Below are 72,089 nucleotides of genomic sequence, written 5' to 3'. Positions count from 1 at the left end.
ATCCTCTGGCCACCACTCCCTTAAGTTATGCTCGTTTCAGGAGGGTTGCAGCCCCAGTGGATCCACTAGAGTTCAGACTCCATTCACTATGCAGGACCTGAGCCAAATTAAAATGGGACAAGGGAGATTTATAGAGGACTCTGAGAAACACATCAAAGGGTTCCATAAACTGGAATTAACATTTGAAGTCACCTGCAGGGACCTATTAGTCATACTGGGGCAACCTCTGTCTAGAGGCAGAATGTGACTCCATTATGGAGGCAGCCCAGCAATTTGCAAACACGATGCAAATGACTGACCCTGGTGGCTACCCTGTGGGAATCACTGCAGTTCCCCAGGTCGATGCCAGCTAGGATTACAATACCCATGGGAGTATGTGGACAAAGAACCACTGTTCCTCTGTCTCATAGAGGGAATGAAGGCTAGCAGAAGAAAGCCTGTGAATTAAAGCAAATTGTCCTTAATAGATCAAGACCCTCTTGAAAACCTCACTGCTTTCCAAGAGAGGCTACAAAGAGCCCTAATAAAACATACAAACCTAGATCCAGAGCCACCAGAAGGACAACTAGTACAAAAGAACAATTTTCTAACTCAGGAAGCTCCAGATATTCAGAGGAAACTCCCAAGACAAGTACTGGGCTCCAACACCCATATGCCTGACATCCTCAAAATAGCTTTCTCTGTCTTTTACAACTGGGACCAGGAGGAAAAGGAACTTTCTCAGGAAAGGGAGAGGCAAAAGTAAAAGTGGCAGCTCCAACTGATGGCTGCCCTGCAAGTCTGCCAGCCTCCTCCATGTTGCCTTCAGAATATCCTTCCAGGTAACTGCCATCAATGCCGGAAGCCAGCCCACTGGAGGGCCAACTTCCTCAGTGGGATAAACTGCATGGCTTGTCCCCTCTATCACAAGCTCAGCCACTGGAAATGAGACTTTCCTGAGGACTGAAGGGTGCCCAGGACAGAATTGCAACCCCTCATGGCTTTGAGCTGAAGGGGTCCTTCCTACACTCCAGTTGGCTCCTGGATTGAACATCACTATTGAAGGAATGGAGCCAAGGGCTCTTTGAATGTGGCAGGAAGGACAATAAGCTTACCTATTTTCCCAGGCAATTATCCTCCAAATCCTGCCAGGTGATGGGGGTAAATGGGGTTTCCATAACCCAGAGGTTTATTCGTTCTCTGTGCTGCCGTGGCGGAAAACTGTCTTTTCTCATTTGTTTTTAGTGATGCCAGAATGTCTTATGCTCCTTTTAAACAGAGATATTTTGTTCAGACTAGGGGCTCCATTAACCTTTCCTCCAGAGCCAACACCCCCTTTTTCAAACGCAATCTTATGTCTCAAGGAAACCACACACAAAGATGAACTACCCACGGAGCTTCCCATTAATCCAGCGGTTGGGGCCTCAGGAATACCAGAAAAGATCATAATGTAGTAATTCAGCTCAAGAATCCTTCTAGTTACCCTTGTAGAAGTCAGCTTCCTCTTCAGACAGAGGCCAAAGAGGGACTTCAGCCCCTTATTGAAAAAGTTTTAAAACATGGATTATTAATACCCTGTAACTCACACTGTAATACTTCCATCTTACCTGTTAAAATGAGCAAGAGAGAAAACAAGCTAGTCCAGGATCTGCAAATTATAAATGAAGCAGTAGTCTCAACAAACCCAGTGGTCCCCAACCCTTAAGTAATTGTAGAAGTACCTCCAGATGCTTAGTGGTTTTCAGTCTTAGACCTCAAAGACACTTTCTTTTGTATCCCCTAGACTCATTCTTCCAAACTCTATTTGCATTTTAGTGGACAAATAAAAAAGGAAGGAGTCAATAGCTCACCTGGACAGTGCTTTCACAAGGTTTTAGAGATAGTTCCCATTTGTTTGGGCAAGCCTTGACTAGAGCTTTGCAGGATCTAATGCTTGAGTGGGGAGGGCATCTCCTACAGTATGTAGAAGACCTGTTAATCTGCTCCCCCACAAGAGAGTTGGGAATCCAACATCTAGTCCAGACACTAAATTTCCTCACAGACAGAGGGTACAAGGTGTCCAAGGCCAAGGCACAGCTTCTAAGACAAGATGTCCAAAACCTGGGGATAATCTTGACCCCCAAAGTATGTAAGCTCTCCCAGAATAAATACAGGTCATCCTTAGAATACCTATCCCAATCACCTGAAAGCAACTTTGTGCCTTTCTGGGGATCACAGGATTTGCAGGCTTTGAATACTGGGGTATGGTGGTATTGTTAAATCCTTTAATCAGGATCTAAAAAAGGGTCTAATAGGGACCCACTTATCTGGGAAAAGGATCAGGAGCAAGCCTTTAGGTAGCTAAAAACTGCCCTGTCACATGTCCCAGCCCATGGGCCACCCATACTAGCCAAACTAGGCTTTTGTCACTGAAAAACAAGGTTTAACTCAAGGGGTTCTAATTTAAACCATCAGGTCAATACAATGTCCTGTTGGTTACTTTTCAAAGAACCTAGACGTAGTAGCATAAGGTTGGCCACATTGCTTCAAAGTAGTGGCTGTAGCAGCCCTCTGCTTGAGGAAGTCCTCAAACTCACCATAGGACAGTCAGTTTGGCTCCTGAGTTCCTACCAAATAGGCACCTTATTAGACATAAAAGGGTCATGATGGCTCACTGACAACAGATTGCTGAAGTGCCAAGTCTTGTTGTTAAAAAACTCACAGGTAACAGTTGAGTAGTATTCCACCCTTCACCCAGCCTCCTTACTCCTTACTACCAGGAGACAATAAGTCAACACATTTGTGTTGTGAGACACTTAACCAAGTTTATGCCAGCCATGAAGACTTAAAATATCAGCCAATAGATAATCTGTATGAAATATGGTTTTCAGATGGGAATAGCTTGTCAGAAATGGAACCAGACATACAGGTTACACTATACTGTGCCTTCACCAAGTCACAGAGGCTAAAGCTCTTTCCCCAGGGACCTCAGCACATCTAGCCAAACTTATCATGTTGATCAGAGCCCTAAAACTAGGGGAAAGAAAGAGAATCTACACAGGTTCCAAATACACCTATCTGGTGCTTCACACCCATGAGGCTATCTAGGAGGAAAGGGATACCTAACAGCTCTGAATACTTCTATTAAGTACAGGCCCAAATCTTAGAGCCACTAGAGGCTCTTCATCTGCCACAGGAGGTGGCAGTAGTACACCACAAAGGACACCAGAAAAGCTCTAATGAAACTGCACAGGGAAATAGTTCAGTAGACCAAAAAGCTAAAGAGGTAGCTATCTCAAAAGATACCCTCATGGGGGCCTTACTCCCTTCACTCCCCAATGAACTTCCCACTCTCTAATACACTAAGGAGAAAAATAGATTTGGCCACACAACATGGGTATCTAAAAGAAAATTAATGGATGGTACAGGTTGGGAGAACTTCTCCATCTACCTAAACCCTCCGAATGGAAAGTCATCAAGACTTGGCCACTTTGGAAAACACAGTCTAGGGAAAATTTGTAAAGGGGTGTTCAGTGGGAAGGGACTAAAGAAAACTATTCAACGGTTTGTCAAGCACCTTGTGCACCATAAATAATCCCCAGAGAGGGAAGCCCACTCCATTAATAAGCCCAGTCCAAAGGAGCAGTGCCTACCCTGGGCAGACCGGTAGATGAAATTCACTCAGCTCCCTGCACACTGCAGGTATAAGTACCTCTTGGTCTGTGTAGACACCTGCATTAGGATGGGCAGAAGCCTGCCCCACAAGGACTACCAAGGCACAAAAGATTACTAAATTTTTCCTAAAGGAACTTATTTTCCAGTTCAGGCTCCCCAGGTTATTGCAGAGCAACGGTGGTCCTTCCTTCATTTCCCAAGTGGCTCAACAGGTTAGTAGTGCCCTAGGAATAAAGTGGTACCTTCACTCTGCCTGGAGGCCACAATCTACAGGAAAAGTGGAAAGAACTAACCAAACCTTCAAATGCATCCTCTATATACTCTATCAGGAAACTGCACAGCCATGGCAGTACCTCTTATCCTTAGCCCTCCTCAGATCTGTGTTGCCCCTAAGGCTCCCTTGCAATTAAGCCCCTTTGAGGCCTCATATGAAAGGACATTCCTATATTTTGACTTCTTACTAGGTGAAGAAATTGCCACAATCACCCAGGTATGCCTCTTCTTTAGCAAGCTTCCAAAAGGCTCTCTGGGAATATGGGTTACAAACAAACCCAAAATTTGAAGGGAAAAAATACCCACTTCTGTATCCTCCAAGCTCACCAGATATCATTAAAGCTTAGAAGGATGGAACCTAAAATTCCCAACTAACTCCAGTCTGGAAGGGCTCGCTCACTATTCTATTATCTACCCCCACAGCCATTAAACTACCAGAGATTGCCAGCTATATACATCACACTCAAGTGAAGTCATGAAAAATCCCCAAAACACCAGAGCCAGAACCAGAAACTTCAGCTCCAGAATAGACTTGTGCTTTTCGGTATTTCCAATATTTAGACATTTCTCTTTGAAAATATAAAGGAAACTGGCCGGGCGTGGTGGCTCATGCCTATAATCCCAGCACCTTGGGAGGCTGAAGCAGGTGGATCACCTGAGGTCAGGAGTTCGAAACCAGCCTGGCTAACATGGCGAAACCCCATCTCTACTAAAAATACAAAAATTAGCTGGATGTGGTGGTGCATATCTGTAATCTCAGTTACTTGGGAGGCTGAGGCAGGAGATAATTGCTTGAACCCAGGAGGCAGAGGTTGCAGTGAGCCAAGATTGTGCCATTGAACTCCAACCTGGGTGACAGAGTGAGATTCTGTCTCCAAAAAAAAAAAAGAAAATATAAAGAAAACCATTTGATTGCAGCGCTAAAACACCTTAGAGACCACTACCTCATGAGTTTTCACATTCATTCAAAGAAAATCTACGCAATGATTATGTTGTTATTACAGAAACTCCACATCCTAAACATGTCTATTCTAATCTTTTATCACTTACCTGTACTTGATGAATTAACCTTAAAATATATGTCAATTAGCCTCAAAAGTTATTTTCCTGTTTACTCTAGACATACTGGATTACCAGTTTTCCATCAATAACCCACATAATGTGGTATCTATCAAATTACAGAAATATAAAGAATAATTATAAAAATTATCACAATGAAATTGGATCCAGTTCTGAAGAACTGTCCTGGACAAATTTTACATTACAAGCCACCAAGGATGACTTTAGTGTTTCAATTAAATAGACCCTTGAATGAATCTTCCCTGCTTTAGAGACCTAAAAGGGGCATAATATGGTCACCATTAAATATTCAGGATTTTTTAAATGATAAGTGAACTTCATAGCAAAAAAATTTTTTCTTTTACTTCAGATAAAGACGGTAAGTAAATGTGCTAATTAGCACCTTTTCAAGAACACAAGTATCCTTTCAATTTAGGGGTAAATTGATCACATTCCCTCTTAGGGGCCATTTGAAAGATATTTTTTCCTTCTTTTGCTCTTAATCTCTTCACAGAGATCCTACATAGTAGAGCTAATCACTATAAATTATAAGTCTATTCCTCCTCATTTTAAGTAATAGTATGCTCAAGCAATCATGACTTAGGTGCATATCAAAATGTCCATTCACATTACAATATACATCAGGTCCAACCATTTGACTGTTTCACAAACGTGTGCATGTGTATATCTTTCTATGTGTCTTTGTCTGCATAATATTATGTGACATATTTCAGGTTTTGGATAAATAATAACTATAAAATTTTTCTAAGTGTTAATGCTAGAGCACCTCCCTAAATTTACTTCTGCATACCAAGAGAGTTAAAGGTTTCCCAAATAATCCTCCATCATTTTATCACATTTCCTTGTAATTGAATCAATTATCTTTATAGTAAAAAAGCCCCATATAACTGCCTTCTCCTCGTTAAATATGAATCAATTATTTATAAAACTTCAGCTATAGCAGTAAAAAAGATAGGTCTGCAACATATTAGACAATTGATGATTATTTCACTTTGTAGTCATTTCTCTCTAATGTGACATTTCTGTAGACAGTTTGAACACACTTAAACATTTTCTTCACTTACAAGATCCTTAAGAGAGGCTTTTATGCCTTACAGTCACACAAAAATTGAAAAGGAATTGTCTGTATCACATAAATTCTGCAGGCTTTTCAAGGTCATCATGGAAAATTTTTCCCAAAGCCTCATAAAACTGTGCCTGTTACCTCTATTTACATAAACTCTATAATAGTGTGTATTATACTTTTGAGTAATAGAAAAGTTTGAACTCTCCATATTAAGTTGAAAAGTTTCTTCTTGTAATTTTGTAACACATTATTGACCAATTATGTACAAGGAATCTGGCACATTAACTAACGGCCCATTGTCTCACACTGTATCTGAACACTATCACTTCAACAATATTGGCTTCATTTAACTTCACAATGATATGCCTGCTATCCATGCAGGTAAGCAAACATTTTCAGTGTCTTCATTACAAAAAGCAATATCTCTTTATCGAAGGGCCACTTTTTTGGACTTGTAGAAATTAAGGCCCTTGTATCATGTAATACAACCATTTCTTTAATTTTCTCTAATAACCTGCAGCAATTGAATAATTTAAGAGAAATCCTTCCTCACCATTTAGATATGCAAATTTTACGTGAGATATTGTTTTACAAAATTTTAACTTTAATGACATGTTTAAAAATTTAAGTTTGAATATGGTATTGTGTTTATGTTTTCTGGAGGAGTACTTATCTTTTTGAGGAGCATATAGAATATTGACAGATTAAGTAATATAATGTAATATAATTTCTGAAATTGGTTTAATAACAATGTAAAAAGGGAAGTGACAACATCAGTGTGGGTATATATGAGACAAGAGTGCTCATGAGTTAATTGTTGGGGATGAGTTGGGGATGAGTTATGAGTACATCCAGGGCTTCATTATATTATTCTCCTTACTTTTATATATGTTTGAAATTTCCTGTAAAGTGTTTTATTCTGTTTGTTTTGTTTTTACTTCCATTTGGCAGGGTCAGTATTCTCATACTCCTGGTTCGGAAACAACAGTATCGACACGACCACCACATTAGAGGCTGTCTGAAGTTGACTGGATGCCCCACAAGCACCAAAAACAAGTGACAACTGGATTTAGTGAAAGAAGATCTGTTACATAAAGGAGGTTCATATTATTAAATAGATAACATCGGGAATACAAAGGCAAATGTAACAAACCTGAATGGCACAATAATGAAAACATTTCTTGTCTGTATCTTGACATGCACTTTGTAAGTATTTTTCCAAATTTTCTGACTATGTCATAACCCTTTTTTCTCGAAACCATAAAACTTGAACCACCTCTTCGATGTATGCACCATGTTGTGCTAGTCTGGTACCTTGCTGTATTCATCTTTGCTATAATGCAGTTCTCTTTCATTTAGTGTCTCTCTCTGTTTCCACTGCCAACTCCCTAATGTTGAATTAGCTGGTCTCATAATTAACTGACACAGTTCCATGTAAACAAGCAGTAAACCATTTTTATAACAGACATTTATTTTATTTCAATTCTTTTTCATTTTCATATTTCTATAAATTTAAGGGGTACAAATGCTGTTTTTTACATGAATGTATTGCATAGTGGTGAAGTCTGGGCTTTTAGTGTAACCATCACCTGAATAGTGTACATCGTAGCCATTGAGTAATTTCTTATTTGTCATCCTCCTCCCACCCTTCCAAGTCTTCAATATTTATTATTTCCACATTCTATATCCATGTGTACACATAATTTGTCTCCCATTTATAAACAAGAACATGTAATATTTGACTTTCTGTTTCTGAGTTACTTCTCTTAAGATGATAGCCTCCAGCTCCATCCACACTTCTACAAAAGACATGATTTCATTCTTTTAATGGCTGAATAGTATTCCAGTGTTTGTGTGTGTGTGTATGTGTGTGCATGTGTAGTTTGTGTGTATATATACCACGTTTTCTTTATCCAATCATCTGTAGATTGACATTTAAGTATTCTATGTCTTTGCTATTGTGAATAGTGCAGTGATACGTAAGCATAATATCTTTTTCATGAAATGATTTATTTTCCTTTGTGTAGACATCCAGTATTGGAATTGCTGGATTGAATGGTAGCTCTACTTTTAGTTATTTGAGAAATAGCCATATTGTTTTCCATAGAAGTTGTAATAATTTACACTCCCACCAACAGTGCACAAGTGTTCCCTTTTCTCTGCATCTTTGCCAACATCTGTTGTTTTTTGCATTTTTAATAACAGCCAATCTGACTGGTTTGTGATGATATCTCATTAAGGTTTTAATTTGCATTTATCTGATGACTAGTGATATTGAGTATTTTTTTCATATGCTTGTTGGCCATTTTTATCTCTTCTTTTGAAAAATGTCTATTTATGCCCTGTGCCCACTTTTAATGCTGTTGTTTGTGTTTTTGTTTATTTATTTCAGTTCCTTGTAAATTCTGGATATTAGTCCCTTGTTGGGTTCATAGTTTGTAAATATTTACTCCCATTTTGCAAGTTGTCTGTTCTCTGTTGATTATTTCTTTTGTTTTGTAGAAGATTTGAAGATGAAGTCCCATTTGTCTATTTTTGTTTTTGTTGTTTGTGCATTTGAGGTCTTGTATTTTTTGCCAAGACCAATGTCAGGAAGAGTTTTCCCTGGATTTCTTCTAGTGTTTTAATAGTTTCGGGGTTTTTTTTAATCCCTCTTGAGTTGACTTTTGTATAGGTTTTTTATTTGTTTCTAATATCCCAATAAAGATTTAGGTAAAAAAAAAAAAAAACTCAGGAAATTAATAGGACCTCTAGCTCTAAGAGCACATTTGGGGGAGGAAGAAAACAGAATTATTTCTCAGTCAAAGGCCCAGCATTCTCCTGCCTGCCAAACATGTAAGTTGGCATGCGTGACTAGTGCTTCCTGGAATGTGGTGCTCCTGTGGCCCACAGTGGCGCAGCTACCCTTGTCATCACATCGTAAACAAGGAAGCAGAAATCATTATATATATGCTATTAGCTCAGGAAAAGTATAAACCGTTAACTTGACAAGGTTTTTGTATTTATATTATGCATTAATACAGAAGAAGTTAACAACATAATCTTAACGAACATTTCTTTGGTTCAACATAATATAAATGAAAAATCTATAGATGAATTCAAAGGAATGCTCTTTAAGACTAGTTGTCTCTTATACACATCTAAACATTATTTAACACATTAACTCAGGAAATATTTATTGAGTGTCTCCCATGTGATGGGCAAGTTTCTAGGCACTGGAAATACAGTGGTAAACTAGGGAAACTAAGAAGTACCCTAATGGAACTTCTATTTTGTTAAAGAACTCAGACAATTCACTAATATAATCAACTTAATGCTTGAAGAATCACGTCATGAAAAGAGAGAAAGTTTTCTAAGGACATTAATTTTCAGCAAAGACATTTTAGAAATGCAAATCTAGGGAGCTTGAGATCTTAAGACTTAAATTTAAAGTTCTCTTTCTTACTTGTCTTTCTTCCTTGCTGCCATTTCTACATATCCTCTGAAAGATCCCTACCACTCCAAACTAGCATGTAGTTTCTACACCCAGGGCCTTTCAGCCATGGTTTCATTCCCAGTTTAATGTCCCCAGGGCAAATATGTCTCCTCTTTCTCCCTCACAGGTTTATATTCCAGGTTCCAGAATTTTGAAAGAGTCTGTGAACTACTTGACAATATATCCTCAAGAGACTTAATAACTTATTTTTTTAAGAAATACAAACTTGTTGGTTAAATTGAATTTTGGTTAACTGTGTGTATCCTTCTAAATTCCTATAATTTGTTATTGCAATCCCTGTTAAAGAAAAAAAATATTCTCACACTTGTTAAAATAGTAAGGAAGACATCATTCAAGACTATTGCAATAGGTGCCAAGATAATTGCAATAGAGGTCAAGATAATTGCAATAGGGAAGAGAGATGAGACTCAATGCCAAATACAGTAAAGATAGCTGGGGATGTACATCCAAAGAGCAGAGTGGGAAAATCAGTGGATGAAAAATTGCTAGGAGGAGACATTGAGGTTAGAGGGATTTTTGCTAACCCAACAAGAGGACCTTTGTAGAAGTCAGCAAACCAGGGTGATCAGATATTAATGGTGGAGAGATCCTTGCTAATTAAGCAAGATTTTTTGCTAAAACTGGGAGAGGCAGGTCAAAGACAGGGCCAAAGGAAGGGGCCTAGTTTGAAAGAAGGCTCGGAGGAGCCTGTCTACAGTTTAGCCAAGGACAGAGTTGTTGTCATACAGAATATGTCAAAGTATGCATAGAATTTTGAGTCACATCTGCTCTGAAGTTGAAACAAACAGGGACAATATAAAATATTGTTTCCCTCAAAATGCTACTACTTACAGGTAAACTAAAAAAAACATGTACTTAATGAGATCAGTAGAAATTCTAAGTTAAACAAATTCCTCTCACTTACTCAATAATATGGAATACCCTGGCAACTGTGCTATATTCTTCAGCATTTTCAGAAAATCACACCAGCCCTCAACAAGATCAAGCTGCATTTTTTTTTTTCAGATGCAAGGTCTCACATTGTTACTCAGGCTGAAGTGCAGTGGTGGATCAAATCTCACTGTAGCCTCAAACTCCTGGCCTCAAGTGATTCTCCTGCCTCAGCCACCCAAGCAGCTGGGACTACAGGCATGTGCCACTATGCCTGGTTAACAAGCATGTAACTGAAATACATATATATATATATATATATATATATATGACAGAGTCTCACTCTGTCACCCAGGCTGGAGTGCAGTGGCATGATCTCGGCTCACTGCAACCTCTGCCTCCCAGGCTCAAGCGATTCTAGTGCATCAGCCTCCCAAGTAGCTGGGATTACAGGCATGCACCAGCATGCCTGTAATTTTTGTATTTTTAGTAGGGTCACCATGATGGCCAGACTGATCTGGAACTCCTGGCCTCAAGTGATCTGTCTGCCTTGGCCTTCCAAAGTGCCGGGATTACAGATGTGAGCCACCATGTTCAGCCCGAACAATAATTTTTAAAGACTTATTTTAAATGTCACTATAATTCTTCTGTGACTTTTGCTCTATTATAGTAGACGAACTGGCTGGCTCTCTTGCTCATTTTTCCAAAGCAAAATATATGTGTGTGTGTGTGTATATATATATACACACACATACATGCATACATACATACACACACATATATACACACACATATATATACATACACACACATATGTATGTGTTTTTTTATTGTTTTATATATATAAAACAATATTTAATTATTTTATATATATAAAACAATATTTAATTATTTTATATATATAAAACAATATTTAATTATTTTATATATATATATATATAAAACAATTAAAAAAACTGATGGACTCGTATTTTGTCCACAACAAACCTATAATAACTTTTGTAAAACTGATGAAAAAAGGCCATCATTTTTTGTTTGCATTTGACAGGTGTAATGTATGCAGTTTACTAAAGTTTTTTGTTTGAGGAATATATTTTGACATACTGCATTTTATGAAGTGAGTATGTAAAACCCTTGTGCCCATTTCATGGTTCTATTAGATTGTAGTTATGAAAAATGAAAAAAAATAATATTTTAGCAATCCCGCATTTTATAAGAAAGAAAAACAAGTCTTATAAAACTTGGACGCATATTAAGAGGAGTAGATATAAAGTTTGGATAAGTAAAAGTAGAAGTGATTCCTTAACATATTTGCATTGTGAGTTTGGGTGCACTTGACATTGGCCTGTCTCTCTAAAGGGGGAGAGCAATTTTATCAAAGGCCCAAAGTGGAACCAAGGCAGTACATGTATAACTGGGTTCTGCTCCCACTTTTGCCAATCTGACTCAGCATCAAAACCACCTACAATGCTTTGTTACAAATGCACTTTCTGGACCCCATTATCAGTACATATTGAGCCAATAGTTTATTCTACACAGTCCACCAATGCAAATTTAGGAATAGCATCTTAGAACATAGGAAACCATTACATTTTAGAGTGAATAAGTGATAAATTGAAAAGATAGGTGCTTTTGATTTTATAGCAGAACCCCATATTTGGCACGTCAGGTAGAAATTTCTACTCAGAAACTCTGTGGAGAAGAGGGGCAGGAGGTTAATGATTTTTCTTCTTTTTGTTTATGCTGTTGTGTTTTTAAATATATTATTTGATACAAAACTGATGTGTAATATACGTGTTAAGTTTAACACAATAATACAACAATCACCTATAAGTCCACTAGAGATAACCACTCTACTAAATCTTGTGTTTTTACTCTTTTGCTGTTTTTATTACAGTTTTCTCACAAACGTATGTAGGCTTAAATAATGAAGTATTTAGGTAAGTTCTATAAAAACTTTGCCACACTGTAAATGATCCATGTTATTTTTTTTTGCCCTCAATATTATGCTTTTAAGACTTTTCTGTGTTATGTGCAGTAATATTTTATGGTCTGATTTGCAATATTCCACTCTGTGAGGAAACATTAATTCAATTGTGTTTTTTCTGGTTGTTGGACATTTGGGCTATTTACATCATTTTGCCATTGTGAACATTACTGCAATAGACATTATGGACGTGTATCCCTTTGGATCCCCATACTCTCCAGGACTTGATATTATCAGATTGCTTAGTAGTTTGCCAATTACAGGTAAATTACATTTTACTGCGGTCTTAATATAAATTTCTTTGATTACTGAGATTGCTTAAATATGAGCTACTTTTTTATATACTGGATTGTTCTTTCTTGTTGATTTATGGCAGTTCTTTAAATAGTCTACATACTAATCTTTCTGTGCATACTAATCTTGTTTTAGTGATTCTTATTGCAAAAACATTCATCTACCTTGTGGCTTGTCTTTTCACTTCATGGTGTTTTTCATTTGTTTGTTTTGTTTCTGTTTTTTTTTTCAACTTTCATTATGGAAAATTTCAAATGTAGAAAAAGTTGACAGAATTGCATAATGAACCTCCACATACCATCATCCAGATTCAATGATTATCAATATACCAACATTCTTATATCATCTATAATTCACTCACACCCCACGAATGGCAAAAATAAAAGAAATGTCTAACTACCCCATAAATTAATGCTATAAAAATACCACACCCATATGTGCTTGGCTGGTTTTATTTTTATGTTTGTATATTTGATTGTTTTGTTTTATTTTAGTCTGGGGCACTCTGGTATTGTGGCATCACAGTATCACAAATGATTTCAAGATGTTATAGAAAACTTAGAGAATTTTAAAAATTAAATTTATTCTATATTTTTGAAACAGACACTGAAAAGGTGATGTTTTAAAAGAAAGTATTTTATCCTCCAATTATTCTCAATATTATAATACAACCAAACATATTAAATAGTGTCCTGTGATTTTTATTACTAGTGCTTATTTTATAGAAAAACCATGGACTTGTGGATTGTGAAAAATAGCCAAAGATTGACTCATTGGAAGTTACAAGTTCCAACTTTTTGCATGGTGAAAATTAAAGTATGCAATCTAGATTTTTTTTTAAATGTTGTAAACTAACTCTGCCTTCTGTTTATAATTAAATGTACATATATATTTATTTTCCTGCTCTTTCTAAGAAATGCAAGCATCAGCCCTGTAGTATTAGTATTGAACTGAAATCTATTAGAAAGTTTAATGTTTAGTTATTTTTACTCTCATTACATTGCTAACTAAAACACCAATTCAGATAATCACAAAATTCAATTTATATGTTTCTTAAAATACTCAATGCTTTTCTTTTAAAAAGTCATTTAGAACGGTAGCACTAAGCTTAAAAAAATCCTTTGAACTAACTTTGTGAAGAATGTTATTTCTCTGGGTTCCCAAGAACCCAAAGTACAACTATTTAAAAGTATTAATCATAATAATCATAAAAATAATGTGGCCTGGAGCAGTGACTTCTGCCTGTAATCCCAGCACTTTGCGAGTCTGAGGCGGGAGGAACACTTGAGGCCAGGAGTTCAAGACCAGCTTGGGCAAAACAGTGAGACTCCCATCTCTACCAAAAACAAAAGAAAAAAAGAATGTGATCATATTAGTTTAAGATAATGGCATATTAGTTGTTATACAAAGAATTTTGATTATAAAGGGTAATTTTGAATAATAATTGATTTGCAAGACCAAGGAGGATGGAAAATGGATATACGTCACAGCATTTGGTTTGCTTTGCTTTCAATTTCACACTCAATAAACAAAGAACCAACAATATTTGGAAGCTTGTTTTAAGAGTTCTGCATCAGTAAAGCAGAGGCAATGAAAGTACACAGCTAGTCTATCCATCTGCTTATATCATATTTGGAAAAGACTATATTAAATATTTTGAAACTAATATGATTACAGAGCTGTCCATCATATTACTAAACTCCATATATTATTGCTGCATTTCTCTCTAATATTCAACATTTTATTTTTTAATTTTGATAGGAACAGTCTTGATTTACTTCCATAAGAAATCATTGTTCTTAGTTACCTTAGAGGTGATATCATCTGCTGGAAAGGGTCAGCTCCGAGACAAGGAGAACAACAGATTTGGATTTTTTCTATCTCAGAAGATATAAGCAAACAAAACAAAATAACATATATGTTGTTTAGCATTGTTTTTCTCGGACTATGTGAGCTAGCTTGCAATGGAGTTGGGGGTGTTTTTCTGTTGAATTTATTTTAGTACTTCACACTTATTTTTAATTTTCACTTCCGTATCACTGAAAGAGCCCCAAGTTGGAAGTCAGAAAATCCATAATGAAGTATCTTTCTTGGTAATCTGGTATATTTGTTTTCTTATATGTAGCAAAGCAGTATTTTCTAGATCAAATCTAAGAATAATTTTAATGTAAGTTTTTGCTATTGTGTCACTGTATTTGGGCTGCTATAACAATATACTCTATATTGGGTAATTTGTAAATAATAGAAATATACTTCTCACAGTTCTGGAGGCTGGGAAGTTCAAGATCAATATACTAGCAGATTTTTTGGTGAAGGCTTGCTCTCTTCTTCATAGATGGTGCCTTTTGCTGCATCCTTACGTGGCAAAAGGGCCCCCAAGCTCCCAAGAGCACAAGTGCCATTCATGATTGCAGAGTCTTCATGATCTAATCAACTCCCAAAGTCCATACCTCTTAATATTATTGCATTGAGGATTAAGTTTTAATATATGAATTTTTCAGGGACACACACATTCAGAACACAGCACTATTGTGTGTGTGTGTGTGTGTGTGTGTGTGTGTGTATATATATATAAAATAGACTTGGAATGTCTCGCATAGTTAAACATTAGGCCATTGGGTAGACACCAAGAGAAATGGACAGTAATGGCTCAAAAAGAATCTGAATTCTAAATAAAATGGGAAACTCCATCCTTTCTTTTCAATCTCTTAAGCCAATAGTCTTATCTTGCTTCTACATTTTGCTTTAAGTTGGAGAAATTCTGAGACTGTAACTGCATATGCAAACAGAAGTTGAGGATACAGCCAGTTTTGGAGACTTAAAGGCAAAATAACTTGTTTTCTGTTTTGTTTTGTTTTTTATCTTGATGACCATAACCGTGAAAAAAAAATGGAGATTGCTTCAAGGAATACTTTGAACAAGTATTTAGCTATTAAGGATTTTCCTCTTATGGAGAAGCTGTCAGATCATATGTTTCTTTTCATTTTCATGTTCTGATAAAAGGAGAAAAGGCAAGCAGAATTTAAAATATGCACATTAGATAAAAAATAAATTGCAAAATTTCCCCTGTATGCAGATACTTATCTAATAAGGAAAATCCATACAGAATATCTTCAACTGTAGTTATTGATTTCAAATGGGCACAAAGAACTTACTAAGCAGTCACATAAGGTACTATAACAAGATTCCACAACAACATGTAGATTTCCCTACGCCTATAGTTCAGCAAATAAAATACTACCAAAACAATAAATCAGTTGGTTTTCTAAATATTTATAGTATCTTTACTACGTACCAAAGTAATGCACATCAACTCTAAAGTATCTAATGAACTCTAATAAACTCAGGTAATTACTAAAGTAGAATAAAATAAGCAGAGCTATAACTAGTAATCTTTCCATAATTTTACCATTCGACATTTAAAATGGTGTTTGCTGTTTATTATTCATGTTATATTTACTGTTACTAGTATTTTTTCTCATTTTCACATTGTTTCTTAAAAACTACAATTCTAAATGCTGTACGTTATCTCTTTGTCATTATGGATGTAATTAATCCACAGTTGTTGAACATGTAAATTGTCTTTAACTTTCTATGCTGTGAAAAATACTACAGTATATAGTTTTGTATACTTGTCTGTAAACACTTCTCTGATTATTTTTTCGGAATATAATCTTAACATTGAATAGCTTGTAAAAGAAAAGTACATTTTTAAGGCAGTTACTAAATTTCCTTCCGGAAAGACTGCACAAATATGTTCTTACCAAAACTGTACAAGAGTATCACTTGGTTTCCTTACATCAACCAGCTTTGGCTATTATTATTATGAACAAAACATGATAATTTAGTAATTGAAGGAATTGTTCCTTTTCTTCTTTTAATATATATTTCTTTAGATATTGACATTTTATATAGGGACTATTTTAGTTTCATCACTTGTGAATTATTTGCTTGTGTCCTTCCAAGTATTCACTTCTAAAGAGTTAAATAAGTTACATGTGAAAGAGAAATCTGGTTTTAGCAAACAGTTGACACATATGGCCCAAACTAACTCTTCACGGTACTTCATAGATGCAAAATAATTATTCCCTTAACTTTTATTTTATATGTACTGGGAGCTAAAATTCTTCCCTGAGATTACTTTGCAGTGTTTTAAGAATTCCAAAAGTGTTGGCATGTAACCTCGTATAATGTGCCTTAACTTAGTATGCCAGATTAATTGTAGGGGAAAATGCAGTGAATAATCAGCTTAGTGAGAAACTGCGTCATTAAATTGCATCTTAATGAGAATGCATCCCTGTTCCTATTCCTGAACTTGGGTTATGTTACATTTTCCCCATATAAAACAATATCTTGGTAAGTATCCATACTTGATGCTACCTTAGTCTTTACCATTTTATACGAAGCTGTTGAGCTAAAATAAATAGACAATTATTTTAAAGCTGTAGGCAATTTTATTAATGACTCTAATCAATGATAGAAAAACAAAACATGTTTGTAAGAATAACTAGGCTGTTATTGAAATTCAAAGAAACAATTTTAATTCTCAAAATATAAGGAAAATATGCCATATAAGGATGCATATTCACAATAATCCTACTTCCCTAGCTACACTTCCAAGTCTAAGACAGTATAGCCCTAAGTCAGTCACCATTGCAATGCCATGCTTCTTATGTTCTTCCTTCTACTTATTATGTTCTCATTTACCCCCAGAAACTCTTTGCATTCTTCAATACCCACTTTGAGTATCATCCTCTCTGTGGAAGTATTTCAAAACTTCCTCTCCCACAACACTAGCGTACATTGTTCCATTCATGGTGATTTGTAAATGTTTCTAAGTGTCTGTTTCTCCAATCTCTTATTAAATTCTTTGAGAAAGACTTTGTATTTACCTTGTATGTCTAGCACCTTGCAGGTTTTGGTATATTAAAGATATTCAACAGCAATCTGTGAAATGAATACATTAACTGATGAATTAATTAAATAAAAACTGGGAAGTATTTAAATACATGTATAATTTGAGCTTTCAAAAGAAACATTGGACTATATTTTCCCCATTAGTATATCAGTTTTTAAAAACTGTATTTCTTATTTTATACAATAATAAGTCTGTGACTTTATCTAACTAGGTAAAGGAAGGTGAAGAGCCAATTATCAGATTAATGAAATTAGAAAGAGCCATTTTTCACATAACATTTTTTTCTAATATTTCATTATTCCTTAAGAATGAAAAATATTATATTTAATTGGCCTTTTTACTCTTTGCCATTTGATTTTATTTTTTTTAGCAGTTTTGGAAGTACTGCTTGATACTCTTTTCCCATTCTCTGATACAATGCAATTCAATCTCCATTTACTGCATTTGTATTCCAAGTATTTCACCAGTACTGGGAGTGGGGACAATGATGTAAGGCACAGTCTGCACTCTCAAGACATTTATAATCTATTGGAGGAATTATATGTATATAACAATTTTACAATTTTATGGTGTAGTTAGTACCATGAATAGACTATCAACATATATCTGGGAAAGGGATTGTTAATTTTACCTGGAGCTTTCAATGAAGAGCATATAATTCAAGAAAGCATTAAATGAAAGTAAGACCTCAAAGAAAGAGAGCAGAGGAAAGAAAGAACAAGGGGAACTATAGCATGAATTTGTAACATTGATGATCTATAACTATACTCTTTTAAAATGTTATATTAGAAATAGAGAGAGAAGATTGAGAATTATAACAAATTAGTGTAGCTTTTGAATTCCATGTAATTGAGTTAAGACTTTACATTCAGGAGTCAGCAAATATTTTTAAGCACAGAAATTGGAGAAATTGTTTTATGCTTAAGAAAGTCAACTCTGGCAACAGTGTGAGTAGAGCAAATAGACTTCAGCATTTGGAACTTTGAAGAATTAAGAAGCTGTGGCAATAGAAATGATCCATAATTACCTAGACATGATGGAGGTAGAACTGATAAAATCTGGTGACCAGTTGGATAATAGAATGCAGTCAGATTTCTAGACTCAGCAATTCAAATGAATGACAAGTATCATTAACCATAAGAATACACAATACGTTTTTACAAAAAACTTATTCAAAGTGAAAATGGTATTAAAGAATGCATTTCATGATGCAAGAGCCATGCAGAAACTTATGCCTTTTACTTATCCCTGTTTAAAAGCCATAGAACGGGTGAATATACCTATAAAGTTCAGATGAAAAATTTGTGGTAAAGTGCCTTTGAGACTTTCCTTATTCTGGTGATCTTTTCTTTTATACGAAGCTTTTCCCTCTTGTCTTTTCTTGACTAATATTTTAAAGTTCTAGATACCACATTTAAACAACTCAACTCATTTACCAAATACAGGATTCCCTGTTTTCTCACTTTCCCTCAAAATTGATCTCACTCCAATGCTGCCTCATATGTGAAGAAACTAGATCTCTCATATATGGCTAGTAGAAATGTAAAATGTCACAGCCACTCTGGAAATTTGTATGGTGGTTTCTTGTATAACTAAACATTCACTTAGCATATGGTTCAGCAATCACACTCTTGAAAATGTACCCTAGAGAAATGATAACTTGTGTCTACACAGAACCTGTTCATAGCAGCTTCATTTATAGCACCCCAAAACTGGGAAAAATTCAGATGTTCTTCGAATTAGACTTCACTGCTAAAGAAACCATAGAATGATAGTATATCCATAACACAGAATAGTAGTCAGTAATATAAATGAATAGACTATTGATATTTGCAAAACTTTGATGAATTTTCGAAGAATTGCACTGAGTGAAAAAAGCAAACTTTGAAAGATTACATAATATATGTGCTTTGGACTGAATGTTTGTGCCCCTCCCCAAAAGTATATGTTGAAACCCTAAACCTAAATGTGATGAGATTTCAAGGTGAGACCTTTGGGACCTAATTAGGTCATGAGGGTGGAATCCTCATGATTAAATTAGCACCCTTATAAAAAGAGAAAGATATTTGAAATATTTCTCTCTAGCCAGAAAGAAGGCCCTCATCAGAGCCTGTTTAGGCTGGCATACTGATCTCATACTTCCAGGCTCCAGAACCATGAGAAATAAATGTTTGCTGTTTAAGTCACCCAGACTATAGTAATTTATTAAAGCCGCTCCAACTGACTAAGGCAATATAATTCTATGCATATACCATTTGTGAAATGAAAAAATTATGAACATGGAAAAGAAATTAGTGGTTGTCAGGGCTTAGGGACAATGGTAAGCAGGGAGGAAGGTGTGACTTCAAAGAGGAACACAAGATAGACCTTTGTGGTAATGGAATATTTCCGTGTCTTTTTTGCAGTGATGGTTACTTGAACTTATACATGTAAGGAAATGGTATAGAACTATACAAATTTGTTGTACCAATGTCAATATTCAGGTTTTGATTGTGTGCTATAATTCTGTAAGATATAACCTTTGGAGGAAACTGAGTAAAGGTTATGATATGATTTGGCTCTGTCATCACCCACATCTTATCTTGAATTGTAGCTCTCATAATCCCCATGTGTTGTGGGAGTGACCTGGTGGAAGGTAATTGAATCAAGGGGGGAGGTTTTTCCCATGCTATTCTCATAATAGTAAAAAAGTGTTACTAGATCTGATGGTTTTATAAAGGGCAGTTCCCCTGCACATGCTCTCTTGCCTGTTGCCATGTAAGATGTGACTTCGCTCTTCCTTTGCCTTCCACCATGATTGTGAGGACTCCCTCACAGTTAGCCATGCTGAACTGTGAGTCAATTAAACCCCTTTCCTTTATAAACTACCCAGTCTCAGGAAAGTCTTTATTAACAGCATGAGAACGGACTACTCCAGGGTACATAAGACCTCTCATCTTTGCAATTACTGTGCTATAATTAAATAATTCTTTAATAATAAACAGTTAAAAATGAAGTCTTTATTAAGACTACTTTTCCCCCAGGATTGACTTTGTGAGTATACAATCTGTGTGTTTATCATCAGGACCCTGAGCTTTTCTTAATGTTGTGCTGTTGCTGTGTTGAAACTCTTAATAAAATTTTAACAAGAGACCCCACATTTTCATTTTGCACAGGGCTCCACAAATTATGTATCTGGTCTTGGTTGCCCTAGTTAATTCCTGATATTTGTTTAAGACAGTATCAAACTTTATTTTCTGGTGACTCTTAGGAAACTTTACTCATTATCAGGTATAATTTTAATTTTTTTAGTCATCATTTGAGACTGACAATTTTTCTTTTGTTCTCCTTCACCACAAATATCAAAATGAAAGGTGTCATTCTGGGGAAGCGGCCAAATACTTTAGAGACAACACGAGCATCTTGCAGCTCAAAATAAAAGGGATAATCTGATTTTTATTTAATTAAACACAAGCCAGATGATAAATATACAGAAGTGACTTTAAGGTATCTTCCCAACATATGTTAATTTTCAGTTGAATAAAAACAGCATATGTAAAGAACACTTTGATCCATTCTTTTTCTTTTAATCTTATTTTTTTCACAATGATTCTTCGTACAACTCAGAACATTTATCCTTTTGATTATAAACTTCCCATCCTTTTTAAGTTGGATAAAAGATACTTGCTTGCTCCACATACAAGAATCATTTCAAGTGATTTATTATAGTAATAACAATAAGAATGACAAATTAAATCAGGATAGCACTTAAGGTACTTGCTAAATGCAAGTCTCCTAGATATTTGAATTGTTCATTCAGAGAATAGTAACTTTATCTGCATATAATCCACATTTCAAAATCAGAAGAGTTTATTTGGAATTTTACGTTGTTCCTCCTGTAGCTTTCCTGTTCCAGTGCCAAAAGCAGAAGGGGGCTATCACTCTCCCTCTACTAGCTTTAAAGAGAAGAGGTAAGGACAAGAATGACATCTTGCTGACTTCACTTCTCCTTGCCCTGACCCCTGAAACTAAGTATGTGTAAATCACTCTTGTAATATTTCTGCCTTGGCTTATTATCCCATACTCTGTTTTTCTTTTTTGTAAATTCTCCTTCTTGCCTCCTTGTGGTTAAGTTCATTATCAACACCCTCTACCTTAAAATTAAAGTAATCAGAGCTATATTTTTCTACTTTGATGCTTAAAACTTTGCTTTCTTCACCTGTACCTTGCATTCACGCTGTTTATTTCACTTCAAGATAATATTAATTAATTAACTTATTTATTTATTTTGCTCTTTTATTTTTTTTTATTTCAATAGCTTTTGTGGTACAAGTGTTTTTGGTTACACAGATGAATTAAATAGTGGTGAATTCTGAGATTTAATGTACCCATCACCTGAATAGTGTACTCTGTAGCCAATATGTAGTTTTTTTATCTCACACTTCCCCTTTACCTTCCCCCTCCTGAATCTCCAAAGTCTGTTATATCACTCTGTATGCTTCTATGTACTCATAATTTAGCTCCCACTTATAAATGAGAACATAAGGTTTTTGGTTTCCCATTTCTAAGGTACTTCACTTAGAATAATGACCTCCAGATCCATCCAAGTTGCTGCAAAAGACATTATTTTATTCCTTTTTATTTGAGTAGTATTTCATTGTTCGTATATACCACATTTTTTTATCCACTCATTGATCGATGGCCACTTAGGTTGGTTCCATGTCTTTGCAATTGTGAATTGGACTGCAATAAACTTATACATGCATTTTTTTTTTTTTTTTTGATAATGACTTATTTTCCTTTGGGTAGATACCCAGTAGCGGGATTGCAGGATCAAATGGTAGATCTACTTTAAGTTCTTTAAGAATTTCCACACTGTTTTCTATACAGATTGCACTAATTTACATTCCCACCACCAGTGTATAAGCATTCCTCTTTCATCACATCTATATCAACATCTATTGTTTTTGAATTTTTCATAATGGCCATTCTTTCAGAACTAAGGTGGTACCTCATTGTGGTTTTAATTTGTATTTCTCTGGTGATTAGTGATGTTGAGTATTTTTCTCATACATTTTTTCGTCATTTGCATATCTTCTTTTGAGAAATGCCTATTTATATCATTTGTCCAGTTGTTGATGGGATTATTGACTTTTTCTTGCTGACTTGTTTAAGTTCTTGTAGATTTTAGATACTAGTCCTTTGCTGGATGCAGTTTGAAAATATTTTCTCCCACTTTTTGTCTGTTTGCTGATTATTTGTTTCGCCACACAGAAGCTTTTAAATTCAATCAGGTCCCATTTATTTTTGTTTTTATTGCTGTTGCATTGTCTTTTGGGGTTTAAGACATAAATTATTTTTCTAGGGCACTGTCCAGAAGAGTTTTTACAATGTTATTTTCTAAAATTTTGTATGGTTTTAGGTGTTGGATTTAAGTCTTTAATCCATCTTGAGTTGATTTTTCTATAAGGTGAGAGATAGGAATACAGTTTCAGTCTTCTGCATGTGGCTAGCCAGTTTTCCCAGCACCATTTATTAATAGGGTGTCTCTTCCCCAAATTATGTTATTGTATGCTTTGTTGAACATCAGTTGGTTGTATTTAGTTTTATTTCTGGGTTATCGATTCTTGTTCATTGGTCTATATGTCTACTTTTATACCAGTACCATGCTGTTTTGGTAACTACAGCCTTGTAGTATTACTTGAAATTTGGTAATGAGATGCCTCTGTATTTGTTCTTTTTGCTAAGGATTTGCTTTGGTTACTTGAGCTCTTTTTTGGTCCCATATGAATTTTAAGGATTATTGTTTTTTCTAGTTCTATGAAAAATGATGTTGGTATTTTGATAGAATTGCATTGAATCTCTAGATGGCTTTGGGCAGTAGGGTCATTTTCACAATATTGATTTTTCCAATCAATGAGCATGGGAAGTGTTTCCATTTGTTTCAGTCATCTATGGCTTCTTTCAGCAATGTTTTGTAGTTCTCCTTATAGAGATTTTTACCTTCTTGGTTAAATATATTCTTAGATATTTTATTTTATTTTTTGCACCTATTGTAAAAGGGATTGAGTTCTTCATTTTATTTTCAGCTTGATCATTGTTGGTGTATAGAAGTGCTACTGATTTGTGTACATTGACTTTGTAACCTGAGACTTTACTGAATTCGTTTTTGAAATCTAGGAGTCTTCTGGAGGAAGCTATAAAGTTTTCTAGGTATATAATTATATCATTGGCTAATAGTGATAGTTTGACTTTCTCTTTTCCAATTTGGATGCCTTTTATTTATACCTCTTGCCTCAATTCTCTGGCTAGGACTTCAAATACTATGTTGAATAGAAGTAGTAAAAGTGGCCATCCTTGTCTTGTTCCAGTTTTCAGAAAGGATTCTTTCAACTGCACTACATTCAGTATGTTGGCTGTGGGTTTGTCACATATGACTTTTATTAATTTAAGTTGAGTCCCTTCTATGCCTAGTTTGTTGAGGATTTTTATTATAAAGGGATGCTGGATTTTTTTGAATGCTTATTCTGTATCTGTTGAGATTATCATATAGTTTTTCTTTTTAATTCTGTTTATGTGAGTATTGCATTTATTGACTTGTGTATGTTAAACCACCCCTGCATCCCTGGGATGAAACCCACTGATGATTGTATATTATCTTTTTGGTTTGCTGTTTGATTAGGCTAGCTAGTAATTTGTTGAGAATTTGCATGTATGTTCATCAAGGATGTTGGTTTCGTTTTCTTATTTTGCTATATCCTCTTCTGATTTTGGTATCAGAGTAATACTGGCTTCATAGAATGAATTGGGAAGGATTCCATCTTTCTTAATCTTTTGGAATAGTTTTAGTAGGATTGATACCAATTCCTCTTTGAACACCTGATAGGATTCAGCTTTAACTCCATCTGGCCTTGGCTTTTTTGGTTGGTAATTTTTTATTACTGATTCAATCTCACTGCTTGTTATTAATCTTCTAAGAGATTAAGAGATTATATATCTTCCTGATATAATCTAGGGGGGTACATGTTGATATGGTTTGGCTCTGTGTCCCCACACAAATCCCACCTTGAATTGTAATAATCCCCGCATGTTGTGGGAGAGACCCAGTGGCAGATAATTGAATCAATAATGGGGGTGTGTTTTTCCCGTGCTATTCTTGTGATAGTAAAAATTCTCACAAGATCTGATGGTTTTATAAAAGGGAGTTCTAAACATGCTCTCTTGCCTGCTGGTATGTAAGACACGACTTTGCTCCTCATTTGCCTCCTGCCATAATTGTGAGGCCACCCCAGCCATGTGCAACTGTAAATCAATTAAACCTCATTCCTTTATCAATCAATTACCCAATCATGGATATGTATTTATTAGCAGCCTGAGAACAGACTAATACAGTAAATTTGTACTGAGTAGTAAGACACTGCTGTAAAGATACCCAAAAAGTGGAAGTGGCTTTGGAACTGGTTAACAGGCAAATGTTGGAACAGCTTGGAGTGCTCAGAAAAATACAGGCAGATGTGGGAAGGTTTGAAACTTCCTAGAGACTTGTTGAATGGCTTTGACCAAAATGCTGATAATGATATGGACAATGAAGTCCAGGATGAGGTGGTCTCAGATGGAGGTGAAGAAGTTGTTGGGGACTGTAGTAAAGGTGACTCTTGCTATGTTTTAGCACAGAGGTTGGTGGCATTTTGCCCCTTCCCTAGAAATCTGCAGAACTTTGAACTTGAGAGACATGATTTAGGGTATCTGGTGGAAGAAATTTCTAAGAAACAAAGAGTTCAAGAGGTGACTTGGATGCTGTTAAAATCATAAGTTTTATGTATTCACAAACATATGGTTTGGAATTGAAACTTATGTTTAAAAGAGAAGCAGAGCATAAACATTTAGAAAATTTGCAGCCTCACAATGAGATAGAAAATAAAAACCCATTTTCTGAGGAGAAATTCAAGCCAGCTGCTGAAATTTGCATAAGTAATGAGGAGCCAAATGTTAATCACCAATATGATGGGGAAAATATCTTCAGGGCATGTCAGAGACCTTCATGGCAGCCCCTCCCATCACAGACCTGGAGGCCTAGGAAGAAAAAATGGTTTTGTGGGCCAGGCCTGGGGACCCCATGCTTTGTACACCCTAGGGACTTGGTCTCCTGCATTTCAGCATCTCCAACTGTGGCTAAATATGGCCAATGTACAGCTCAGGCTATTGCTTCAGAGGGTGCAAGCCACAAGCCTTGGTGGCTTCCCCATGGTGTTGGGCCTGCAGGTGCACAGAAATCAAGAACTGAGGTTTGGGAACCTCTGCCTAGATTTTACAGGATGTATGGAAACACCTGGATGTCTGGGCAGAAGTTTGCTCTAGGGGTGGGGCCCTCATGGAGAACCTCTGCTAGGGCAGTGTGTAAGGGAAATGTGGATTTGAAGCTCCCACACAGAGTCCCCACTGGGGCACTGCCTCGTGGAGCTGTGAAAAGAGGGCCACCATCTTCCAGATCCCAGAATGGTAGATCCACCTACAGCTTGCACTGTGTGCCTGGAAAAGCTTCAGACACTCAATACCAGCCCAGGAAAGCAGCTGGGATGGGGACTGTTCCCTACAAAGCCACAGGGAAGAACTGACAAGACCATGTGAACCCACCTCTTGGATCAGTGTGACCTAGATGTGAGACATGGAGTCAAAGGAGAACATTTCATAGCTTTAAGATTTGGCAGCCCTGCTAGATTTTGGACTTGCATGGGGCCTGTAGCCCTTGTTTTGGCCAATTTCTCCCATTTGGAATGAATGTATCTACCCAATGCCTGTACCCCCCATTGTATCTAGAAAATAACTAACGTGCTTTAGATTTTACAGTCCCCTAGGTGGAAGATACTTGCCTTGTCTCAGATGAGACTTTAGACTGTGGAGTTAGTTCCTTTTGAGTTAGTGCCGAAATGAGTTAAGACAATGGGGGAAGTGTTGGGAAGGCATGACTGGTTTTGAAATATGAGGACGTGAGATTTGGGAGGGGCCAGGGGTGGAATGATATAGTTTAGCTCTGTGTCCCCAGCCAAATATCATCTTGAATTGTAAGAATTCACATGTGTTATGGGATGGACCCAATAGGAGGTAATTGAACCATTGGGGTGGGTTTTTCCCATGCTGTTCTCATGATAGTGAATAAGTCTCACAGGTTTGATGGTTTTATAAAGGGGAGTTCCCCTGCACATGCTCTCTTGCCTGACACCATGTAAGACATGACTTTAGTCCTCATTCACCTTTCACCATGATTGTAAGGCTTCCACAGCCATGTGGAACTGTGAATCAATTTAACCTCTTTCCTATATAAATTACCCAGTCTTGGGTATGTCTTTGTTAGCAGTGTGAGAACAGACTAATACACGTTTCCAGGAATTTATCCATTTCCTCTAAGTTTTCCAGTTTGTGTATATAATAGTGTTCATAGCAGTCTCAAATGATATTTTGTGTTTTTGTGGTGTCATTTGGAATGTCCCCAGTTTCACTTATAATTCAGTTTATATGAATTTCTTCTTTTCTTAGCTAATTTTGCTAATGGTCTATCAATTTTGTTTATCTTTTCAAGGAACAATAGCTTTTTGTTTCATTGATCTTTTGTATTTTATGTTTGTTTGAATTTCATTTACTTCTGCTCTGATCTTTGTTATTCCTTTCCTTCTGCTTGCTTTGAGTTAGGTTGTTCTTTCTTGCCTTGTTCCTTGAGGCATGATACTAGATTGTCAATTTGTGGTCAAACTTTCCTCTTAGCACTGCTTTTGCTGGATCCCAGAGGTTTTGGTAATCAGTATCACTATTATCATTCATTTCAAAGACTTAAAAAATTTTTCATCTTAATTTTTTTATCTCAAAAATCATTCAGAAACAAATTGTTTAATTTTCATGTATGTGTAAAGTTTGAGGAGTTCCTTTTGAAGTTGATTTCTAGTTTTATTTCACTGTGGTCTGAAAATATACTTGATATGATTTTGATTTTTTTAATTTATTGAGACTTGTTTTGTGGTCAATTATATGGATTATATTGAAGAGTGCTCCAAGTGCTGGTGAGAAGAATGTATACTCTGCAGTTCTCAGGTAGAATGATCCATAAACATCTGTTAAGTTCATTTATTGTAGAGTGTAGTTTTAAGTACATTTGGTTGTTGTCATTGTTGTTGTTATTGTTGACTGTCTCAATCTGTCTACTGCTACCAGTGGATTATTGAAGTCTTCCACTACTATTGTATTGCTATCTACCTCATTTTTTAGGTCTTGTAGTATTTTTTTTTACCTTTTATTTTAATTCCGGGGTACAAGTGCTAGTTTGTTACATAGGTAAACTTTTGTCATAGGGGATTGTTGTGCAGATTATTTTATCACCCAGGTATTAAGCCCAGTATCCATTAGTTATTTTTCTGATCTTCTCCCTCCTTCCACATTCCACCCTCTGAAAAACCCCGTTGTGTTTTTTTCCCCTCTATGTGTCCACATGTTGTCATAGTTTAGCACTCACTTCGAAATGAGAACATGTGGCATTTGGTCTTCTGTTCCTGCATTTGTTTCCTAAGGATAATTGCCTCCAACTCCATCCATGTCCCTGCAAAGGACATGATCTCATTCTTTTATGGCTGAATAGTATTCTATGGTGTCTATGTACCACATTATTTTTATACTGTTTATTACTGATGAGCGTTTAAGTTGATTTCATGTCTTTGCTACTGTGAATAGTGCTACAATGAACATATGTGTGCATGTGTCTTTATAATAGAAAGATTTATACTCCTTTGAGTATATAGACAGTAATGAGATTGCTGGGTTGAATGGTATTTCTGTCTTTAGGTCTTTGAGGAATTGCCACACTGTCTTCCACAATGGTTGAACAAATTTACACTCCAAACAACACTGTATATGTATGCCAGCATTTGTTATGTTTTGACTTTTTAATAATTGCCATTGTGACTGGTGTGACATGCTATCTCATTTTGGTTTTGATTTGCATTTCACTAATAATCAGTGATGTTGAGCTTTTTTTCATATGATTGCTGGCCACATGTATGTCTTCTTTTCCAAAGTATCTTTCATGTACTGTGCCCACTATTTTAATGAGGTTTTTCTTTGTAAATTTGTTTAACTTCCTTATAGATGCTGGATATTAGACCTTTGTGAGATGCATAGTTTGCAAAAATTTTCTACCATTCTGTAGGTTGTCTGCCTACTCTGCTGATGGTTTATTTTGCTGTGCAGAAGCTCTTTAGTTTAATCAGATCCCATTTGTCAATTTTTGCTTTTCTTGCAATTGCTTTTGAAGACTTCGTTGTAAAATCTTTACCTGTGCCCATGTCTTGAATGGTACTGCCTAAGTTATCTTCCAGGATTTTTATAGATTTGGGTTTTTCATTTAAGTATTTAATCCATTTTGAGTTAATTTTTGTATATGGTGTAAGGAAGGGGTCCAGTTTTAATCTTCTGCATATGGCTAGCCAGTTATCCCAGCACCATTTATTGAATACAGAATCCCTTTCCCATTGCTCGTTTTTGTTAGGTTTGTCAAAGATCACATAGTTGTAAGTGTGCAATATTATTTCCAGGTTCTTTATTCTGTTCCATTGGTCTGTGTTTCTGTTTTTGTACCAGTCCCATGTTGTTTGGGTTACTGTAGCCCTGTAGTATAGTTTGAAGTTGGGTAGCGTGATGCCTCCAGCTTTGTTTTTTGTTTTTTGGTTTTTTTTTTGTTTGTTTGTTTGTTTAGGATTACCTTGGCTATTCTGGCTTTTTTGTAGTTCTATATGAATTTTTAGATGGTGTTTTCTAGTTCTGAGAAGAATGTCATGAGTCGTTTGATAGGCATATTGTTGAATTTATACATCGCTTTGGGCCGTATGTTCATTTTTACAATATTGATTCTTCCTATTCATAAGCATGGAATGTTTTTCCATTTGTTTGTAGCATCTCTGACTTCAAGGAGCTGTGTTTTATAGTTCTACTTGTAGAGATCTTTCACCCCCCCAGATAGCTGTATTCCTAGGTGTTTTATTCTCTTTGTAACAATCGTAAATGGGAGTAGATTCCTGGTTTGGATCTTGACTTGACTGTTGTTAGTGTATAGGAATGCTAGTAATTTTTGCACAGTAATTTTGTATCTTGTGACTTTGCTGAAGTTGTTTATCAGCTTAAGAAGCTTTTGGGCTGAGTCTATTGGGTTTTCTACATATAGGATTATGTCATCTGCAAACAGGGATAGTTTCTTTCATTTGCCTGATTGCCCTTAGTAAGCCTTTCCAATACTATGTTTAATAGGAGTGATGAGAGGGCATCCTTGTCTTGTGCCTGTTTTCAAGGGAAATGCTTGAAGTTTTTGCCCATTCAGTATGATATTAGCTATGGGTTTGTCATACATGGCTCTTATAATTTTTAGGTATGTTTCTTCCATAACTACTTCATTGTAAGTTTTTAACATAAATCAATGTTGAATTTTGTTGAAAGCCTTTTTGGCATCTAGGGAAATAATCATGTGTTTTTTGTATTTAGTTCTGTTTATGTGCTAAATCACATAAATTGATTGGCATATGTTGAATAAATCTTCAATCCCAGGGATAAAGCCTACTTGATTGTGGTGCATAAGCATCTTGATGTATTGATCGATTCAGTTTGCTAGTATTTTGTTGAGAATTATTGTATCTATATTCATCAAGGATATTAGCCTGAAGTTTTCTTTTTGGTTGTATCTCTGCCAGGTTTTGATATCAGAATAATGCTGGCTTCATGGAATGACTTAGAGAGGAGTCCCTTCTCCTCATAGTTTTGGAATATTTACAGCCATAATGGTATCAGCTCTTCTTTATACTTCTGGCAAATTTCAGCTGTGAATTCATCTGGTTCTGGGCTTTTCTTTGGTTGGGAGGCTATTTATTACTGACTCAATTTTACAGCTTGTTATTGGTCTTCTCAGGAATTCATTTTCTTACTGGTTCATTCCTGGGAGGGTGTATACATCCAGTAATTCATCTATTTTGTCTGTATTTTCTAGTTTATGCATATAGAGGTCTTCATAATATTCTTTGATGGTTGTATTTCTATGAGGTCAGTGGTAATATGTCCCTTGTTATTTCTGATTGTGTTTATTTGAATCTTCTCTCTTTTTTGTTCTTTATTACTCTAGCTAGCAGTCTATATATTTTATTTTTAAAAAAAAAAACAGCACGTGGATTCATTGATCTTTGGAATTTCTGTGTGTCTCTGGCTCTTTCAGTTCAGCTCTGATTTCAGTTATTTCTTGTCTTCCGCTAGCATTGAGATTTGTTTGCTCTTGGCTCTCTAGCTCTTTTAATTGTGATGTTAGGTTGTTAATGTGAAATCGTTCTAACTTTTTGATGTGGAGATTTAACACTATAAATTTCCCTCTCACCACTGCATTTGCTTTGTCCCAGAGATTTTGGTATGGTGTAGCTTGGTCTTCATTATTTCAAAGATTTCTGCCTTAATTTTATTATTTATCTAAAAGTTATTTAGGAGCAGGTTATTCAATTTCCATGTAATTGTAGGGATTTGAGTAAATTTCTTAGTCTTGATTTCTGATTTAATGGTGCTGTGGTCTAAAAGACTGTTTGTTAGGATTACAGCTCTTTTATATTTGCTGAGGAGTGTTTTAACTCCAATTATATGATAGATTTTAGAGTATGTTCTATGTGGCAATGAGAAGATTTTATATTCTGTTGTTTTTAGGTGGAAAGTTTCATAGTTACCTATAAGGTTCATTTGATCCAGTTTAGGTTCTGAATATCTTTATTAATATTCTGTCTTGATTATCTGTTTAATATTGTCACTGGGGTGTTAAAGTCTCCCACTATTACTGTGTGAGACTCTAAGTCTCTTTGTAGGTCTCTAATAAATTGCTTTATGAATCTGAGTGTTCCTGTGTTTCAGTCCATACATATTTAGAATAGTTAACTCTTCTTGTTGAATTTAACCCTTTGTCACTATGCAATTCCCTTGTCTTTTTTAATTTTTGTTGATATAAAGTCTATTTTGTCAGAAACTAGGATTACAAATTCTGCTTTTTTTCTGTTTTCCATTTGCTTGGTAGATTTTTCTTTATTCCTTTATTTTGAGCCTCTCTGTGTCATTGCATGTGAGATGGGTCTCTTGAAGAAATTGTACCAATAGGTCTTGGTTCTTTATCCGGATTGCCATTCTGAGTCTTTTAATTGGAGCATTTATTCCATCTACATTTAAAGTTAGTATTTATATGTGTTGATTTGATCCTGTCATAATGATGTTAACTGGTTATATTGCAGACTTGGTTATATGGTTGCTTTATAGTGTCAATGGTCTGTGTACTTCAGTGTGTTTTTTTAATGACTGATAATGGTCTTTCCTCCCCATATTTAGTGGTTCCTTCAAAAGCTGTTGTAAAGTCAGTCTGGGGGCAACAAATTTCCTCAGCATTTGCTTGTTCGAAAAGGATCTTATTTCTCCTTTGCTTATGAAGCTTTGTTCAACCAAACATGAAATTCTGGGTTGGAATGTTGAATACTGTCCCCCAATCTCTTCTGGCTTCCAGTGTTTCAGCTGCGAGGTCTGCTGTTAGTCTGATGAGCTTCCTGTGTAGGTGACCTAACTATTATTTCTAGCTGTCTTTAACATTTTTTCTTTAATTTCACCCTTGGGGAATCTAATGATTATGTGTCTTGAGGATGATCTTTTTGTGAAGTATCTTACTTGGGTTCTCTGCATTTCCTGAATTTGAATGTTGGCCTTTCTAGCGAGTTTTGGAAAGTCCTCATGGATGATATCCTGACTATGTTTTCCAAGTTGGTTCCATTTTCCCCATCTTTTTTCTGGGACACCAATCAGTTATAGATTATTTTCTTTTTACATAATTCTATATTCCTTGGAGGTCTTGTTCTTTCTTTTTATTTATTTTTTCCCTATTCTTGTTTGCCGATCTTATTTCAGAAATCCAGTCTTTGAACTCAGAGATTCTTTCCTCTGCTTGGTCTATTCTGCTCTTAATTCTTGTGATTGCATTAAGAAATTCTTGTAGTGTGTTTTTTGGCTCTATCAGGTCAGTTATTTTCTTCTCTAGACTGGCTATTTTTTCTGTCAGATCCTGCATTGTTTTATTATGGTTTTTAGCTCTTTGTATTGGGTATCATTCCAGCCATCTCAGCCTCAGCCCAGTTCTGAATCCTTGCTAGAGAGATGATGCAGTCATTTGCAAGAAAGAGGGCACTCTAACTTTTTGAGTTTTCAACTTTCTTACACTTTTCTTTCTCATGTTTGTGGGTTTATTTACCTTCTATCTTTGAGATTGCTAACCTATGAATTTTTTCTCTTTTATGCTATTTGATGACCTTGAGGGTTTGATTGTGTCATAAGGTGGATTCAGCTAACTGGGTTCATTTCCTGGAGGTTTTAGGGGGACCAAGGATCAGCTCTCAACTCCTGGACTTCATGCTCGAAGTGGGGGACTTGTATCAGTTCCAGACATTGTTCTCTGTCTCCTTGAGTTATGGAGTCCACTGCACCAGAAGGTGCAGAGAGTGGAAGCACCTGCAGTAGAGTGCTAGTAAATGCAGGTGTGCCTGCCTCCCTGCAGGCATTCACCACAGTGGCAGATGCAAGAAAACTCTGGGGGATGCAGGGGGCTCCTGTTGGAGACTGTGTGCACCATTGCACTGAAGGTGGTGTTGGTTTGGGTTGGAGTGCTGGCTGGCACTGGTCTGGGTGTCCTTTCTGTGACCTGCAAGCAGTTGTGATTACTCAGGTTGTAAAAAGGTCCACTGTTCTCTGTGCAGTTTTAGCACAAGGGTGTGGTACATTCAGGGGCTGGGTTTGCTGGCTCTGTGCCCACCAAGGCTGTATCTGTGATGGTGATTAGTTGCGGGGGTGCTGGTGGTGGACTACACTTCTGCGTGCTGGAAAGGCAAGTAAAGCAAAACCTTCCCATATAGACACACACCTGTGGGGAGATGCTGTGGGCTTTGGGGAAGCTGCAGTATCAGGAGGGAACATGTGGGCTCGTTCATGGATGTAGAAGCCACCTCGCTGGAGCTCTCTATTGATCAGGCACAATCCACTGTTGTAGAAGCTATGATGTGTGCCCCCGGGTCACCCAAGACTTCCCTGTTAAGCAGGCATGGCCAGGCCGTGGCCCTGGGAGAGGCCAGCAGACCAAGGAGTGCTCAGATTGGGCCAGCCCCATCTTAGTGCAAGACTGCCCTGCAAAGACAAGGTCCGACAGTTCCCCTAGGACTAACATCTCTTATGGGAGCAAGACAAGCCTAGAGCGATGGCCATCTCTGATCATGCTCCACTAGAGATGTTACCACACCAAACCCTATAGGCTTCACATCATCTAGCTTGCTGCCCCACCACTTAAATGAGCAGCCTTCCCTGCCACCTTAAGTGTCTGCTGTGGTCAATGGGTCCCCTTCTTTTGGGGTCCCAAAGTTCTGTTTTGAGAGTGGGTTGCTCCTTGCCAGGTAAACTCCTCCATTCTGCTGGAGTTGTTGTGGTTAAAAAATGAGTCTCTGTGCACAGTAACCAATGAGGGGTTCCCAGTTTTCTTCCCCTTCAGCCTAGCTTCTGTGTCTTTTCTCTGCCCACTCTCAGCACCTTCCCTCTAAATATCTTTTAAAAGCATGCCAGCAGTCTCAGTCCCTCCATGGGAGCTGTTCCACTTGTGTGCATCTAGTCAGCCATCTTGCTCTTCCCTAGTAATTGTTTTATGAATCTGGGATCTTCAATGTTAGGTATATATATAATTAGAATTGTAATGTCTTCTTGTTGGAATGATCCTTTTATCATTATATAATGACCCCCTTTGTCTTTTATTATTGCTGTTGCTTTAAAGTCTGTTTTATCTGATACAAGAATAGCTACTACTGCCTGCTTTTGGTTTTTATTTTTATTTGCATGGAATATCTTCCACCCCTTTACCTTGAGTTTATATGAATTCTTACATTTTAGTTATCTTGAAGACAGCAGATATTTGGTTTTGTTTCTTTTATCCATTCTGCCAATCTATATTATTTAAGTGGAGCAATTGTCATATGCATTATATTAATTATTACCTAGTGATATGGTTAGGCTTTGTGTTCCCACACATATCTCATCTTGAGTTATAATCCACATAATCCCCAAATGTCAGGGGAGATGCAAGGTGGAGGTAATTGAATCATGGGGCAGCTTCCCCCATTCTGTTCTTGTAATACCTAGTGAGCGCTCATGGAGATCTGATGGTTTTCTAAGGGGCTCTTCTCTTTTTTCTCTACACTTCTCCTTTCTTTTGCCTCGTAAAAAAGGTGTCTTGCTTCCTCTTTTCTTTTTGTCTTGATTGTAAGTTTTCTGAATCCTCTCCAGCCAAGATGAACAGCGGTCAATTAAATCTATTTTCTTTATAAATTACCCAGTCTCAGGCAGTTGTTTATAGCAGTATTAACATGGACAAATACAATAAATTGATACTACAGGGAGTAGGGTGCTGCTATAGAAATACACAAAAATGTGGAAGCAACTTTGGAACTGGGTAACAGACAGAGAATGGAACAGCTTGGAGGGCTTAGAAAAAGACAGGAAGATGTGGAAGGTTTGGAACTTCCTAGAGTCTTGTTGAATGGTTTTGACCAAAATGCTGATAGTGATATGAGTAATGAAGTCCAGACTGAGGTGGTTTTGGGTGAAGAAGAGGTAACTCTTGCTGTGCTTTAGCAAAGAGACTGGTGGCATTTTGCTCCAGGCCTTGCTATCTGTGGAGCTTTGAACTTGATAGAAATAATCTGAAATAGGAACTTATGTTTAAAAGGGAAGCAGAGCATAAAAGATTGAAAAATTTGCAGCCTGACAATGCAGTCAAAAACAAAACACATTTTCTGGGAAGAAATTCAGGCCTGGCAAATAAATATGCATAAGTAAAAAGGAGCCAAGTGTTAATCACCAAGACGATGGGAAAATGTCTCCAGGCCATGTGAGACACCTTCATTGCAGCCCCTCCCATCACAGGCCCAGAGATCTAGAAGGAAAAAATGGCATTCTGGGTCAGGTCCAGGGTCCCCATGTTGTGCGCAGCTTTGGGAATTGGTGCCCTGTGTCCCAGCCACTTCAGCTGTGGCTAAAAGGAGCCAAAGTACAGCTCAGGTTGTTGCTTCAGAGGGTGAAAGCCCCAAGCCTTGAGAGCTTTCACATGGTGTTGGACCTGTGGGTGTGCAGAGGTCAAGAAATGAGGTTAGGGAACCACTGCCTAGATTTCAGAGTGTGTATGGAAATGCCTGGATGTCCAGGAAGAAGTCTGGTGCAGAGGTGGAGTCCTCATGCAGAAACTCTGCTAGTGCATTGTAGAAGGGAAATGTGGGGCCAGAGCCCACACACAGAGTCCCCTCTAGGGCACTGCTTAGTGGAGCTGTGAGAAGAGGGCCACCATCCTCTGGACCCCAGAATGGTAGATCTACCGACAGCTTGCACCATGTGCCTGGAAAAGCCACAGACACTCAATGCCAGCCCATAAGAGAAGCAGGGATGGGGGCTGTACTCTGCAAAGCCACAGGGTCAGGGCTGCCCAAGATGGTGGGAGCCCACCTCTTGCATCAGTGTAACCTGGATATGAGACATGGAGTCAAAGAAGATCATTTCAGAGCTTTAATATTTGACTCCCCTGCTGGATTTTGGTCCATGGGGCCTGTAGCCCCTTTGTTTTGGCCAATTTCTCCCATTTGGAATGACTGCATTTATCCAGTGCCTGTACCACTTAGACTTCCTAGTGACTAGGAAGTCACTAACTTTCTTTTGATTTTACAGGCTCATAGACAGAAGAGACTTGCCTTATCTTAGATGAGACTTTGGTCTTGGACTTTGTGTTACTACTGGAATTAATGAAGACTTTGGGAAGGCATGATTGGTTTTGAAACATGAAAGGGCATGAGATTTGGGAGGGGCCAGGGGCAGAATTATATGGTTAGGCTTTGTGTCCCCACCCAAATCTCATTTTGAATTATAATCCCCATAATCCCCAAATGTCAAGGTAGAGACCAGGTGGAAGTAATTGGCTCATTGGGGCAGTTTCCCTCATGCTGTTCTCATGATAGTGAGTTCCCATGAGATCTGATGGTTTTATAAGGGGCCCTTCCCCCTTCACTCAGCACTTCTTCTTCCTACCACCTTGTGAAGATGGTGCCTTGCTCCCTCTTCAACTTCGCCATGATTGTAAGTTTACCATGGCTTCCCCAGCTGTGCTGAACTGTGAGTCAATTAAATTTCTTTCCCTTATAAATTGCCCAGTCTTGGGCAGTTCTTTATAGCAGTATGAAATCAGACTAATCACCTAGATACTTGGCTTTTTGTTGTTTTGTTATTGTTTTATAGGCTTTTTCAGTTTTATGCTTTCAAGAGGTTTTATTTTGGTACATATCAAGTTTTGTTTCAAGGTTTTGGACTTCTTTTAACATTTCTTGTACTACTGGCCTGATAGTAACAAATTTCCTCAGCATTTGTTTGACTGGAAATGATTTTATTTCTCCTTCATTTATGAAACTTTGTTTTGCTGGATACAAGATTATTGGCTGACAGTTATTCTGTTTAAGGAAGCTAAAGATAGGACCCCATTTCCTTCTGGCTTATAAAGTTTCTGTTGAGAAGTCTCCTGTTAGTATGATGGGTTTTCCTTTATAGGTTACCTGATGCTTTTGTTTTACTGCTCTTGGAATTCTTTCTTTCATATTGATTTTAGATAGCTTAATGAATATATGCCTTGGTGATGACTTTTTGCAATAAATCTCCCAGGAGTTCTTTGAGCTTCTTCTGTTTGAATATCAGTCTCCAGCAAGGCCATGGAAGATTTTCTGAATTATTACCTCAAAAATGTTTTTCACACTTTTAGCTTTCCCTTCTCCCTTAGGAACGCCAATTATTCTTTGGTTTGGTCATTTTAGACGATTCTGTAATTATGGAGACTTTGTTTATTTCCTTTGATTCTTATTTCTTTTGTTTTTCTCTGATTGCATTAATTTGTAAGCCTTGTCTTCAAGCTCTGAAAGTCATTCTTCTACTTGTTCTAGTCTATTGTTGAAACTTCTTTCCACGGTATTTTTTAATTCCCTGAATACATTTCCAGAACTTCTGATTGATATTCCTTAAGATATCAATCTCTTTAGAAATCTTGTTATTCACGCCTGAATTATTTTTTGTTTGCTTGTTTTACTTTCTTTATGTTGGTTTTTACCTTTCTATGGTGTCTTGTTGAGTAGCTTAATAATCAACCTTTGGGGATTCTTTATCTGGTATTTCAAATATTTCATCTTGATTTGAATCCATTGCCAGAGGGCTAGTGTGATTTTTGGAGGGTGTTATAGAATCCTCTTTTGTCATATTACCAGAATTACTTTTCTGGTTCCTTCTGATTTGGGTAGAATATTTCTTCTATTTTTTCTTAATTTTATTTTTTATTTCACTGTGTTTATTTCAAAATTGCCCTTTTTCCTCTTAAGCATATGACTTTAATGTTTATAGTTTATTGTAGTATAATTAAGCTCTTGATGCTTTCAGGATGACGGTTTTATATGAGTTCCATGGTTACAGAGAGTCTTTATATGATTGCTTTCTCAGATGCTGGTTGTAGTGGAAACATGCTTGGTGTGTGAGAAGTTCAGTCTCCTATAGAGTTGGAATGGCAGAGATCTCTTGAAACTCATTCCCTATGGTTTGCACTTTTATTTATTTATTTTTCCCCAGTATTTTATTTACTAGGTTGAATATTTTATTTACTGGGTTGAATATTCCCAAGTAATTTATTTACTGAGCCAGACTACAGTGAATGCTGTTGCTTTATTTATTTATTTATTTATTTATTTATTTATTTATTTATTTTTCCCAGTATTTTATTTACTGGGTTGAATCACTCAGGTTTCTGGCCAGTATGGGAAGCGTCTTTAGCTAAAAACTGTCTATGACTAAAGCAGGTTGGTGAATGCAATACCCAATGGTGGGCAGGGGTCCTAGCCTTGACAGAGATGGCTGGGGGAGCTCTCAGTGAGTCACACTGAGTTCTTATCAGAGGAAAGGACTGGAGCCATCTCAACTCCCCTGCCAGGACAGCAGGAAAGCAATCCACCTCCCACACATACTCTTGACCCAGTGTTCTGGGTATTCAGATCAGACAGGCATCTCTTTTATTATGCAGGAATGTTGATGCTGCAAGTAGAGACGAATGGTGACTCTACATCTCCTGCAAGCTTGCACCTGGAGGGTGCCCCTCCTATGTGGATCACCCTGAAGTGTTTCAGAAAAGCTGTCTATATGTGCACCCATGCCACTCTCCTGAGAGAAAAGCCCCAGCTATGTCTTCAGTAGTGGAAAAGGGGGGAAATATTTCCTCTTCTCCAAGACCCTTCATGAGCACCAGGGCTTCCTGACTGTTGGAGTAGAACTGCAGACTTTCCCTGCTGAGCCCATTACTGCAACTGTGCCTCTGCTGAAAAAAACATTCCACAAGTGGAAAAATCTGGGACTGAAGGCCTGCTATCCAGATACTTTTGTCCCGTAGTGTTCCCTTTACGTGACGTACTACCCCTTGCCCTAGTAGTAGGAGTCCCTGAGAGCCAGAATGTGAATGTTGTTGCTCTTCTGGGCCTAGCTGCCTAATGGGTCTGCCACACTCTAGGCTGGTGCTGGGAAATGTCTGCAAGGGATTCAGAGATGTGACCTGTCCTCAAGTCTCCCAGTATCAAGTACCAGCACCAGTTCTGATGCAGGCGGCAGGGGAGTAATGTAGACTCGTTGAGATTCTTTGGCTATGGATAGTGTTAGTGTGTTGGCTTTCTCAAATGCCAGTTGTAGCATAAATAAACTGATCACGTAGATAGTATCAGGACTTCCTGGTTAGTCATGTTGGTGCAGGCAATGGTGATAGCTGATATCATGTACAAATTTTCTCCTTCCGGGGTGCAGTGTTATCTACCCGAAAGTGCTGTAATGGACTGTGTTGGTTGGCCTCCAGCTAGGAGGTCGTGCTTGCAAAGGAGCATCAGCTGCAGTAGTAGTGATGAGATTTGTGTTTGCCTTATGTTACCCAAAGGAGGTACTCTGGTTTCTCAGGTGATGGGTGGGGACATAAAGCTCCCAAAAGTTCCTGTCTTTTGTGTTAGGCTATCAGTGTGGGTAGAGGAGCAAAATCAGGTGTGGGCTGGGTCAGACAGATCCATGCTCTGACTCTCCATATGTAGGGCAATCTGCAGCCACTGTGGGAGTTGAGGGACAGTTACCTCACCACTGATGTAATGTACCAGAGTGGAGAAAAGCTGCCTCTACTGCACAGAATAGTTTGTGCAAGAAGTGGGGCACAGCAGACATCAGTAAGCCCCACCCAGATCCCATGCACTTGGCAAGGTAGGTCTCACACCTGTAGATTTCTGCTAACAGCAGTGAGCTAAATTCCAGGACGTCTATATTCAGAACTAAGACTGCCCCAGACCAGAAGCCTCCCTGGGAAATAGCTATTTCACAAAATTCAGGTAGGAGCTTCTTTCAACTTGCAAATGTTGCCTGAGTTAATTGGGTGACTTCCACAAGGTCCCACACAAGGCTCTTCCCATTCCTCACTGCTCCCTAAATCAGTACCAGCTCTGTGTAGCGTTCAGGCTTTTCCTGAGGCCTGGATTTCCAGGTTCCCTGGTGGGAGGGTATATCCTGAAGCACTCTCTTTCCCTCTCACATTCTGGGAACTTAAAACAGTTTTTTGCCTGCCTCACAATGTAGGCTGCAGCATGCAGCTTCTTTCAGAGAATTGGTGGATTTCAGTTTTCCTGTTAAGTTTCTGCATTTCTTCTTGGAAATAGAGTTCACAGTGTGAATAACTATACACTATTTTGTCTTTCCAAGTGGGAGAGTCTTGCTAACACTGACTCCAATTTGCTATCATCTTGGAAAAACAAAATAAAATACAATAAAATAATAACAATAACGAACACATATGTAAACTTGCATTGTGATTAGGATGATCAATTTACATGATAACTGTAAGAGAAACAATTATACATAAAACTATTATATATAATTGCTCAGCAGCTTGTGGGAATGAATGCCTTTTATAAGAAATTTTATCCATTCAGAATATTTGCGCCATTTTAAATATGAACTGATGCATGTAAGTATTGATAATATAGGGAAATCTATTTAAAATGATGATATAAATGCTTCATGGTGATTTAAATTTTTACATGTATATGTAACTGAATGGGGGAAATTTTGCCATTTCTATTATAATCCAATGTTTTTACTGATTTCTTAAAAAACGAATGTCTCAGAAATAGCACACTAAAATGTATTTCTGATATTAGTACTTTCTAAAACAGAACAGAAAATTTTTCAAAGCACATTATATATCTATATGCGCAATCAGAATTTGAATTTGTTAAAAGTAATTAGGTTGGTATAATTTCCTTTGAAAACCTAGTATTTTTCTATTTGAAAGAAACAAACAAGTTTAAAAAGTTGAAAAGCTCTTTCCATAAAATCAAAGAAACAAACAGAAGACCCTGTCTAAACGTTGAAATACAACAGGGGTAACATTCTCTGGAGTGAGACCTGCTTTATTGTTGCCATTGAGATTGTGCTCAGAAGGATTTGGTTGGAGATGGAATTTACATCTAGAAATTGTGCCTGCTGATAATCTTGAATAATTTTATTGGCTTGCTTCTCTTCGGAAAGATAAGTCCTCCAGTTGGCTACTTATGACACAGCTAAATTTGAACTTTTCCAGAGAATCTCTTTAATAAAGACATGAACTAATTACTGTGGAAATTAGGCTGAAGTAAAAATCCTACATGTGTAATGAAGAAGGATTTAGTAATTATTTTTATCCTCACGTTTAATAACGTATCAGGGCAGAGTATTATGAATCTCAATGTTACAGTATGATGTGTCATAGAAAATAACTTTTTAAAAATTATGATGTTTAAAACAAATTCTATCAGTGATAGCTTCTTTTCCTGATCTGACACTGTATATTAAAAAAAAAAATCTATGACTGCCTCTGATTAAGATGAAAGTATACTTTATACTTGTATCTCTTTGGACAGTGAAAAGCAAAGTATTGCTCTGCAAGGTGTCTGGGATTCAAAACTATGCCACAAAATTGATCAACCAAAAAATAAAAAATGCAATTGTTTTCAACATTAACATAAGGACTATATTGTTAGAATCATTAGCAAAATTTTGAAACAATTTAATTTAGTTGCATATAATAAACCAGGGTATGGATGTGTACGTCTCAGTGGTCTTAACCTTTCTACATACCCAGTAACGTACAGGTTTGTTGCAAAACATTCATTACTTTTTCATTGAAATTCAGACTGCCTCCATGTCTAATGTAGGATATTTGTCGTCAGTCTGGCCTAGAAAGGCAGTATATAAAGTAGAAAACATGATCTAACCAGATATTTTGAAAAAATAAGACAAATATATCAAAGTCAGATCATTCAGTCATGAAATAAGTATCTTTGTTCAAATAGATCATGAAATTAATCTACATGACTTGATTTTCACACCAAAAAAAGGCAATTTGGGAAAATAAGCTCAAGTATAATAGTTATAAGATGAGTGACTCTGAGTTATTAATTTGTATTAAGCCCGGGGCTCTGGAAATTATTGTATTTAGACTATTTTGTGATGATATTAACTTTTGTCCTGTTTAGTTTTCTGCAAGGAAGGTGGAGCATCAACAGCAAAACACAGAGAAAGAAGCTTCCCTTTCTAAAATCCGTGGTGTCTCTCTTTCTAAAATATAGTATATAATTCTTTTTCATTTTTACTCTTGTTTCCTCAATAAGATAAGCATATTAGAGCTGAAAAGCCTTCCAGAAGAGCAATAAAAAAGGATGAAATATTGGCTGGTGCGGTGGCTCATGCCAGTAATCCTAGCATTTTGAGAGGCCAAGGCTGGCAGATCGCATGAGCCCAGGAGTTTGAGAACCGCCTGGGCAACATAGTGAAACCCCATCTCTATGAATAAATACAAAAAATTAGCCAGGTGTGGTGGCGCATGCCCCTAGTCCTAGCTACTTTGAAGGCTGAGGTGAGAAAATCACTTGATCCTGGGTGGCAGAGACTCCTATTCTGAAGTAACTAATTTTAAGACAAATGAGAAGGATGAAATTGCTGGCAATAATTTGTCATGAATAGACTAACTGATTTTCCCCAAAGAGTGAAACAGGATGAAAGTACCAATAAATTTCAACAGAAAATTCACAAATGGTAAATATACAGTAAATTGTTAAGAAAACTTAATTTATAAGATAAAAACTTTTATTCTTATAAAAAATGAAATATCATTGTTAATTTATTTTCAAAATTTAGAAAAGCATATTGAAATAAAATATCAATATGACTTGATTTTGACACCAAAAAAGGAAATTGAGGATAATAAGCTCAAGTATAATTAGTTATAACATGATTGAGTTATTAATTCGTATCAAGCTCTGAAAATTATTGTATCTAGACTATTTTGTGATGATATTAACTTTTGTCCTGTTTGTCATTCTCCAAAAAAACACATTATGAATGTTTTATGCTGTATTCTTCTATTTTATTTATTTTACACTTTGTTTCATTTATCAAGCAAATATTTATTGAGTGTTTACCACGTGCCAGACACTAAGATACAATGTTGAGCAAAAACAGTTTGATTCCTGCTCTCAGGGAACTTGTAGGTTAAAGGCAGTGACTGGTATTAATCAAATAATTAAAGCAACAAATTAATGAGCTTCAACTAGGCTGAACATAGGAAAACCAGGCACAAGTCTATTGCTATAACCCTAGTAAGAAAAAGGCTTAGTTTGTGTTGGTAGTAGACATGGAGAGAGGTGGAAGAATTTGTGAGCTTTGTGGTCAGTAATATTTCTTTGCATAGTCCATTAACTATGGGTGTATAATGCATTAAGAATTGGGATTATTGGTATTATAATTATACATATATTATACAATGGTTTAAGATTTTAAGGAAATTTCCCCCTTCTTGAAGCTTTGTGTAATTACCCTAATGTAGCCAGGCCTACAGTAATAAGAGTGTTTTAAAATATATGTAGCATAAAAATCATAATTCCCTGTGAATTTATATACCTAGTAATAACCTAATTTTTAAATTATCATCACTAATTTAGAAAGTGTTTCATAAAGTTACTCTCCCAAATGTGTCTTGGTGTGCCTAGTTGCAAGACATCATCAATTTGAAAAATTTGGCAATTAGAAATCAAGATTAATAATTAACAAACGTATTATATAACATTCCCAATTCACAGTGCATTCTAACTTGTGAAATATTTCATAAAATGAATAATATTTTTGAGTTAAAGAACCCCAACACTTTTGTTATGAAATATCTCTTTCCTCTTCATTCTTGTTTCTTTGAAATGAAACAGCAAATAATAGTTTTCAAGATAATTTTTCACTAAAAATCAAACATTTCCTGACATTTTATATGACCTTTATCAAAAAAAATATAACCCAGAAATCACTGAAAAGTGCAATATGTATATATTACAAAGATGTATTTTAGCCAAAATGTTACCACAATAAAAGGCATTGCTGTTTGAACTTTGAATTTTCAAACTTTTTTCAATAAACTTGAGAGACAAATATATTAAAGAGATTAAAATTCTTGGAGTACTTTACAAATATTATTTATCTATAGTGTTCTCATTTCAACATGGATCTAGTTAATTTTACTATTCTCAGAGTGATTTTAGAAAATGACAGCAATTTTTTTCTCATTTTGATATGAATATATTCATATTCATTTGATATGAAAAATGTTTCTTAAAATATATCATGACAAAAATTATTAATTATGTCATTTATCTTATAGTTAATTTGATGAACAATGTCATTAGATTTTCCACCACAAAAAAAAATTCATCCTAGGTATTAAAGTATCTTTTATTGTTGTTTTATATATTTTTTGAGATAGGGTGTCTCTCTTTCACCCATGCTGGAGTGCAGTGTTGTAATAATGGCAATCAAATGATCCTTCTGTTCAGTCTCCTGAGTAGTTGGCAGTACAAACATGTGTCACACTATGCCCAGCTAATAATTAAAAAAATTGTAAAGACTGTGTCTCACTATGTTGCTCAAGCTGGTAAAGTATCTTTTGAAATAGAGTCTATACAAGGTCAATTGTTACATAGTATTTGATTTATCCTGTCCTTCTCTACCCAAAATACAAGCATATTTTAATTTCTGAATTGTTTATAAGGCAACAGAGATAGTGTTATGATAAACCAAGGTAGGAACTGACATTTGCCTCCCTCAAGAGAAGTTTAAATTATAAATCAGTATTTTATCACTGGCATATAGTTTGATCACAGGATAAAAGTGAACAATGAATGTGTTTTCTGGCCATTAAAAACCCATCACATACTAAAATTTGTTTAGTGAGAAAAAGTGTAATTCAATAAAACATTAATTTGAAAATAAGAGTTCTTAATCAAAGAACTAGTTATTAAAGATGTTTTAAGGAATGACGTCAAGGAATATTTTCAAACTAGTTAATGTAGTGGGTATAGATGTTTACACATTCCACTGGCAATAGCTATCATTGCTATTGCAATGTTCCATACTATGCAATGCTAATGCAGTGTTCCATACTATGGGATTTACCTGGCTGAGGAATTTGGGATTTAAGTCTATTTGATGTGGAGTGTCTGAGGAGGGGTTTTGTTCTTGACATAATAATAAGTAAGGGTGGCTTTGATGTAGGGCTAATAAATAAATTATTCCCCCTAGTTTGTGTAGGATGTTCCTTCTTAGTAAAGGAGTGGGACAATGGGGAATGACCAAGAAAGAGTGAGTGAAGGTGACTACCTCAAATGAGCAGTATAGTGGTGGTGTTTTGTATGGGGTTACTTGTATGTCCTTCATGCCAACAACAGAAACAGATGAATGTCCTAATGGGCCTTGATTTTCAGTTAATACTGATAGACTCGCCCCAGTATCCAAAAAGAAGGAAATAATCTTACCAGATACCATCCCAGTTACCCTGGGTTCCGTGGACTCACTGGATGTGGGGGTGAAGGATCCCGGGCACCCTCAGTCTTCCATTGTCAGTGCCAGCAGTGAAGAGATTTCCTCCTGTAATGGTGAGGGGGCCTCATTATGAGCCTCACCCAAACAGGAGGGTGTCCTCTCTGGTTGGGGGGAGGTTATCTTAGGGTTGGAATGTTTCTGGTTGGAGATGTAATTTGTGGTTTATGGTCATGCTGACCTCAGCTATTAGGCTGATGCCCTTTGGATTTAGGCAGTTTTTGATCAAGGGGAACTTTAAAATGGTGGTGCTTGTACAAGATGGCAATGCTCCTGCTCTGTCAAACATAATTTTAACAGCTGAAATAAAAGGGAATAGAAGGCTGAGTGCAGTGGCTTACACCTGTAATCTCAGCAATTTGGGAGGCCAAGGAAGGAGAATCGCTTGAACCCAAGAGTTTGAAACCAGCCTGGGAAACATAGTAAGACCTCATCTCTACAAAAATTTAAAAAAAAATAGCATGGCATGGTGGTGCATACCTGTGGTCCCAGCTACTTGGGAGGCTGAGGTGGGAAGACAACTTGAACCTGGAAGGTGAAAGCTGCAGCGAGCTGTGAATATGCCACTGAACTCCAGCCTGGGTGATGGAGCAAGACCCTGTCTCTAAGAAAACAGACAAAAAAACAAACAAATTAAATACAAAAAGAGGACCTTAATGATATAAATAATAAAATTACACAAAGACAACTTTCCAATTGTTAATGAGTCAATTTTTTTAAATATGCCCATATAGAAGGAATATTTTATAGTAGCCCATTTTAAGACATGATAAATTGAACACTAAATGCACATGCTTCGTAAACAGACTTGATTATGAGTCCTGATGCCATGTTTGTCTTAAATGAAATTAGAAACCTGTGGTGAGGTATTTTAAATCTTATATATGTGATGATACTCCCTTGAGGAAAAAAAAATATTGCAGATACTTCAGAGTTGAGAATGAGAGACAAGGGTGCCCCAGTGAAGACATGACTTCCTTTTCTCTGCTCTAGATTTTTAATGCTATACTTTCTTAGATGGAATCTCTCATTGCAGACTGAAATAGATGCTAGGTTGTTAGAATAAATGCATAGGTACTCAGAAACCTGGTACAGTGGTGGCATTAATGATTTTTGAATATGGACCATTCTTTGCCTTCAATTACCTCTCCTATTTAGTCTGATAAATTAAGATTATCATATTCTCTTTTGGAGTAAATTTCTAAGTTACTTACAGGTACCTATTGACACATATTTGTGTTACTTCAATGAGAGAGTACATTTATTCATTGACAATCATAAACCTACAACCTAGATTGATTTATCAAATCACAATATTCAACAAAGAACCATGTCCTGAGGAAAAGAGGATCAAGACAAGTGGTAAAAAAGAAAAACCAAAGAAAAGCCATTAGCTCAAGCCGTCATTGAAACCTTTTGAATTGACGACAGCTCAAGATGACTGTTCTGGGTGGAGCAAGATCATTAAAAATTCATAAACTTGATCAAAAAAGGTTAGAGTTGAGTTTAAATTTGAGAATTGGTCATTGACCAAATTCATGGAAAGTATGGGAAAACTGAGGCTATAGTAATAATAGCACAGGCAGGAGGAACAATGAGACTAGGCTTTTAGTTTTAGAAGCCATGAGTTGGTCAATTGGATTTGACAAGAGGGATGGGGAAGACACTTGGAACTCCATGAAAAACTTTTAGTCCTGCCGTATTTTCACAAAGGCAAGTTTGGATAGCTAAGAAGAAAATACAAGTGAAACTTAAATGGACTGCTGTGGGAAGGTAGGTCTGCGAAGAGTGAAATGTGGCCTCTGCAAACTTAGAGGTCAGCACAAGAATACTGGATTTCTGGGTTGAGGGCTCTACAGGAAGAATGCTGAGAAAGACAGTAAAAGCAAACAGAAACAGAAACAGACACAGACCAAATACATATTTTATTCTGAGTATCTTTCTCCGTTTAAACAGATTTCTCTTTTGTCTCTCTTCCTATTATCTGCTTTAAAAAAGCTCTAGATGAGGCTGAGACTAAAACACCTGGGTTAATTCCAGAGAAGGAGCTCAGATGTAGGCTTTGAATGTATTCAAACTAGAGCCACAGTTAGATTTTTAGAATAGCTTTTTGGAAAAGACAATGTGCATTTAGGTTTGTGCTTTGCTGCAATCTCCTATAACATGTTTCAATTAGTCGGTCAAAGATTTTTACCACAAATGTTAGTACTAGACACTGTAGAGTTAACAAAGAATTGACTCTGAAGGAAGGAAAAGATAAGACCTCTAATCTGGCCTTTCTATATCTCCAAATACCTTAGAGATTTTTGGACTTCAGCCTTCTGTTATATGTATTGCTACCAAATCTCAGCAGAATTTTTTTTCTTCAGTACTTTAAGGTTAAAGCCTGTAGCAACTTTTATTCAGTTGTCACCTTTGACCTGTTTCTTAGTGTCCTCATTTTTTCATCCATCACTGATTCCTGGAGTGTTTTCTGAATAAGAGGAAGAGCCCCAGGGATACACACTGTCAGGATATTAGGCTATGTATAGTATCCTTTTCTATATCCCTCTTACATGTTTAACATATAATACAGAGGGCTAGATGAGTTCACTGAGGCATTCCTGTGATTCACAACAGCAGGCACAATTCACAGGCTCTGTCTGAAGTCTCTGGGCTTGGAAACGATCATTTGGACAGGTTTTCCTGAAGATAATTGAAAGTAAATACATTTATTACTAAACCTCCTTGATTCACTTAATTATGCACTAATGATGTGAAATGGCCTTTTAAAGAGGGTTGGGGATCCCTTTTGCAGTGTTGTAGCTTATTGTGCAATTTACCTCCTCACTCAGAACTAGCATCTTTCTCTTTGGGATCGTCTATATTCACTACAAAATCTGAGTGTGTTAAACAGATTATTACACCTACTAAAAACTTTTCCGAATGTGGACTAGAAGAAAATATAAATAATGAGTTCATTATAACAACCTTAATGGAGCTATTTTAAGGTCAGGGAGCAGACACCCAAGCAAAGTTCACTGATTTATAAATCTTCCGAATTTAAGTAACGTATTTCCACCCAAATAAATGTCTTACATTGACCTAGTAGCTGTTAAATCTATTGTTGTTAATAAATTCTGTAATATACAAATTACCTCCCAATGTGCTTCATACTCCCATGGAATATAAGATATAATTAACCTTGTATGTTCACTTTAAAAGTAATGTAGTATCAAGATAGATTTGATGATAGCTTTAATAATATCATATTATGGACAAACAATATATTTGCATTTATTGTAAGTTACAGAATATATATTAATCAGAGTTAGACTATGTAATAGGTCTATTTTTTCACTAAATATATCCATGTTTTCAAGTACACGTTATACTATAGTATACAAAAACATCCTCACAATCTATCTTTAATAAATCATTCATGAAATTGGAAGGATAACATGACTACGTAATGACAGGACAGTTGGTCAATGTAAAGCATGGATTTGGGCCAGAAAATCTAAACAGCTATTCTTTGCAAAGAAAGACCACAGGGAAGCTGTAATACACCTAAAGATAAAAACAGTGAGATGAGGAAGCAATGTCAGCTCTCCATTTTCTTTACACTCTTGCTATGCCCAGCCAGTCATAGCATGAGTAGAATGCTTACCAAAACCATCTAAAGAAGCTTCCAAAAATAGGATTTACCTATGCTCTGGGCCAGACTCAGGCAGTTGGTTGGACGCTTTGGCTTACTTGAGTCCTCAGATTCTTGGCCTTCTCAGAACTCTATGCACAAGGTTACTATAGCAATAAGAAACACCTTTATTCTCTCACCATCAAATCCACGAACCTATGAACATCTGTATTTTTCTACTCTCTAGCATTCTTTCTTCATATGTCTTTGAGATGTGAAGCTTTTTGGATGATGGTAACCTTGCACGTCTTCCTTTCTCATTCCCATAACAGAGTTGCAGCAAATATCTAGCTCAAAATAATGACTTCTCCATCCCCTACCAGGTTGAGGATATAAAATTTAGTTCACATCTCAGCTTGACACCACTGTGTTACAATCTCCAGCTCAATATCAACATGACAAATAAACCTAAGAATGGTGAAACAGGGAAGAGACATGATATGAAATTCAATACATTATTGTCCAAATACAAACCCTACCACTTGCTAGCCACTCGCTAGCTCTATGGCCTTGGGAAAATCCCTTCACTTCTTTCAGGCCTAGTTTTCTTATCTATAAACTGGACATCATAAAATCTAAGTTTTTTTTCAAGTATAACATTCTCTAACTTTTTAAACTACCTTAGTTGGAAATCTGAATATAATTGATAGATAATCTGCATGGCAAGCATAAGACATAGAGACCAAGAAAGGCCAAGATATCACAAAAACCTCCTCAATATTAAGCACTTTAGTGGGTATGGTGGGTGGGAGAAGTAAAAAATTATCGGCACCTGGAATAGACAAGATGGGCTTCTAGAAATATAAAAAATAAAATAGGTTTTGACGTAACTATATTTGTATCACTAGACAAAAAGAAGAAACGTCTGCTAAATGAGGTAAAGCAAAGACCAGCAGGTTGAAATAAATATATTATATTGGATACAAATTAAGTGGAATGGGTCCATTGAAACAGAAGGTTAATATTTGGTAGTAGTTAAGAATCAGTCTTATTCTAGGTGTTGACTTAATAACTAATCAACTCTCAATCAGTGAGAAAAATAATCAGAGGAACCATGTGACACAATGAAAGAAAAAATATCTTTTTCTAATAGTTGCTACCCCAAATTCCATCCAGATAGGGCATTAGCCTTCTCAAAAGTCCTTACTGATACATTCCTTGAACATGTATTGTCTACTATGTGCCAGGCACTCTGATAATTACTGGAGAATGTTTTCAGTTTCGCTTGTGAGGAACACAGAGGAAAAGCAAATAAATTATATGAAAGAGATGTTATTACGTATCAGTAGAAAAGTATTCATTATTTAATATAGTGTGAGTCTATCACAAGATGAAGTCCCACGATAAGCCATCTGCAAGCTAAGGAGCAAGGAAGCCAATCCGGGTCCCAAAATTTCAAAAGTAGGGAATCTGACAGTGCAGCCTTCAGTCCATGGCTAAAGGTCCGAGAGCCCCTGGAAAACCACTGGTGTAAGCCCAAGAATCAAAAAGCTGAAGAACTTGGAGTCCTACATTTGAGCGCAGGAAGCATCCAACATGGGAGGAAGATGAAGGTAGGAAGACTGAGCCAGTCTGGTCCTTCTACATTCCTCTGCCTCCTTTTATCCTAGCTGCACTGGCAGCTGATTAGATGGTGCCCACCCAGACTGAGGGTGTGTCTGCCTCTCCCAGTACACTGACTCAAATGTTAGTCTCCTTTGGCAACACCCTCACAGACATACCCAGGAACAATCCTTTGCATCCTTCAATCTAATCAAGTTGACACTCAGTGTTAACCATCACAATAACTAATAATCTCATGATAAAAAATCCAAAGCTTTCTTCATCACAAAATTCACAGACATAAATTTCCATAGATTTAAAAGCAAATCATAAAAAGACTTTTTAAGTCTTAGAAAAAATACTTTTTTACCTCAGGGTAGAAAAAGATTAACTTAAACACAAAAAACACAAGTCATAAAGTGCTGATAAATTCTGAATGGCAAAATGTAGGATAAGCAGATATGAACCACAATCTGGAATAAGATATTTGAAATGTATACCAGAAAATAATATTAGCAAACATATTAACGAACTTCAAGATATCAATAAAAAGAAACCTCAAACAAAAATTGTCAAATATATGACCAAGCACTTCATAGAAGAGGAAATCAAAATGGACCAGAAACATGAGCATGCTCAAAATTACCAATAATTAGGTAAATGCAGATTAATACAAAATTATTTACAATTTCACAACCATCAAACTGACAAAAATATTAAAAAATGGATCATACTTAGAGTTAATGACAATATGGAGAATTAGAAACTTTCACTCACAGTTGCTGGAAGTGTGATTAGAACAACACTCTTGATATGAAATTGAGAACTATCAGGGGGATTAAAATTGCATATAATTTACAACTATTTCTACTCTCAGTGACATACAGTGCAGAATTTCATACATACATAAAAGGAGATATATACGAATGTTTGTTATATGGCAACAAATACGGCCATATTACTAGTTTTTCAAAGAATGAAAAATTACAATTAACATCTTCAGAAGCTCAGGTGAGCCAGGAATGAGCTAAGCTATCAGGCAGTGGAGTAGACAATTAAAGCAAGTCAATAATGAAACAGTTTATGCTTGATCACTTACTGCAATGTACAGACAAGAGAGGAAACTGGAGAAACTTGGATTTCTCTTATGGACAGTTGCACTGGTTGAGGCTCAGCAAAGATAAAGGGGTCCTCTCCCTGCTGAGGGAGCCCGAAACAGAAAGCCCCTGCAGTTTTATGAACCCAGGGCCAGAGGCAAGCAGAAGGAGAAGGGTTAAGAGTGTAAACATACTGGGACTAAGTCAGAGTGGAGAGAAGTCTCTTCAAAGTTTCCCCCTGTCAAAATTAAACATAGACAAACATTGGATAAAAACAGGTTTTATTCAGTAATTACTGACTGTAGGGGAAAGAACTGAGCTCCATTCCCATTTGTGGAAACATGCCTGAACATTTTCAAGGGAGCGTGAAGGAGGAGGGACTCTGGGCACTCAGTAGAGTCAAAAAAGCGAAAATGTACGAAGGGTTGGTTAATGTAAACATGATTAGGCCAGCTGTGTCTGCTTGCTGGAAGTTATGGAAGTTAGGATGCTATACTCTCACAGAGACTAGGAGAGAGGCCTTATCCTTCTTGTTGATTACATTTCAATGGAATGGCTCTTGTGTCCTTGAGAAAGATCATTCTGAGTTGCAAGAAATACATGTTCACAATTGTAAGCCCTTTTTAGAAAATGCTCTAAGAAAGGGAGGTCCAGGGTCTATCATCAGGTGCTGACTAGAACAAATAATAAATTTCCTTTGTAGCCTTAAGTTTTCCCAGGCAGGCATATAAATAGGGGGCTGGGATAAACTTAGGGACACAGCCTTAGGCTGTTAGATGCCATAGCAGAATTTGGTCAAGTCTCTTAGTGCAGGGATTTGGATGGAGTTGTTATGTGACAATAGTCCTGTAGTTCTTATCTCTCATTCCCCCCATTGGGAGGCATTGGAAAAAATGCCTGAAAAGGGTCTCAGATAACCAGACCTAGGAATAAAGATATTGGGGCTACAGTGTTTGTTAGGAGTGTCTGAAGTGGGAGGGACAGTGTCATAATATTTATGAGGTTTTAGGGTTTGGTTTAAGATGATTTCTTCAATGTGAGGGCTTGATTAGGATTAGGTAATGATTATGTAATAGTTATGAGTTAGGAGACACTGTAAGATGAGAATTTTCATCTCAGAGATTGAAAGAGGGTACTATTATTTGATGTTATCCATTGAAAAACTGAGCCGTTTCCAGTGAGTTTGGGGAAAGTTCTTGAAAGTAACAATAAAGTTATTTACAACTCTTCTCTTCCTGGGAAAAAGTTAAAATAGTAAAGTAATGTTAGTGAAACCAGCCTAAAAATATAGACATATTAATGTGGACGGTAAGCTATATGTGTTTTGGTTCTCAACTACAAATGTGTGGTACTACCTCAAGTTCCCTTTAATAATATATTATGATTAGACTGATTTTTATTAATGGTTTTGTGATTATTTGTAAGGTTTAGAAGTTGTTATTTAAACCTTATATTTAAATCTTATATGTCCGAACATTCCCTGCATTTTTTTCTTAAATAGAAATTTTTCCATTAAATATTTCAGTTACAAGAGAGGTATTTATTTTTCTTATTTTATGTTATACTTTTTCTCATAAGGTTTATTCTATTTTATTAAGCCTTTCATTATAATTGTTGTTAAAGGTGTTTGGCAACAAGAAGGACAAAAGAGAAGTAAAGACTAATACTCTCTCAGAATTGAATTTTTCTTGTCATTCAAACTTAGTGAGAAAACAAATAAAAATACAGGCGAAATAAGTAGGCATTCAACAATCATTTAACAAATAAATAAATATGTACCTTAAAATGTGTATGATTTTTAAGAACAACCCAGTAAATGGCAGGATGCCACTTGCGGTTGATTTCATACTTGGGTTTCAGTGATCAAACCAACCCAACAACCAAATAAGAAATAGCATTACGAGTTTGGGGTAGGGGGAGTGTATTAGCCGCATTTCCATATTTCACAAATTTGAAGCTAAACATCTGCCCTATATGCGTATGCCAGGCATACCTTGTTCTGAGCAACCAAATAATATGCTCATGTCATCTTGCCCTGGCTCCCCGTCTTCCTTGTTGACTCTCCTTAGTAACAGTTTGCTTCTCAGGTTTGTGCTTTTTAAATACAAACCAACCAATCCAGAGCCCACAATCCCAACCATCTCTTTCATCAGGCTCTTATACTCGAGACCACTGTTCACCTGCCCTAAGCACCCCCATGGCCAGGCACCAGACCAATAGAGACAGTCCCTATGCCCCAGAGCCTGCTGAAAGTATTCAAACGGGCCAGTCCTCAGCCTGCTTACCATGCGTCATCTGTCATTTCCCACACAAATCACAAAAAGGCTCTTCTCACAGTCTTTCTCCCTCTGCCTCCTGACCAACTCCAGTGCTGTCCTGTGCCCCTCACTTCCATAGCTTGTCCCCTCCCTTTGAGAACTGTGAGTAATAAACTATCTCTTCAATGACAATTTCCTCCTGAACTTTTGGCCTTTCTATACCTCAGCTTTTCTATTTCACGCTCTCATTTAATTCAGGTTATGTCATATATATATATGTATATATATATGTATATATATGTATATATATATGTATATATATGTATATATATATGTATATATATGTATATATATGCATATATATGTATATATATGTATATATATATGTATATATGTATATATGTATATATATGTATATATATGTATATATATGTATATATGTATATATATGTATGTATATGTGTATATATGTATATATGTATATATATGTATATATGTGTATATATGTATATATATGTATATATATGTATATATATGTATATATATGTGTATATATGTGTATATATGTGTATATATATGTGTATATATGTATATATGTGTATATATATATGTATATATGTGTATATATGTATATATGTGTATATATGTATATATGTGTGTGTATATATGTGTATATATGTATATATATGTGCGTGTATGTATGTGTATATATGTATATATATGTGCGTGTATTTATATGTGTGTATATATATGTGTGTGTGTGTGTATATTTATATATATACTATATGTATATATATACTATATGTATATATATATACTATATGTATATATATATACTATATGTATATATATATACTATATGTATATATATATACTATATGTATATATATATATACTATATGTATATATATATATACTATATGTATATATATACTATATGTATATATATATATACTATATGTATATATATATATACTATATGTATATATATATATACTATATGTATATATATATATATACTATAGTATATATATATATATATACTATATGTGTATATATATATATATATATAGTTTTTCCTGGGTTCAGATTTAGATTTTAATTTCATCATATAACATTTCCAGATTTGACAAAAAGAATGACCACCACAAATGTAAGAAGAACCCAAGACTAGGATAAATATAATGTTTTCCCCAGGAAATAATAGTTAATATTGAATATTTATAATGTACTGGGAACTAAGTTAAAATTTTCATGTTCGTTATTTCATTTAAATCTTACTATTACTGTATGAAGTCTGATGATTACTATCAACATTTTATGGAAAAGGAAACAGAGGCTCAAGGACATTGAGTGTCTTCCTCAACATCACAAAGCTTACATGTGGCAGAATTGGTACTCAAAGCCAGACAGAGTACAGAGCCTGCACTCTTAACATTTGTACACAAAATTTTTCCTAGAATAGCAATAACCAACAAAAATCACAATGGTGATTTTATATATATATATATATATATAATATATGTAATTATGTACATATAATTATCAACATTGATTATGCTATTACTAGGCATTAGGTGATACTATACCACTGAAAAGTGATGGACCCAGGATTCAAGCTAAAGCTAGTTAACCTAAAAATGTGTGTCCTTTTAAGTATCAGTGTTATTTTTCTCATTTTGCCCCAGTAAAGCTTTCATCACTAAGAGTATTTGGGAGCCACTTTGTTGTGCTATAACAAATTTTCCTTTTTCAATAAAGAAAGATTTGTCCAAGATAGATTAAAATAACATTAATTTAAGTGATATCTAATTATAGAAGTCTCTTTCACATTTATTTCTCCAAAGAAAAGTACCAATTCCTGAGCAAATAAAAACTAATTTGACATCTGGAATCATGTTTATCAAGCTTAGCAAATCAGGGGTTCTTTTAAAACCAAAAGACGACAACTTTGAAAAAATTGTAGGCAACCAGAGGATTCAGATACTTTTTCCAAAAGATTTAGCCCTTTATTTTTATTTTTCTCCACCTTAATTGAGGTGTAATTGACAAATAAAATTTGTGTATATTTAAGGTGTGCAACTTGATGTTTTGATATTCACAATACATTGTGAATTGATTGCTATAATCAAGCTAATTAATATACCCATTAATTCACATAGATGCCTTTTGTGTGTGTGGTGAAAATACTTATCTCTTAGCAAATTTCTAGTATACAGTACATTATTACCAACTGTAATCAACATGTTGTATAATAAATCCTTAGAACTTAATCATCCTATAACTGAAAGTTTGTGCAATTTGATCAACGTCTCCCCATTTCCCCCACCTCCCAACCCCCAGTAACTACCCTTGTACTGTCTATTTTTATGAGTTTGAGTTGGTAAGATTCTACTTATAACTGACATCATGCAGTATTTGCTTTCTGTGGCTGGCTTATTTCACTAGCATTATGCCCTCCAGGTTCATCCATGTTGTCACAAAGGACAGGATTTTATTCTTTTTTATGGCTGAATAATATTCTATATATATGGTGTGGAGAAAATGAGGGGATATTGATCAAAGTGCACAAACTTTCAGTTGTAAGATGAATAGGTTCTGAGGATCTATTTTACAGCATGGTGACTGTAGCTAATATGTTGTTATATAATAACATATATGATAATAATGTAAGTATGTGTGTGTGCCACATTTTCTTTATTTATTCATCAATTGATGCACACTTAGGTTGTTTCCATGTCTTGGCTATTGAGAATAATGTTCCAAGGAACATAGGAGTACAGATATCTCTTTGACATACTGATTTTATGTCCTTTGGATATATGCCCAATGTTAGTCCTAACTGCACCATTTTGTAAGCTCCCTGCTATTTTGCAGACCTTGGTCAAAGTGAAACAATTCATGGGGGTTCGGGCCTTGATAAACCACCTGACCACAAGGTGGACAAAGGCCCAACTGAAGAAAGAGCCTGCCTCTTATCATATTCTGCTGGGAGAAAGTACAAGGAGTACCACGTTCTGCCGGAACAAGGGCCAGAACCACCTCATCATGGGGACATCTTATCAATATCCTTCCAGGCAGCAAGCCATATTGCTCAGACCCCTCCTACCCATACCTAGAAATTACCCCAGCCTGTAAGCAGCAGCGGGCACTGACATAGGCTGGTCCCCCACTTCTGTAGGTTTTATCCTGGACATAAAGCCTGCATTTGCTGTGAAGCTCTTTTTGTGTGTGTGTCTTTCTTTAACCCTCACCTTCCCTTCAAAACCTAACATTTTGGTGCTGAAACCAGGTATGAGGATTGAGTTCTAAGGTGTAAGTCTTCTCTTGTAACCTGGAAAGTAGCAAACAGCAAAAACTAGACCCGGGCCTGCTTCCTGATCCAGAGTGGACTCCCTGTTCCCAGCCCCATTCGCCTTATTCTCTCTTCTTCTCTGGCCCTGGGCTAACCTCCAGACCCTGGTCAAACTCTCCGTCCTCTTTTTCTTTCTTCCTCTTTCCAAGCAGCTCCAGCAAGGATTGATCCCATTGTTGGACATCACATCCAACACTGGTCTCCAATTAGTGGATGAGTTTCCCTTTCCTCTTTTCTGAATTCCTCTCTGTTTCTTCTGGTTCCAGAAAATCCCAGCGCTAGGTGAGAGGTCTCCCTGGTCACCAGGTGACCGCAGCCCACCTTCTCAGGGGACGCCCTCAGAAAGCTTGCCACTCCAGCTGCTCTGGCCACTCTGGCCTCCAGGGGACAGCAAAGATCTGCAGGGATGCCCTGGCTCTCCTATGTCCCTTATCCAGGGAGGAATGGGGTACTCACTCCCCTCCTCTAAATTTCTCACCCTTCCAGTCACCAGTATGGGGCAAGGCTCTTTAAAACCACCTGGAGACACCACTCTCGAATGTCTCATCTGGAACCTCCAGGCCCAGGGCTTAGAGGACTCCATTAAAACTGAACACCTTATTTACTCCTCTTACATGTCTCATCTGAATTCTCCAAGCCCAGAGCTTAGTGGACTCCTTAAAACCAAATGCCTTGCTTTCCTCTGTACTTTTCCTCTGTAATGTTGCCTAGCCCCAATGTAAATTGGACAATAATAATCAATGGCCAAAAATCAAAACATTTATTTCTAAATTCAACAAAATCTAAAAAACTTCCAATGCAATGGTAAATGATCCAAAGTGCTTTGCTTATCTCTGTTCGTGGCTCTCTATCTCTGCTAATTCTGTTAACCTTTTCAAATCCTCCTCTTCAGCAAAAAACCCACAAAAATGCCTCCTCCCCTGGACATGCCTTCCTCCTCTAATTTCAACCCGGCCAACAAACCGTGTCTCATGCCCAACCCCCTTCCGACAAAAACCAGGCACATGCTCAAAGGCCCTCCAAAGTCTTCCCTTTATAAGAGGTGACAGGGAGGAAAGCATAATCTGAAATCATGTTCCCTTCTCCCTAGCCAACCTCTCTCAGCTTGAAAAGAGACTAGGCTCCTTTTCCACGGATCCCACCTCTTACCGCAAAGAAGTTCTGCATTTCACTCAATCTTATAACCTTACCTGGCATGACATATATGTCATCCTCTCCTCCATCCTCACCCCGGAAAACAGGGAACACATCTGGATGTCCTCCCAGGTCCATGCAAACACCTTCCACCAACAAGATGCTGCCCATAACCCAGTAAGGACCCTAGGTGCCCCCAGAACTGATCCCAGTTGGGATTATCAAGCAAATTTTGCAGGCAGACAGAAACAAGACCATATGATATCTCTAGCCATATTATGCCTCTTAGTTGGCATAAATAAAGCCATTCCTGCTCTTTTCCTTTCCCACCTTTCAGAGGCCGTAACTAAATCTACCACTTTATGCCCTAATACCAATAAGGGCAGAATCTATCTCCATTTTCACTTCATTTCCCAGTAAGCCCCAAACATCAAATAAATAAATAAATATATAACTGGAGGATGGCCCTCAAATCTCCCAAAGAGACTTAATCAAAGTGACCTTTAAGGTCTTTAACAATAGAGAGGAAAAACTGAAAACCCAAAAGCTTAAAACAGACCGGGCTAAATACCAAACGCTGGCAGCTGCCAAATAACAGGGTTCCCAATGCATACAGAAATCCTCAACCTTACAACAAACTCTGCCGGAAACCTGTTTGAAGTGCAGCCAACAGGGTCACTGGGCAAAAGCCTGCTCTAATCCCAGGCCACTCTCAAAACCTTACCCCATCCATGGCATCAACGAACACTGGAAGTCGGACTGTGCTCTGCAAAACTCATCATCCCACTTCATCACCTATAACTGAAGAATGCTGGGGCCCGGAATCCACTGTCCCCACTGTCCCCACTGCCATCACCACCACGGAACCCAAGGTAACGCTGTCAGTCACTAGTAAGCCCATGTCTTTCCTATTGGATATGGGGGCTAGTTACTCAGTTTTACCAGAATATTCTGTACCCCTCCTCAGTTCTTCTATCTCTATTGTGGGAGTCAATGGAATCCCCTCTAGGCACAAACAGACTGGTCCTCTATAATGCAACCTATTCAACACCCTCTTCACCCACTCCTTCCTGGTTATCCCTCAGTGCCCTTCCCCTATCTTGGGGGTGAGACCTACTAAGTAAGTTCCAGGCCTCCAGACAATTTGCCTCCTGCAATTCTACCTTTTTTATTTTACTCTGCCACGCAGATGCTTCCCTCTCCTCCCCCTCATCCTCATTATCTGCCCTGTTAGCTTCTGTTAACCCTGAAGTGTAAAATGTTTCTAAACCCACAATAGCCACACATCACATCCCAGTCAAAATAACCCTCCAAAACCCTTCCATTTTTTTCATCAGTCTCAATATTCCCTTAACCCAGCCAGCCTCTGGGGCCTTAAACCTATCATCTGTAAACTTTTACAAGCTCAAATTCTCAAGCCTGTCAACTCTCCTCACAACACCCCTATCTTGGCTGTCAAAAAGACAGATGAGTCCTACTGCTTGGTCCAGGATCTCTGAGTTGTTAATCAGGCGGTGGTGCCAATTCATCTGGTTGTCCCCAACCCATATATTTACTCTCCCTTATTCCTCCATCTATCACACACTTCTCTGTATTAGAACCAAAGAACACTTTTTTCATTATTCCCTTAAATCTGGCACCCCAAAGCCTTTTTGCTTTCACTTGGTCAAATCCTTATACTCACATGTCCACCCAACTAACATGGACTGTACCCCCACAGGGGTTTCAGGATAGTCCCCACCTGTTCAGGCAGGCCCTCACCAAGGGCCTAGCTAAATTTCCCCTTGCCTCTAGCACCCTCCTCCAATACATCAATAACCTCCTTCTCTGTAGCCCCTCCCTTCACCTGTCCATCTTATACACCACTCAGCTTTTAAACTTCCTCCATAGTCGAGGATATCGGGTCTCACCCACAAAATTTCAGGTAGCCCAAACCCAGGTCACTTACCTTGGACTTGCCCTAACCCCTAATTCTCGGGCCATCCGAACCCAACAAAAGGAGCTAATTTGGGACATACCCCTTCCCCACACAAAGAAGCACTTCCTCTCCTTCTTGGGCCTTATGGGATACTTCTGGCTGTGGATTCCCAATTTCGACATACTGGCCAAGCTGCTCTACACAGCCTCACATAGACCCATTACAAAACCCCTTGATTCAGCTTGCCCCATCAACTACAACTGTAAAAAAAATTAAAAATGCCCTTTTTGTAGCCCCAGCACTGGGACTGCCCAACCGCACCAAGCCCTTACTCTGTATGTATATTCTAACTAAGACCTTGCTCTTGGACTACTTTGCCAAACATACAGCAATGTCCCACAAGCCACTGCATACCTCTCAAAACTACTGAATTATGTCATCCAAGGCTGGCCGCCCCGCTTAAAAATCTTGAGTGTGGCCACATTGTTTGCCTCAGAGGCACAGAAACTCACTCTCTACCAACAGCATTACTATTGCATCTTCCCATAACCTACAGGAACTCATGAGCCATCAATGCCTTCTATGCCTCCCACCATCCCGCTTACTGCAGGTACACGCCTTATTCATAGGAAACCCTCTAATCACCTTCCAGAGATGTAAAGCTCTCAACCCAGCCACCCTCTTCCCTGTAAACATCTCCAAGTCTGAGCTCTCTCACTCATAAAATCCAATGCTCTCCCACGCCATACTACCTCTCACAGGTGGAGCTAGTTGCATTAACCAAGGCCCTAACCCTAGCAAGGGAAGAAGGCTTAACATTTACACCAATTCCAAATATGCATATCACATCCTACACTCTCATGTCTTAATCTGGCAGGAAAGGGGTTTTCTAACCACAAAAGGTACCCCCACAGGAAATAACAAACTCATTTACAAGTTGCTGGAGGCGGCTAAACTCCCACCACAGGCTGCCATTTTCTATTGTAAGGAACACCAAAAGGCTACAGATGCCATAACCAAGGGAAACTTTTTAACAAATTCAGCACCCCAGCAGGCAGCCTTTAAAACCCCATTATTATTGCCCATTTTTCCCAGCATACACCCTATATATACCCAGGAGAAACAAACCTCATTTGCCCAGGCTGGTGTTGTTCAGGAAAAAATGGTTCTACCTCAATGACAAATTGTCTTGCCCAATTCCCAGAAACCTTCTGTACTTTCATATACGCACAACCATTTCCATGTGGTTTACTGCCACCTACTCCAGCTTTTAAAAACTTATATATATTCTCCCATCATGGCCGCCAATCACAAAAATATTACTAACGCGTGTTCCCTTTGCACTCAGACTTCTCCTCAAGAAGGTATCAAATCACCTCCCTTCCCCACACACCAAGCTCAAGGACACCTGCCAGGGCAGGACTGGGAAATCAACTTCACACACATGCCTCCTATAAAACGAGTCTGATACCTTCTGACAATAATAGATACATTCTCTGGATGGATAGAAACTTTTCCTACCACCACCAAAAAGGCACACACTGTCACTTCCATTCTTCTCACCCATATTATCTCCCAGTTTAAACTCCCCTCTTCCATTAGGCCAAATTTGTTTCACAGGTTAACCAACAGCTGGCGAAGGCTCTAAACATTAAATAGCGTTCCATATTCCTTATTGCCCCCAATCTTCAGGAGAAGTTAAATGGACCAATGCCCTTTTGAAACAACAACTAACCAGATTCTCTAGAGGTTAAAATGGCTGGACTTCACTTCTCCTATTGGCCCTCATGCCCTTGCAAGCCATTCCCCAAAAGCCCCTCATCCTAAGCCCATTTAAACTCATGTACAAACACTCCTTTATCCTCCAGAATCTCCCTGTCTCTTCTTCCCCTTCTGTACCAGATACTTGGCCAGCACTACACTTCACTCAACATCTAATAAGACAGTATGCAAATGTTTACTTGCCCTAGCCTGAAAGTCCATCCTCGAAATACCCCTCCCTCTCCCTACAACCAGGGGACTGGGTCTGGATCACAGACTCTTCCTCCTCCCCTCTCCAACCTAAGTGGACGGGTCCTCACCAGGTTATCCTAGCTAATCCCACAACAACAAAGCTAACATCCCTTCCACACTGGATACATCATTCCAAACTAAAAAGAGAACCAGATCCACATCCAGAAATTTCCTCCCCCGCCCCCACCAAATTATTCTCCCTCTCTCACAGGACCAACCTCTCTGCACTTCACAGAAATTCCAGAAGTTGCCAATCCAGAAGGCCTTGATCCATAACATTCTCTGCCTCTAATTTCAAATCTATTATCTCATACCTTGTTTCAGATCTTTCCTGGTATCCCTTTCCCATGTCTCTGGAGAGTCCAGTCCAATTTCTCACAATAATCTGGGAGCTATGGCTGCAGGACACATTCCAAAATTTCACTCCTACTCAAATCTCCTTTTTCTCCTTTTGTCCTCTTTGTCTGTGGGATACTGTAAGTCCCCACTCCCAACCTCTGGCAGTTGGGCCCCCTTTGTCAGCCTCACACATCCCCTCTTAAATCAGTCACACTCCCTTCTTTCTTCCAACTGTTAAATTTGTTGTCTACACAAATCCAGCAGTTCACAGCCCTTCCGGTTAACCTAACTGCATAAATCTGATCCAAAAATAAATCTGAATCTCACCTACTCAGCCAATCCATTCCCAAAACCTGTTTGTAATCTTGCTTGGCTAAACACGATTCCCCCAAATCCACCCACAGCATCACGCACAGGGCTGTCACCCTCCTTTGCCTCATGGCCTCTAAATTAAACATGTTACAAGCCGGATTCCATAAAACGCCCCTTACCAATCTCTCCCCTCTCTGCTGCAGCTGCTCTCCATGTATCCAACTCACAGACACTCTGAAAGAAATGCACAAACAATTCCCTCAACTGCAGCCTACATCATTCTGCCCTAACAGGACTGCAATGGCTATTAGTTAAAAAAGCTCTTTTATCTCTCTCTCTACAAAGCCAAACAGCCTTCACCTCCTTCTCCACCAACATTCCCTATCAGGCTCTCATAGTGGCTACCGTTGTTAACAGCTATTCAACCTAGAAAAAACAAAAAGGTTGAGACAAAAATTTTTTCCAGGATTCAACCGCCACCTTCTCATGGCTTGCTACCTTCACTTACAACTTTTGCCTGTCAACCTCCAGTCTTTTCTGGGTGACACAAACTCTTATCTTGCTTACTGGCAGGTGGGTCAGGAACGTGCACCCTGGTTTGTCAATCTCCAAACATTAACATTTTGCCAAACAACCAGCCCATCCAGGTTCCTTTAGTAACTTCTGTCTCATCTTCCTCCACATGCACTATGTGGGTTCTACATCTCATTCCTCTGGAAACAGGAATACACATCTCCTCTGCACTTGCTACCAGAATAGCAAATATATCAACCTCAACTGCCCTATATAAAAAATATCTACAGTCCTCTATAATACCCTAAAGGACATGTATAATTCCATTACGAGACTCCAAAGGCAGATAAATTTCCTTGTGGGAGTCATCTTCCAAAACCAAAGGGCCTTAAACCTGCTATCTGCTGAGAAGGGGGGGGTACATAAGTATATCTCCAAGAAGAATCTGTTTTTAGGTTAATGAATCTGGCATTGTTAACTGCACAGCCCACAGACTCCATGACGGCTGCAGAAATCCAACATCATGACACTGACTCTTAGTGGCAGGAGTCATTCCTCCTAAAGTGAATCCCCCTTTCTTAGGGCCCCTGATTTTCTTCCTCATAATAATAACAATCGGTCCATGTATAATCGCCTTCATATTCTACTTTATCTCCCAAAGGCTGAACTCCCTTGTCTAGGCAGCCACCCAAAAATAATTGATACCATCTTTCTCCTCCACCAAGTCTGGTGTCAGCACCTCCAGGAAAACAACTCTGAAGTCAGACATCCACTACTTCAAAACCCAAACCCTGATTACAGTGCCGTTATTCAGCAGGAAACAGCCAGATAACCAAAAAATGCCCCACTTTCTTTTATATTAAAGTAAAAGGCAAGAATGTTAGTCCAAACTGCACCATTTTATAAGCTCCCCATTATTTAGCAGGCCTCAGTCAAAGTGAAACATCTCACTGGGGTTCGGGCCGTGAGAAACAACCTGCCTAACCACCTGACCACAAGGTGGACAAAGGCCCAAATGAAGAAACAGCCTGCCTCTTATCATATTCTGCTGGGAGAAAGTACAAGGAGGAGCACCACATTCTGCCGGTACAAGGGCCAGAACCACCTCATCATGGGAACATCTTATCAGTATCCTGCCGGGCAGCAAGCCATACTGCCCAGACCCCTCCTGCCCATACCTAGAAATTACCCCAGCGGTGGGCACTGTCATTAGGCTGGTCCCCCACTTCTGTAGGTTTTATGCTGAACTTAAAGACTGCATTTGCTGCCGAGCCACCCTCTTTCTGTGTGTGTGTCTTTCTTTAACCCTCACCTTCCCTTCAAAACCTAACACCCAGAAGCGTGATTGCTGGATCATATGAGAGTTCTATTTTTAATTTTTGGAGAAACTTCTATGCCATTTTCCATAATGGCTATACTAATGTACAATCTCACCAACAATACATAAAGTTTCCCTTTCCTTCACATCCTCTTCAACACTTGCTATCTTTTGACTTTTTGATAATAGTCTTCCTAATAGGTATGTGGTGATATCTCATTATATTTTTCATTTACATTTTCTAATGATTAATGGTGTTTGATCAATTTTTCAGATACTGTTGACAATTTGTATGTCTTTCTTGGAGAAATATCTATTTAGATTCTATGGTTATTTTTCAAAATCAGGTTATTTCTTGTTTGCTATTCAGTCGTAACAGCTTCTTACATGTTTTGAATTTTAACCTCTTATCAGATACATAATTTGTAAATATTTCTTCTATTCTGTAGGTTGCCTTTTCATTTTGTTAACAGTTTCCTTTCCTGTGCATATATAGTCACATTCGATTATTTTTGCTTTTGTTGCCTTTGCTTTTGGTGTGATATCCAAAAGATCATTGCCAGGATTAATGTCATGAAACTTTTCCCTTGTGTTTTCTTTTAGGAGATTTAGTTTCAGGTCTTAAAGTTTAGTCTATAATCTATTTTGAGTTGATTTTTGTGTATGGTGTGAGATAATAATTCAATTTCATTGTTCTGCATGTGGATGTCATTTTCTTAACACCACTTACTGAAACTTCTATCCTTTTTCCATTGTGTATTTTTGGCACCTTCATTGAGGATTAGTTGACTGTATATGTGTGGGTTTATTTCTGGTCCTTCTATTATGTTCTGTTGGTCTATGTATCTGTTTTTTTATGTCAAAATTATGCTGTTAGGCTCACTATAGCTTTGTAATATAATTTAAAATTAAGAAGTATAATGCCGCTAGCTTTATTCTTCTTGCCCAAGATTGCTGGAGCTATTAGGGTCAAAGTACTTAATCTTATTTATTCAAATATATTAGTCTTTATGGTTTGGTTTGACCATGTGTTAATGGTTTCCCTAAGTATTTGATCCTTTTTTTTTCCTGAACTATTGTAAATTTCTAGTATCTGAAGTACTGTTTGAACTTTGAAATCTTAGTAATGCTGTTCTCTTCTCTTTCTATGTTCACTTATTTCTCATTTTTCTCTTACCTATTTCTGTCCTAATCTGTCCTTAATATTTTACCTAACACAAATCCTGAAAAGAAAATATTTCTCTTTGGATGCTTTCAATACTTTTTTTTTGCCTTTAGCTTTCAGGTGTTTAAGTAGGATGAGTCTTGGCTGGAATTTTTGTTTGGGGTTTGCTCAGATTACTGAATATGTAGGTGAAGGGGTGGCCTGCCCCTCCATACCTGTGGGTGTTTCTCATCTGGTGGGACCAGAGACTGAGAAAAGAAAGAGACACAGAGACAAAGTATAGAGAAAGAAATGTGGGCCCAGGGGACCCGCGCTCAGCATACGGAGGACCCACGCTTACACCGGATCTCTGAGTTCCCTCAGTATTTATTGATCATTATCTCTACCATCTCGGAGAGGGGGATGTGGCAGGACAATAGGGTAATAATGGGGAGAGGGTCAGCAGGAAAACATGTGAACAAATGTCTTAAGAAAAAGGTGCTGTGCTTTGATGTGCACATACATAAACATCTTGATGCATTAAAGAGCAGTATTACCGCCAGCATGTCTCACCTCCAGCCTTAAGGCGGTTTTCTCCTATCTCAGTAGATGGAACATACAATCGGGTTTTACACTGAGACATTCCATTGCCCAGGGATGAGCAGGAGACAGATGCCTTCCTCTTATCTCAACTGCAAAGAGCCCTTCCTCTTTTACTAATCCTCCTCAGCACAGACCCTTTACAGGTGTCAGGCTGGGGGATGGTCAGGCCTTTCCCTTCCCAGGAGGCCATATCTCAGACTATCACATGGGGAGAAACCTTGGACAATACCTGGCTTTCCTAGGCAGAGGTCCCTGCAGCCTTCTGCAGGGTATTGTGTCCCTGGGTACTTGAGATTAGAGAGTGATGATGACTTTTAACAAGCATGCTGACTTCAAGCACTTGTTTAACAAAGCACATCCTGCATAGCCCTAAATCCATCAAACCTTGAGTCAATACAGCACATGTCTCTGCGAGCACAGGGTTGGGGGTAGGGTTACAGATTAACAGCATCTCAAGGCAGAAGAATTTTTCTTAGTACAGAACGAAATGGAGTCTCTTATGTCTACTTCTTTCTACATAGACACAGAAGCAGCCTGATCTCTCTTTCTTTTCCCCACAGTAGGTTTATCTCTTTCACCAAATTTGGGAATTTTTAGGCATTATTTCTTTGAATACAAACATATCTCATTTTATTGTGCTTTACTTTATTGAACTTTTCAGATACTGTGCTTTTTAGAAAATAAAGGTTTGTTGCAACCCTGTGTTGAGTAAGTCTGTTGGCACCATTTTTCCAACAGTATGATCTCACTTTTTATCTATCACATTCTGTACATTATCACAGTATTTCAAACTTCTAAATTATTACTCTATCTGTTATGGTGATCTGTGATCAGTGATCTTTGGTGTTACTATTGTAACTGTTTTGGGGCACCACAAACCACACTCATATAGGATGGCAAACTTAATCTATAAATGTGTGTTTTGACTGCTCCACTTACTGGCTGTTACCCTGTGTTTCTTCTTCTCCTAAGGCCTCCCCAATCCCTGAGACACCACAATATTGAAATTAGTCCAATTAATAACCCTACAATGATGACTCAGTGTTCAAGTTAAAGGAAGATTTGCACATATCTCACTTTAAATCAAAAGCTAAGTTCGTGAGGAAGGGATGTCAAAAGCTGGGTCTCTTAAGCCAAACAGTCAGCCAAGTTGAGAATGCAAAGGAAAAGTTATTGAGGGAAATTAAAAGTGCTACTCCAGTGAACATACAAATGATAAGGAAGCAAAACAGCCTTATTGCTTATATGGAGAAAGTTTGATTGGTCTGACAGAAGATCAAACTAGGCATAACATTCACTTAAGCCAAAGCCTAATCTGGAGCAAAGCCCCAAATATCAGTTCTTCTAATCTGTGAACATCCTATATATTTCCATTCATTTGTGTCTTCTTTAATTTCTTTCATCAATGTTTTATAGTTTTCAGTGTATGGCACTTTCACTTTATTTGTTAAATTTATTTTTACATATTTTATTTTATTACTTTTTGCTAGTGTAAATGGAATTGCTTTCTTGACTTTTTTTCATATAGTTTGTTTTGAGGGAATAAATGTTACTGATTTCTGTATGGTGATTTTGTTTCCTGCAACTTTGCTGAATTTGTTTATTACGTCTAACAGCTTTTTGGTGAGTGGCTAGGGTTTTCTAGATATAAGATCATAACATCTTCTTTTCCAATTTGAATTTCATTTATTTCTCTCTGGATTATTCTAAGACTACCAGCACAATGTTGAATACTTATCACAAGAGGGGGAATCCTTGTCTTTTTCCTGATCTTAGAAAACTTGCAATTTTTCACCATTGAGTCTGATGTGAGCTTGTGTGCTTTTCATATATGTCCCTTATTGATGTATATTCCTTCTGCACCTAAATCATTAAGGGTTTTTATCATGAAGGGATGTTGAATTTTCTCTGATTTTTTTTTCTGCATCTATTGAAATGATTATGTTTTTTGTCCCTCATTCTGTTAATGTGGTACATCACATTTATGGATTTGTTTTTGTTGAACCATCCTTGTATTTCAGGAATAAATCCCACTTCAGTGTGATGTATTATCCTTTTAATGTGCTGTTGAATTTAGTTCTTCAGTGTTTAGTTGAGAATTATTGCATCTGAATTACTGGCTTGTAATTTTCTTTTCTTTTAGTTTCTCTTCTTAATTCCTTATTGTTCTCTTCTTGTCTGACTTTTGTTATAGAGTAATTCTGGCCTCATAAAATAAGTTTGGAAGTGTGTCCTACTTTTCATTTTTTTTGGAAAAGTTTGAGAATGATTGGCAATAAGTCTTATTTAAATGTTTGGTAGTATTTACCAGTAAATACATCTAATCCTGTACTTTTGTTTGACAGGAAAATTTTTATTACTAATTCATCTCCTTACTCATTCCTGATCTGTTCAGATTTTCTATTTCTTCGTGATTTACCCTTGGTAAGTTTTATGTTTATAGTTACTTATCTATTTCTTCTAGATTATCATATTTGTTGGTGTATAATTATTCATAGTATCTTATGCTCCTTTGTATTTCTGTGGCATATCCGTTGTAATGTCATCTATTTCATTTCTAATTTTATTTATATTCTTTTTCCTTTTTTCCTAGTTAATCCATTTAAATGTTTGTCAATTTTGTTTATCTTTTCATAACCCAACTCAGTTTTATTGATTTTTCCTATTAAGGCTCTAGTCTCTATGTCATTCATTTCTGTTCTGAGCTATATTATTTTCTTCCTTTAACTAAATTTGCACTTGGTTGGGTCTTCTTTTTCTAGTTTCTTGATGTCTAACATAAGGTGGTTTATTTGGGATCTTTTTTTTTTCTTTGAAGTAGGCATTTATTGTTATAAACTTCCTTCTTAGAACTGCTTTGGCTGAGTCCTGCATATTTTGGTACGTTGTGTTTCCATTTCCACTTGTCTGAATATATTATTTAGTTTCCCTTTTAATTTGTTTTTAGATTCATTGGTTACTTAGAAGAATGTAGTTTAATTTCCACTTATTTGGGAATTTCTGATATTTCTCCTATTATTGATTTCTAGTTTTATACCATTGTCATGGGAAAATATACTTGATACAATTTCAATCTTCTTAAACCTATGAAGACTTGTTTTGAGCCCTCACATATGACCTATCCTGAAGAATGTTCCATGTGTGCTTTAGAAAAATATGTATTCTGCTGCTATCGGATGGAAGGTTTTGTATATGTCTTTTAGGTCCATTTGACCTAAAGTATAGTTCAAGTCCGTTGTTTCCTTATTGATTTCTGTCTGTGATCTGTCCCTTGTTGAAAATGGGGTATTGATATTCCCTGTTATTACTGTATTATAGTCTATCTCTCTCTTCATGTTTATTAATATTTACTTTATATATTTAGGTGTTCCAAAGTTGGAGTGCACATATATTTACAATTGTTATATTCTTTTGATGAGTTGATTCCTTTATCATTACATAATATCATTATTTTTTATTATACAACCAGCTTCACAGCTCTCCCATGGAGCATACTAAATGGTGAGATTCTTTACAGTATCTAGGGAAAATGCAGCAGGATAGAAGTCCAAGTCAATATCCAAAATGAAATTGTTTTCAAAGACACAATCAACCTTGATGGAATCAGTGAGAGCCCAAGCACTCTTGCTATGACTATTTTCATAATCAGGACATGGAATGCAACAATATGGAAATCTGAGTGATGCCAAACCAAGCTACTGTCAGCTGGTGAGTGAAAGAAGCGTAAAGGATTCATTCCACATTCATGCTCAGATGACAGAGAATGAAGAATATAGCAGTAGTGGTGGAGATGGAGGCAGTGAAGAGGACTTTTCTACAAACACCAAAGCTGTGAGCAGAAAGACTATCTGGTCATCAAACTTTCATACATCAGCTTGGCCTAACCCAAGATGATCCACAGTGGTCTGGAGAGTGATGATATGCAGTGAGATGATGTGCTAGACATCACTTCAGATGACTATGACCTCCCTTACTATCATATTGCAGATTTCCCCCTTGACCTCTAGAGCCCAAGGGTGCACTGGGCCCAGGTGTCCATATGAACTTCTCTGCCCCAGCCGAGGGGCAGTCTGTCTTAAAGACAAAAGGTGCCGAAGCCAGAATTTGAAATTGAATAAATGTTCTGAGAAGCACAATTGTTGTGACTGCAACTTTCAAATCTTTTTTTTTTTTTTTTTCGGTGAGATGAGTGAAAATTTATGTATTTTATCTTAAAGATTCTCTGGTTATAGGTTTCCTTCAGAGAAATTCTGAGATATTTGCAATTTCTTACTAGATAAAACATCAAAATTTTGCCCTGATTCCCTCTCCTTTCTCCCCTTCCTATTTTTTTTTTAGTTTTAATTTATTGGTTAAACTAATGGTAGCAATCTTTGAGGTATGTCTAAGAATGTACATAGGTATGTGTGTATATTATGTATGTGGTAACATATTACTGAAGGAAACATTTTAATAAAGATTTCTGCCATATTTTCAAAAACCCTCTGGCTTCAGATTCTGGGGCAAGAAGCTGTAAGAAAATTACTTGGCAGCTGTGCGCATTAATTGGAGCTCCAGTGGGGATATCTTTCATTGCTACCATTGCTATTCCTGAAATGGTCATCAGCATTCCTGTTTATGTTGACAGGAAGATTCACTGCACGGATAAAGGAAAGCAAACCTCCAACACAAGAGAAATTTGGCTATCACAGGAGGAATGACTTTGTCAGTGATTGCATCCTCAGTTATTACTGCAGTTAGTATTGCTTTTGGCATCCCAATTATGCTGGCATATGTCAATGTGACTGGCTAATTTGTCTCTCTCATGGAGGCTGCTGTGGTGTTAGCACAGTTGACCAAAAGGGAAGGAAAATTGAATCAAATGAAGATTATTGTCCAATCACAATGTCAGATGCCTGGCAAGCCCTCAAGGGTCCAAGCACTGGGGAAAGCAGCAATGAAGGCCTGACTAGTGTATTCAGCACCAGTGGAAGCCCTACAGATGGACCCTGGATTAGTCATGTCCCTTACAGTAAATCAGCTCATATTCTTATGTATGAGGTCTATTTTGCTGCTTAAGCTCATCAGATTAATATACCACTTTCAACTTCTACTCCTAAACAGAAATTGCTTCTTAAAAGTACTGTTCTACTTTAGTGATGTACAGTTATCTAACTAACACAAGACATTCAAACAAAATGTGCCTTAAAAAATTTAATAATTTTCCATTATTTTAAAA

At 37.2% G+C, this 72,089-nt stretch overlaps 1 long non-coding RNA gene and 1 pseudogene across 2 annotated transcripts, besides 1 other annotated feature; one reads left to right on the top strand and one right to left on the bottom strand.

Annotated features, from left to right (window-relative positions):
- Positions 1–13,262: 13,262 nt before the first annotated feature.
- On the bottom strand, positions 13,263–46,255 carry LOC105373292 (uncharacterized). 2 transcript variants are annotated; one of them, XR_938464.3, is made up of 4 exons: positions 46,130–46,255; positions 45,586–45,697; positions 17,592–17,646; positions 13,263–15,692 (listed from the first exon to the last, which is right to left on the bottom strand). It is a non-coding gene; the product is annotated as an uncharacterized LOC105373292 (long non-coding RNA). The 2 variants fall into 2 exon arrangements; XR_938463.2 differs by lacking the exons at positions 13,263–15,692; positions 17,592–17,646 and adding an exon at positions 40,438–40,493 and having other exon boundaries at positions 46,130–46,253.
- Positions 66,894–67,468: an enhancer, noted in NCBI's record as "OCT4-NANOG hESC enhancer chrX:89468292-89468866 (GRCh37/hg19 assembly coordinates)". NCBI's record gives its function as "activates a minimal SCP1, AML or CMV promoter by ChIP-STARR-seq in primed H9 embryonic stem cells {active_cell/tissue: H9 hESC(primed)}" and the evidence as "EXISTENCE:reporter gene assay evidence [ECO:0000049][PMID:30033119]".
- On the top strand, positions 70,527–71,344 carry RNF19BPX (ring finger protein 19B pseudogene X-linked; annotated as a pseudogene).

Source organism: Homo sapiens, chromosome X (genome assembly GCF_000001405.40).
Source record: "Homo sapiens chromosome X, GRCh38.p14 Primary Assembly".
Taxonomy (NCBI): Eukaryota; Metazoa; Chordata; class Mammalia; order Primates; family Hominidae; genus Homo; species Homo sapiens.
Note: the sequence above shows the minus strand (reverse complement) of the source record. Positions and strands in the feature narration are given on the sequence as shown.